Here is a 72,089-nt window from a genome sequence, read left to right as displayed (position 1 = left end):
ATAACATAAACAAAATTGATACAACATTTTAAACCTAAACGTCTAAGTGAGTATCTAGGCATCTTTGCTATCCGTTTTCATTTCATCATCATCAACCTGTAACATGTTTAAAAATACAATTCAATGCAAAAGCAAAGGCGAGTATACAAGTTTGGTACGTACATAGCATAAGATAAAAAGTGTGAACAATTCCTCATGGCAAGCATATGATTCAAGATAAACATTAAATATGGCATGTGTCTAACATATCAAACCAAGAAAACGCAATATGCTCAAGACATAACCTCAAGTTTACGGGCGGGTCGTTAATCCTATAGCGCTACATATGTCAAGGTTTGGCTCGTACGAAGTTAATGATAAGTTCAACACATAAGAATAACCCAAGTTTAAAGTATCAAGCCATCACGTATACAAGCATGTTATAGGAACGTTCATGTGTTTAACAAAGTGTTCATGTGTAAGTTTTTCAATAGGTAAACATGTTACACCCCAAAAGTGGTAAAAGTAAAAAGGGGGAAAATACGAGTATACTCACGGTTTACAAGTGGTGACTTGAAATTCCGAGAGCAAGTTTTGTAGACGAGTTAGTTCGGAGCACCTTGCCCTTCTACACAAGGAAACGTAGGTGTGTGAGTTTGGCGTATAACGGAAGATTATAGATTCGGAGTTTTTTTAAAATATATAGAAAGAAACATAGGTGAAAATAATCATCTTGTACACATAACTCTCTCGTTCTTGACACTATTGAAACTCAAAAGAGTTGGTATGATTTCATGGATCCTAAGATCCATTAGAGTCGTAACAAGGGCATGGTCATAGATGATGTAACGTCCACTTAACAAATAACTATTAAGTCATCATCAAGTCTTAGTTACTTGGATGTATGCATATAGAATAACTTAGATATTATATAGTTTTACAAGTCTTATGATTCAAGCATGAGGTAGGAGATTAATGTCTCCATTTAGGTACCTCTTTGTGTCATAGAATACATACATGAGGTAGGAAGAACAAGCTTCCATTTAGGCACCTCTATTGTTCACCACTACACTTGTTGTTATAAACAACAAGGAGGGTCATGAACATACAAGTATTAAGGTAGTAACAACATCTAATCTATAGAAAAACATCAAGTAATGAGTGGATTCTTATGAAGGATAGCCTAGGCTAAACCAACCATCACACATACATCAAGTTTCACACTTGAACACTACTTGTGGGTAAAACCCTTATTAAAAACAGAAAGTTTGTGAGGTTTTAACCTCTGATTTAAGTGTCTCAACCATGTTTTTAAGCTTAACCAACCATAAGAGAGGTTGTAAGCATTAGGACATTGGTGTGAGATGTGTTAGACACAAGTTGGATAAGAAATAACATGTTGTTGATTAATAGTAAACAAAACAGAAAGTTTTAGTCCATTTTAGGGCAAATCCAAGCATGATTCTTCCAAGGAAAAACCAAGGATTCAAACCCAAGGACATAACAAAGCAATAGGAAGAAGAACCAAGTGATTTGGCTAAGAAATAAGCAAGTTACACTCACTTTAGTGAAGTTACAAGAATCTGTCCAAAACTCAGATTTACTGCAGATTGAGAGTGAATTTGTGAAGATTAGAGAGTTGTGAAAGTGTCAAATGGGTTGGAGAAGGTGGGTATTTATAATGAATGAGTTAGAAGGTGATTGGAGGTGATTAGAGGTGGATTAAAGGTGATTGGGTGAGTTGGATTATTGGGATTTCGTGCAAAAATTGAAAGGAAACACACATTCTGCCGAAACAAGGGGCTCGCGTGACGTCTAGGACCCTCGCGTCACGCGGCGCCCTAGTGCCGGCAAGTTCCAAAATTTTGCATTTCACCCCCCTGAAGTTTATGCTTGAGTCTATTAGGTGCATTTTTGATAGATTAGGGACTTGTTTTGATATAAAAGCATAGTATAAAGTGTAGTCAAGCATGATGATTATAACCAAGGTATGTTTAAGCGTATAAATGTCATAACCAAGTATCGTTCTCGTTCAAAAGACGTTCAATGCATAAGTTTAGATCAATTACAAGTTTCGCACATAGTTTCCAAGAATAACGATTAGACATTGATTGATTCACGAAGTCGAACATACGAGCATACATAGAGTGTGTATAACATAAATGTAACAAAATACAAGCTCCATTAATGATCCAAGTCTCGATTTGATAAAGATTACAAAGAAAGAAACGATTACAAGAATACAAGGTTTCCAAAAATAGAAATCCAAGCAATGGTTTCTAAATAGGGAAATTATGAAAACGCAGGGCGTTACAAGCAACAAGTCCTATACGTTTCAGGATTGCTACAAGATGGGGCTCTGTTATGGTGGGACCTCAAGGTTCGAGAATTGGGCGAGGCTGTAGCATATGCGATGTCATGGAGTGAACTGAAGGAAATGATGCGTAGGGAGTATTGTACTCAGATAGATATCCAAAGGCTGGAATTAGAATTCTAGGAACCACAGAAGGAAGGTCCAAATGTGGTGGAGCACGTGCGAAGGCTTTACGATTTGTCGCGAGTCGTTCCGTCCTGGTGGAACCCGAGTTGAAGAGAACGGAGCAATCCATTTGGGAACTGACACCTCAAGCCCTGAGCCTGATGATGGTATCAACGCCACCATCACCCATGATTGCCCATGTGATAGGCCTTGAGCTCACTAAGGAAGCACTTAGATTGGTGAAACTTTCAATCCCGGATGAGAAGAAGGAAACTCCAGTGGAGACATCTGGGAAGAACAAAAGAAAGCTCGGTGAATTTCAGGGAGGTGATCAGGCAAATAACAAGATTAAGGCCAAAAAGGGAAAGATGTACATGGGTAAACTACCTAAGTGCGAAGAATGCCAACGTCATCATAACGGGCAATGCAGTAATAGGAAGTGTGTCAACTGTGGCAAAAGGGGACACAACAAGGAAAAGTGTTGGCAGGAGACGAAAAGTGGGAAGGAAGGAAAGGGATGTTATAACCACGGCTGTATGGGGCAGCTTGAGAAAGATTGCCCAAGGGAGACTAACCAAGACCATGAAGGAGAATCCAACATCGGAGCTCGTGAAGCATGCCAAGATCCAGATATGGTCACTGGTACGTTCTTTATCAACCCAAAAATTTTGCATCCATGTTATTTGATACCAGTGCCGACCCTAGCCTCGCATCTCATGAATTTAGGGATATGCTTAGTTTAGTAGAGAGTAAGTTAGACGACCCACTCTTAATGAGACTGGTTAATAAACGGCCTCGACGTAGTAACTAGGATGAACCCGCGGTCGAGCAACCAAGCGGAGATCGTTATCAGCATCCCGAAGTCGAACGACGAAGCAATCGTGACTCACAAGGCAAGATACGCCTCTACAAACTGCAAACTGCTTGAAGGCACGAATGATGTTGCGTAAAGAATATGTTGTTTCTTGGCCCATGTCGGGGACAGGAGGAGCCGAAGAACTAAAGCGCGAAGATATTCTTATGACAAGGAAATGTCCTAAGGTCTTCCCCGAGGATTTGCCAGAATTTTCTCCCCCACGGCTAATCCCGTCTCATATCAGATAAATTCCCGGCGTCGCACCTGCAGTCAATACCCCTCAACGACTTACACCTTCGGGAATACAAGAATTGACAGTGTAGTTTCAGAAGTTGATAGAGAAGGAAGATAACAGACCAAAATTCCCTGTTGGGTAACCCCATTTCTGCTCGTAAAAAAAAGGATGATGATTTTCAAGTAAACATCAACTACCAGGAGCCGAACGAGCTAACCCACCAGAGTCAGTGACTCTCGCTAAGGATTAACGAACCTCTTACATAACTGACTGTGATGACACAACCACTATTACCCGACTGGTCAACTATCGAGCGTCATTAGCAGTGAATGCAGGAATGGAGTATACCAGGGCGAAATTGTGGGACAATGACTTGTTTCTAGACATAGACAGAATGGTGCTTCCTACACAATGTACAAACCGGATCTACACGGGATGCGAAATTAGGAGAATCAAGAAAACTTATACCTAGGACCTTTGGGAACCCAGGAACCATATCTGTCAACTCAATCAAACAACATTAACTTGACAAACTTGTCATTACAGTTAACGAAACCGAAAGTACTTAAATTTTCTTCCGTTAAAGTCTTCACTTTCACTTCTAACGAGTAGATATTTGCATTTCTACTCCCCTCAAAGTAGTTGCACCACGTTGATTTTCTTCGCTGAGAGCGAACACACGTTTGCTTCGTATACTTGGTCACTTCTCCCTTTTGGTAGAAACGCATCACTTCATCACTTGAAAACTTATATATAACCCATGCACCATTTGCTACACATGCGGTTCCATTTCAAATAAACGCTTTATTAAAGTTCAGAAATTACGTTACTAAATCTAAATACTGGTTTGTGATTCGAATGACATACATTCTTGTCATTGTTGACTCTCTTGTTATCCAGTCAACACACTTTCTTGAAACCATTTTCTTTCAAGTTACATGCTCACTACCATGCCAGGATTCCCTTGTTGATATGTACGTTTATTGTTTGGTTACGTTGAAACTAAGTTCAACTGCTCGAACTTATCCAGTTCACATGTTTGATTTGAGACACCATATGATGTATTGAGAGCATCATATTCTAATACTTTGGCACAGATTCTTTTGTTTCGAGTCGTAGTAGACTTGTTTGGTCTATGACTCCACTAAATCGTTGATTAATTTCGATACCTTGCAGCGATACTTTCACAAAATTGAAGCTTGCGCTAATTGGGTTACTCATTTCATACACGGATTTAAATGCCTATTTATCTGATGACAATCCACTTTGATATCCCCGATCGAAGCAGCCATAACACAATTATGTGTTGAGGAAATGGTACATATATTCATTTTATAAGCACAAAGTACCTCCTAACGATTCTTTCGTGATCAATCAAATGCCTTGCAGTACTTAGTTTCATCTTCCAGCTTGTTTCGGTACACCTTCATCTGGTCTCAAACTCGGTGAATTTGTTCAGTCACCGCTATTTTGGAATCATGTCATTGCGATACCTTGTGGTGTCATTACAAACTTGTAGCTTGTGCTAATCATGGTCAACCGTTTCACGCAAAAATACATAAACTTTTGTTGACTTGTCATCTAAACATTCCTGATGCAACTACAAATCAAAGCAAGGATACTCCAGATTCGCTTGTGTTCACTCGGCGTATTCTCGCAATTCAAAATACTGAATCTTACCATTCGTCTACTTAGGAGTTGACAGATCATTTTATTATTTCAATTGAATTGTTGATTTTTTTTTTTGAATTTATATAGCGGGTGCTATGTTTCGTGAAAACTCGCGTGCAGTTTGCGATCGATCGTTTGAGGATCTTATTAGTCGAAACTCCACTCTTGTGGACCCCCCTGCTAGCTGGATTACATTAGGCTATACGTCAAGTACGTCTTATACTTCTGACATCAACTGCTATGAGCACACACCTTTTTAACCCTAGAATTCGGGTTGTTATATATTCTTGGACCCACCAAGTGTGAGTAAGGTTTGATTCGGTTTGATGATTATCTACTTCGATGTTATATATGCATGTGTGACGTAACCATAAGGAGTTAAGGTAGTACAAATTTCGGGGACGAAATTCCTTTAACGGGGGGAGAATGTGACAACCCTCACCAAACCGGGTATCCGTACGAATTAATTAATATTTAATTACTACTTAATTACTGTGCTTACTTACAGTTGTAGATAAACTTCTACATGATTTCTGAAATATATATAACCATGCCTCGTACTTTATTTGTCGTCACTCCATTTACTTACACAAGAACCTTAGTGACAAACTTGATGCACAAAAGCATAGTAGCACAATGAATGGATAACCCAGTAAACGTGCTGACATAGCCAGCACCAGGCAGACACTGCCTCTAAGGCCTGTATGAGCCAGGAATAGTTTACTACACTAGTAGAGAGTGTAGGGAGATGAGGATTGTAGAACTGCGTCACTAGGTGATAGTTATAGTGACCGGATGGGCCAAAAATATGATTTAAACACAAAATCCTGCACTTTAATATAAAATTCAGCATTTTAGCAAACTAGTAAAGTGCAAAAACATGGGAAAATAATACTAGACACTTTCCAAAGTGTCGGGAATTCTTTGTGTCACTAAAAATAATATTAACGACACTTTAAGTGCTTAATAAGCACTTTAACGGATCAATATCCAACCGAACCACCGGACTTTACCTGAAACATAAAAATATTGTCTATGACATTGTTTTTCTTTTTCTGAGTCAGTTAGGGTCCCCGAATACCCTAACACCCATTACAAAACACTACACACTAGTAAATGGTTTAACCTTCCAATTAATCCTAACTAACTAACTAGTGTTTAACCAATTAGTTGAAACCAAACCCATTTACCCCCCCCCCCCCAACGAAATCGTCCCATGTGGGGACATCCCCACTAACCTTTTGATTATTTTAGTCAAGTGTAGATGGCATTTTATCTCATGGTTAATAGTGGAGGATGGACTATATAATTACATGCTAGATCACAAATTCATTTACATCCACACTTTGCAAAAAAAAAAAAAAAAAAATTGATTCCTTTCTCTCTTGGCTTGGTCACGGCCGAAACCATAGCCCACCATCCACCCGTCATCCAATTTCAAACTTGCAAATTCCACTCACACATAAAGGTGAAAGGTCTCATATAAGGAAGCTCGGTGCTTACGGATTGCCAAGGACCTCACCACAACGCTATTAACCACCTATTTTTCGTCTAGTTTCTTCCCTAGCCTCGAGCTAGTAGTAAATGACTCTAAACACCCTATTGATCTTGTCTAAAGTGGTTAATAAGAGATTTATCGGATAAAACTCATGAACATATAAGATCAAAGTTTAAAGTCTACTAAAAGTGATGAACAAAGTGGTTAATGAATGAATACTAGTGTAAAACTCATAAAACTTGTTTTGTTATGATTCTTTCATGTTGTTTGATGTTAGTAGTAGTTCGGATCGTCATCTAACCCGACTAAGTCATGTTCATGGAACATGAACTAGTGTATGTTAAAGTATGAAAAGGACTAGATGATGAACACTACTACATATTAACATGAACTTGTGTAAAAGTGATTTTTCTTATAAAATGGAGTTCTAAACTAGTAGATCTACATATCTACAAGTGGTATTTTCGAAGAACCAAGTGTAAGATGAAATCATATTTTTAAAGCCGGATCTTTCATAAACTAAAGATGTTTTTGTGAACACACAAGTGTGTAGACACTTGTGTAACAAAAAGTTTTAACAAAGAATTATTTTTGTAATTTTTGACTAGAAGTTGTATAGATGCATCTTCTTTAAAAATAAGAATTTCAAGAAACCGATTTCACTTATAAAAATAAAAAGATCTATTAAAAATAAGGGAAAGTTACTACACACTTTTACATAACCCACAAGTTCATGTGTTTGCGATTTATGTATATTTTTGACTAGTTTGGTGTTGAAATATTGTTTGTTGATATTGAGAAAATTGTTGATTGAGTTTTGAAAAGAAAATGATACGCTTGAAAGCGTGGCCACCTCTAGTTACAGAGGAAACTCTGGCGAAATTTTTACAGAAATATAAACACTTGGAAATATTTTTGGTGACGAGAGTCTATAACCATATTTTTAACTTGTTTTCCCAAATAAATTTCGTCACGATTTTTATTACAAAACTTCCAAGTGCCGCAGGTGGGATTTTCACAAATAAAACTTGCTAAATATATATTCAGAATATATATTTTTCATAACAACACTTGTGTAAATTCTATGATTATTTTGTGAACTACATGAATATTATTTTTAGGGTAAAAATAATATTACTAGAATACACTGAATATTAACGACTCCAAAATAATACGAACGCCTTCATAGTATTTAAGTTACACCGGTATTATTATTATCACCCGAACTTCAAACGTAACTTACGTATTTTCAGAAAATACTCTTAAAAGCGTATTTTGATAAAAGTATTATTTTGGAAAATATATGGAATAAAATATAATATTTTTGGGAAAAATATTTATATTTTGGAAGTAATGTATTTTGGACGAATGAAATAAATATATTACATTAAGTGAGACTGAATAATATATTTCGAAGTTATACGAACGCACATGTATTAAAACCCCTATCCTTGGGAAGGAATATGTTTACAAAATAGTTACGAAGTGTAATTACGAAATAGTTGCCTAACTATTTCCCAAAGACATTAAACCTTAAGTTAAGGCACGGCCGTCCGTCTAATAGAAGTTAGTACGTGTAGGTCGTCGCACAGCAGGTTGTCAGGGAGATACTTGTTAGAGACGCACTTCGGTGAGTTCATGTCCCCCTTTTCTCTTAACTGTTTTCAGTTTTAAACTGCGGGGGTGAAATGCATGTTACTATGATTATGAATACTTTTTACATGGTATGGTTAGCATAAGGAAGGTTACTACTTAGATCATGTGAGTGGGTAGGCGAGAACTGAAGGCCATTAATCCTCAGTATAGGACCGAGGGACAGTAGCGGTAGATCTATCTAGGTGTAGCGAGCCCAGCCCCAGGCCCATCAGAACGGACCTCGGGGTGACTTTGTACCCAACGCAAAATCTGCTAGGTTTGAGTCTTCCTACTGCACATCACACATATCAATGGCCTTGCAAACCATTGGTGATCTCTTTTTTCTTATTTGCTACATACCAGGGATTTTTATACTTACAACGATTTTACATTCTCACTTTACATGAACTCGCTCAACATTTTTATTGATTTTTCCAACTTACATGTATTTCAGGGAATTAAAGGATCTGACAAGGTATGCTACGCTTTCACGCTACGTAAGAGAAACGAGGTCATCCAAGTTTAGGGGTTGTGGCTCTTGCCTGGACGAGTCACAGTTCTTAAACTGCGTCTGTTTTATGTTTGTGGTTATGTCTTCTAACAATGTTTTTATTTTGTTATTTCGTTGCATGTGTCGACGTTTTAAAACTATGTTGTGGTATTTTATTTTTAAGACTTTAATCAATGGATGATCTGCATGGTTTTACTTTCATATAGCTTGTTGTGATTAAGCTATGGTATTAAGAAGTCACACCAAATAAACCCACGCTTCCGCAAAGCCAGGGTGTGACACTGGACGTCTAGTGTATGCAATGTAAAAATGTTTTCGTGAGAGCCCTAGTGATCATAGTCTAGACTCGAGAAAGAATCCTAGTTCGCTATGATCGATGCTCTGATACCAAGCTGTCACACCCTGGCTTTTGCGGAAGCGTGGGTTTATTTGGTGTGACTTCTTAATACCATAGCACAATCATAACAATGCTATATGAATATAAAACACATGATAGTCATCCATTCATTGAGTTTTAAGAGTTACCACAACATCATTGTTTTAAAAGTTGACACATAAAACAAAATACAACCACGACATAATTAAAACATGTTCACAAGACACGACAAAAGACCTAAATAAAAACATGGTTTAAAGACGTGTAACCCGTCCAGGCAAGGGTCACACCTCCTAAACCTGGATGACATCATTGTTCCCTACGCAGCTCGACATGTTTGCACACTTCGCCAGATCCACTAATTTCCTGAAATACATGTAGTTTGAAAAATCAACAAAAGTTGAGCGAGTTCATGTAAAAGTGAGTATGTATAAACCTTTCATGTATGAATAAAAGTCCCTGGTATGTAGCAATAAGGAAAAAGAGATCACCAATGGGTTGCAAAGCCACTGGTATGTGTGAGAAAGTGCAGGAAAACCCAAACCTAGCAAATTTGTTACCGGGCTTCGGCGGTAAGACACAATCACCTCTATGGGCCGCCCCGGCCTCACGGGTGTGGGCTCGCTACACCCAAATAGATCTATCACTCTTGTGTCCCTCGGTCCTAACAACGAGGATTAATGGCCTTAAGTGTTGTACCCACCCCTCACATGATCTAGTAGTAAACCCTCCCTACGCTAACCATACCATGTAAATAAAAGTTTGTAATAATTGTCGCATGTATTTCACCCCCGAAGTATAAAACTGAAAACAGTAAAGAGAAAAAGGGGGACATGAACTCACAGAAGTGCGTATCCTGTAACGTTAATCTCAAACTCGATCTGCTGTGTGACGACCTACACGTACTAATGTCTATTAGACGAACGGGTCGTGCCTTGGCTTAGGGTTTAGTGTTTTGAGTTGCGTTACTTTGATATTATACTTGTTAAAATAATATTAATTATTTTAACTTAACTGTGTTTTTCAGGAAAAATAGTTAGGCAACTATTTCGTATTCACACTTCTTAAGTATTGTATATGTGTATTTCCTTCCCAAGGATGGGGGTTTTTATACATGTACACTTGTAATTTCCGAAAAATATATTTTAAGTTCCACTTAGAAAAATATATTTAAATTACTTGTCTTAAAACATCTTAATTTAAAATATATATATTTTCCCAAGAATATTATATCTTACTTCATAAATTTTTCAAAATAATATTTTACCAAAAATGTACGTGTAAAAGTATTTTTCCGAAATATACATAAGTGACATTTTTTGCGTTTCGTATTGCAATAAAAATTGCGTAACTTAATAAATTTTCAGTTTTCGTTCTCGGATAGTCCCTAGGCCTAACATCAGTTAGTTTTCACAGTTAAGTGGATGTGAAACGACAAAACTAACGTGCATTAAAAAGTAAAACATTAATAGATCATTTATAAATATAAGTGGGCCCCACCACTGCATTTTAATTGTAACTCTTACCAACTTTATCTTCCACACACAACCCACAACCTCATATGAACCACCACCACAACATTATACCCCCACCACCATCATCATCACCACCCACCTCACCCCACCTCACCCCACCACACTACCCCCACCACCACGATACCTCTATCTCTCTCTATTCCTCTCTCACCATTGCCTCCATTCAAAAACAAAGATCGAGATGGTTCTGATTCAGACAACAACAAGTAGTGATTAGGGTTCGGTAATGTGCAACTATGTTAGATGGTGATTACCGTGGTCCATGGCGACGCCGAGGATGTTGACTGTGGGTTAGGGTTCAGGCACTTGGCGGCGACGTAGGGTCTTAGATGACGGAGAAGAGAGTTCAACAGTGAATTGACAGCGACGATCAGAGTCATTGCTGCGATTCCTACCAGTTAGGGTTCCAGTCCACCGCTGGAGAAGACAAAGACGACAATTGTGTCATCGCCGTCGCCACTACTGCGGTGTTGATTTGTTTGAGACCTGTTGAACATGATTAGTGGTGGTGGTTGTGAAGACGATTTGCTGGTGATGATTACGGCGGTGCTGGTTTTTGCAGTGATGGTGTTGGTGGCACCTGAAAGGTGATGGCAGCTGTGGAGGTGGAGGTGATGTTGGTTGTGGTAATGGTTTTTCAGCGGTTACTCTGAAATCGAAGAGTACCTTTATCAGCGGCTCCAGCAGTTGCGCGGCTACTCCCGCCCTTCTTGCTGGTCGCTTCAGCATCAATGGTTATCACCTTCTTCGACTTCTTCTTGCCCGCTTTCTTCTTCTTCTCATCAGGGTTTATTCCTAGGTTGCGCAACACACCTGCAAAGATGTTAGACCAGGAACTTAGCTCCCTATTCGATGACCCTACAGACTCCTCGCTGGAAAGATAAAGAATCTTTTTCCCAGCAGAAGTAACAGCACGCAAGGGCCTGGGGTTGGGTAGATGCGCACCTTCAGTTGCAGCAGGAGCATTAGCAAAGACTCCAGCGGGAGGGTACATGAAGTTGTCCTTAATTTGTTCATACCAGTATACCTCGCCCGACTCCAAGGGGCGCACACCCATAGCTCATCCGAAGGTAGTAAAAGCGGCTTGATACAGCTGCTTGACTGCATCAACAAGGAATGATCAGGCATTACTATCACATAATCAAAAAACAAGAAAACATAGGACATACCCTCGCCATTGAGCAACAAAACCGGAACCTCTGTGCTGCGCGCATGCCATCTATCGCTCATGCCAGCAGCGAAAAGCACCTGTTCTCCAAAGATCATGTTGGGCGTAGAAGTCAAGCGCACATACCACATCTCCTTCTTCGGTAAGGGGAGATCCTCCTTCACAATCTCATCAGATTCTCGAAAAAATCATTGCAATGGGCATGACTTCCTCTCGGATAAAGAAAAACTTCATTTTCCAATCATGGAAACTCTTAGGAGGATTCAACAGGATTTTCTTCACATTCCGAAGAGTGAAAAAATAGAAACCCATATTTCTGATCAACTGATACATCGACCTAAACTTGTGAAGGTCAGGCTCGAGCCCATGGGATCTGCAAAGAAACTCAAAGTGCCGAACCCTGACCATTCCCATGGGACTCAGGGAGTGACGGTTACCACGCGCGCGTGGGCCTCACTCACCTGACGGAAAGCCGAACCGTCAGTAACAATATGCTGATCGCCGTGTTAGCAGTCAACTCAAACGTCGCCATCAACGACATTTGCACCAACCTGTCATAATTCAAAATTCGAGGTTTTTCCCGCTCAAAGTTACTACAAACTTCATGTAGAAGTTACCAAGGCCGCGCAGCATTCATGATGTCACACCCTGGCTTTTGCGGAAGCGTGGGTTTATTTGGTGTGACTTCTTAATACCATAGCACAATCATAACAATGCTATATGAATATAAAACATATGATAGTCATCCATTCATTGAGTTTTAAGAGTTATCACAACATCATTGTTTTAAAAGTCGACACATAAAACAAAATATAACCACGACATAATTAAAACATGTTTACATGACACGACAAAAGACCTAAATAAAAACATGGTTTAAAGACGTGTAACCCGTCCAGGCAAGGGTCACACCTCCTAAACCTGGATGACATCATTGTTCCCTACGTAGCTCGACATGTTTGCACACTTCGCCAGATCCACTAATTTCCTGAAATACATGTAGTTTGAAAAATCAACAAAAGTTGAGCGAGTTCATGTAAAAGTGAGTATGTATAAACCTTTCATGTATGAATAAAAGTCCCTGGTATGTAGCAATAAGGAAAAAGAGATCACCAATGGGTTGCAACGCCACTGGTATGTGTAGAAAGTGCAGGTGTGGCCACTTGAAACCATCACAATCCACCACTTGAAAGCCTCTAACTACCACCATCTCTTTATCTCTCTAGTTTCCGGCCCTCCGATTGCGATGGTGTGGCCAGAATTTTGATCTGGAAAAAACCCCTCACAACCATGAAAAACCTTCAGATCTGAAACCCTAGAACATAACAAAACCCCCTCACAACATGGTGGTTCTTCGCAGACCTTAAACGCAATGGCGGCGGTTAGGGTTTCGGGTTTAAAGGCAGCGGAGGTGGTGGAGTTTATATGGGTGACAAGCATGTGGCAAAGGATATGGTTTATGTTGTCAGGGTGGTTGCGGCGACCGGTCAACGGTGGGTAGGGGTAATGGCAGGGGTTTTGTAGACTGAGAGAGGATAAGAGTGGAGGGGTTTTGTTGTCGTTCTGTAACAACGCAATAAAGGTGGAGTTGTAGAGGGGTGGGTCAACCGACCGACAATGAGTGATGGAGCTGGCCATCGGCCGGCGATTGGTGAAAAGGTTTTGTGGCCTTTCTGTAACAAAGGTTTTGTGGTCATTCTGTAACAATGCAACGTTTAGGTGTTTTGGTTTGTGGTTGAAATATGTGGCTGATTTTTTGTTGATTGTTATGAGATTTGTGAATTGTTGTTATATTCATGGTGGAGATGGAAATGAGTTACAGGTGTATAATTGTTTAATGTTTCATATATAATTGTTTAATGTTTAATTTTTTAATTGTCATATTTTGAATAAATAAATAAAATTACTGATCTACCCTCGTATGCAAGTCACATGACTACATTTAACCGAAAATTTTAACCTGGTTAGTGCGAAAGGACGTAAAGTGTAATGAATTTACAAATAAAGGACTGTGACTGTAATTAATGAAGTTAAAGGTCATCCACTGCAATTTGATACAAACATAAAGGACGAAAAATGTAATTTATCCTTTCCGAAAAATATATTTTAAGTCCCACTTAGAAAAATATATTTAAAATACTTGTCTTAAAACATCTTAATTCAAAATATATATATTGTTCCCAAAAATATTATATCTTACTTCATAAAATTTTCAAAATAATATTTTACCAAAAATGTACGTGTAAAAGTATTTTTCCGAAATATACATAAGTGACGTTTTTGCGTTCCGTATTGCAATAAAAATTGCGTAACTTAAAGAGTGACAGTATAAAATGTGATGCATGTGTATGTATGTAACAGAAAACAGAAAGCAGTTTAATCACAGTTGTAATCAAGCACAGTCATTAAGCACAAATTAAATATTAATTAATTATACGGATACCTGGAATTGTGAGGGTTGTCACACATGATTACCCAATGAGCATGCGCGCTTACATTCAAAAGTAAAATACCATCAACAGGCAACTCTGGTAGTCGCGCCGTAATAATTGATAATCACTTACACGTGCGCGACATACCAACTCCTAACAAGCACCTTTCAAAGCTAGCACTTTATTTTTTTCTAAGTCCAGAGCTCCAACCATTTACTTCGCGTATGGAGAAGCACTGGACTGGGGGACTTGAAGGGGTATGGTCCCAAAAGGCCGCGTAGACCATTTGAGTCGCGCGCTGGACCATACTCCTTAGTCAGCAAGCTGATCAATCTACAGACCGCGCGCGGGCTGTTTAAGCAAAAGCTGATTTCGCGCGAGGTCCAAGTAAGAGATAGCATCACATTTCACACTTAGTGTTCTGAATAAGAGCCTTCTTGTCCTACAACCCTGCGCGGGTTGGTTACGTGCACAACAAGGGTCGCGCAGGAGTTACGGCGCAAGGCCACTTCAGAAAGTACACAAGGTACAAGTGGCAGAAGAATTGAGCCAATTAGCGTCCACCAGGCTGTGCTCTATCGTGCTCCACGATCGTCTGACGTGCAGGAGACAAAGTGTACACAAGGACGACTACGTGGCACCAATCAGGGGGCGGGGACAACTGCCCCATGATCACCACTTAACTGCTGATGGCAGAGGGACAACAAGGCCGACAACTGTGACACGTGGCTCCAATCAAGGTGCGCCAGCACCGGAGAGCTTCTAGAAACCATTAACGGTCAACACCAGTGAGACAAGGAGGATATTCCTTGTTGTCACCTTCCTGCCCAAGGCCCATCAGGCCATCTCCTCTTACACCTCGCCGACTATAAATAAAGACCTCCATACACAGGTTAAACATTCCATTCTCTATACTCTCACTCTTATCACACACTTATTTACTCAAAGCAGTTATTTATTCTCACGCCGGAGTCTGGTTAAGAGGGAAACCCCCATATTCCCCTCTTAACGAGCTAACGGTGTTGCTGTTTTGTAGGAAGAACGGATCATATCGGAGCTCAGGAAAGATTAAGAAGATTAACCCTTATGACCGAAACATAAACCAAACTAATTAACCATAAAATTAGTTACGTGTTTCTTCAAAAGGAGAGAGACAGAGCAGAGAGAGAAAGGGAGAGAGTGACATGTGGCTGATATTATATATAATACTTAATTAAGTAATTTTGTTTTAAGAGCATTATAGTTATTTTACACCAACTTAACTGATAAAACTAACCTCCATTCACACAAGAGACCATCCGAGAACGAAAATTGAAAAGTTATAGACTATAGAGATAATTTTAGAAAGTTATGGATTAAAGGTGAAAAAAAGTCACTAAAACCACTTCATAGAAAAACCACCCTTATGATATAAAAGTTTCCGTTACCTTTTAAAAAATGTTGTTAAAAGTTTAGGTCGTCTTTTTTAGGCTATAGGGTGTGAGGGTCATGGATTGAAACATTATTTCCATATAGGACCATTAATTAAATGGTTTACCACCCCCCTCCTTGATTAATGGTGGTTTCCATGGATTAAACCACGATTGCCACGACCCTCCCATTTGAAAATTTTAAGACAAAAATAAATTAGAAAAAATAAAGGAGATAGTGGTTTGGGTCATGACCACACCCCTGGGATAATGGTTTTAGGTGATGAATTAAAGATGAGTGACACGGTGCCTATATAGAGGATCATGGTGGTCATGACCACACCCTATAGCCTTATGTTCATGTTTGAGTGTTAAAATAAACTAAAAACACTTAATAGAAAAACCGCCTTACACACAAATTCCAATCAGCACCATCCATTCCATTATCTCTCACTAATTCATCCACGGTTCACACAAACGCCACGTCACCGATCCGCGTGAAATCCAACCAACCAATAACAACGCATTCACATCCCCTATTTAACAACTCCCCAAATCATTCTCCAATTCATCCAATTTCCCCCAAATCTCAAACCCTAGAAAAACTCAAAAACTCCCAAATTCCCCGTATTTTCAATGGCACCAAAGGCAGAGAAGAAGCCGGCCGAGAAGAAACCGGCAGAGGAGAAGAAAACTCCGGCAGCCGAGAAAGCACCGGCGGAGAAGAAGCCAAAAGCCGGGAAGAAACTCCCGAAAGAAGCCGGAGCAGGTGCAACGGACAAGAAGAAGAAGCGAACGAAGAAGAGCGTTGAGACGTATAAGATCTACATCTTCAAGGTGCTGAAACAGGTGCATCCGGATATCGGAATCTCGAGCAAAGCTATGGGGATCATGAACAGTTTTATTAATGATATTTTTGAGAAGCTTGCTCAGGAGAGCTCGAGGCTTGCTAGGTATAACAAGAAGCCGACGATTACCAGTAGGGAGATTCAGACTGCTGTGAGGCTTGTGCTTCCTGGTGAATTGGCTAAGCATGCTGTTTCTGAAGGGACGAAGGCGGTTACCAAGTTTACGAGCTCTTGAGTGGTTGTTCGTGGTTTCGAGTGTCAGTAGTTATGTTGATGATTTTAACTTTTAGTTCAAGTGTTTTAGGGTCTGTAATTTGTTTTTAATGCTCTTGATTTGATCGGTTTGAAGAATATGTATTAAGAAGAATTTAAGATATCTATAGTTTATTATTTTGTCTATGGTGGTTTGTTGTTGAGACATTTTATTTTGTTTTAAATATTCGGATTCGATGCTCGTTAAAGAGTAGTTTTTATCGCTTGGAATCTGATGCCAAAGTGTGGTCAATCGCTTTTATATCTATAAATTCACTGTAAATTGGATTTTGAAAAAACTGATTTGATGTTTGTTTTCGAATGGAGTTGATGTCAACCCATTTGTTAGGGGTAGGTCTGCTTCATTAATGATGGAATTCCATCATTCACAACTTACAGTCAAATTTTGCCAAGCATTGATGAATTTTAGTAAAAATGCCTACCATTTGTGATGAAATTCATCACTCACAATTTTTTTTGTTTTTAAATTGAGTAAATTTTTATCCAAAATAACTTTTTTGTATCATATAGTCTTTCACAATTGACAAATTTCACAATTGACAAATAAATTTGTAGACATTTTTTTACTCTGAAGAAGCCCGATAGTCACCTGAGAATATCGATCGTTGCCGGAGGCTCGACGAAGAGGAGAGGCTCGTGTTAGCGGTCGAGGTCACCGGACATCTGGCTTGACCTCTATCTCTAACCTGATCTGTCGATTCTTCCATTCGCCGTCCGGGATTGGTCTAGCAATAGGCACTGCGGGTGTTGGGGAACAAATTGCCGGCGGCTCGACGAAGACGAGGATTTGAGATAGTGTGTGAGGTGCGACTGGTTCCTCATATTGGTTGTGGTACCGACTTTACCTTCCATACTATCTTGACTTCCGGCGATTCCATTCGCTGTCCGACATTGTGTTTGCCCTGAGTATTCATCGATATTGAAATGGAGAGAAGAGGGATGGGAGGAGAAGAGACGCGACGGTGGAGAATCAAAGAGAAGATGCCGGAAAATAGCGACAAAGCGAAAGAGGATGAAGAATGGGAGAGACTGAGACGAAAGAGTGGTTAAAGGGAGACGAACGAAGAACCCAGTACCACAATCTTCATAGCAATCTTGCCGGAAGGGGTGTCCAGGAAGGAGATTTGGTTGGAATGTAGGCGTTGCGGAAACATTACAGATGTTTTTCTACCATTCAAAAGAGACCTAAAAGGGAAGCGATTCGCTTTTGTAAGATTCAATAAGTTCCGTGATCTTATCAAGCTGGTGCAAGCTTTAAACAATATCTGGATTGGGGATAGAAAGGTTAAAGCAAACGTGTCGAAGTTCGAAAGGGAGGAAGATATTGAAGGTAAAGGTGGCATAGCTCGGAAAGGTGAGGTACGGAGATGTTGGCCGGAGAACAAATCGATACCAAAGGCAGCCTATGATCGACCAAGAAATCAGGTAGGAGAAGGTGTACCAATTGCAGCCCAGAGCATAGTTGGTGGTGGCAAGTCATACTTGGAAGCACTAAGAGGAAACAGGGAGGAAGTAACGGGAGAAAGGTTGATACTGCCAGATAACTACGAGGAAAACATGGACGAATAGAGTAAAAGAACTATTAGCATGGAAGCCAAATCAATGGAAATATTGTGTAGAGCAAAAATTCTGTTACGAGAGGTAAGTTCACACACAATGGAGGTAAGATATGCTGGAGGTTTGAAGATTCTGGTTACAGTGGGATCACAGATGGTAGCCGACGAAATTCTGACTACTAATAGACAAATGTGTGAGGAGTATTTCACCGAGGTTAAAAGATGGAATAATGATAAGAACTGGTACGAAAGACGGCGTGGGTCAGGGTCTATGGAATTCCGATCAGTTTAAGGAATAAAGAAACATTCAATAGAATTGGTGAGAAGTTGGGTAGGGTGATAAAAGAAGCAGAGGTCAGCAAAGAAGATAGTAATTTGACGAGTGCTCATATTGGTGTAATAGTTAAAACAGGCTAAGTTATTAATTCAGAGATTACAGTAATGCATAAATCAGCTGTGGTTAGGTGCTGGTTATCAGAGGTGTCAGGCAATTGGGCACCAAAATTCGTCGAAGATGATTCAGTGTTCATTAATACTCCAGTGTTCATTAATACTCCTGATGACACAAACTCAACAAATGATGAGGAGGACGAACAGATTCCGGTAGATGCTAATAATGGAGGAGGCGATGAGATACTGATAGACGAGAATAGTGAAGAAGATGAGGAAACAATTCAGGTGGAATCACAAAACAATATCGGAGAAAATGCAACTCCGGTGACCGGCGTGGACAAAATGGGGGAGACGAACGGACAGGAAGGTTAATTCGACAGTTGGGGTCAATGGGAATCGGGAAGATGCAATTAATTTTGGCGGTAATTGGAAAGAAATATTTGCGGAATGCTTGGAGAAGGAAAGACGCAAGGAACACAAATATCGAGTCAGAATGTAGGCGGCAACTTTAATATCGGTACATGTGGGGACGGTGAAAGTTTTACTTTTCAAGCTAGACCTAGGGAAGCTAATATTGACAAAGGAAGTGGGCCTGAAACAAATAATGATGGAATTAATAAAGGAAATAGGCCCAGTATTAGTAACACGGATAAAGATAGTGGGCTGAGTGATTATCCTTTTAACTTAAATGAGCTAATCTGGGGAAATAAGCAGGCCGTAAAAAAAGGAAGAAGGGAGGTTCTACTTTCACATTTACAAGGCAAGGGAGCACAACTAATAAGAGGATCAGAACCGAGAGGGGATCAATAGACGTCGGTCAGGAAATTAATGATGATGATTTAGACACGATTGATTCTTTGGACTTAAATAAAGAACCTTCAATGGATGTGCAAGAAGAAACAGAGGCAACCATGGAAATTGGAAGGAAGATTGGAATTAGGGTATCAAAAAGTAGTCAGGATGTGCTAAAATTTGTGAGGGAGGAATTGGAGTCAAATAGTGCACCATGAATTATTTGGTAGTAAATATAAGAGGAATTGGGGTGTGGAAAAACCGAAGTGGATTAGCAAGCTAGTCAAAGACAATAAAATTTCGTTCTTATGTATTCAAGAAGGTCAAGTATCAAATGTCGATTCAATAACAGTGGGAAGATATTGGGGAAAAACGGATATGGAATGGGATTCCGTGGATGCTAGGGGAAGGTCAGGGGGTTTGATATCGGTCTGGGATCCAGGGATGTTCTCAAAGCAAATAGTAGTAAAACATGATTCATTTTTAGTAATTAGCGGAACCATGGCTGGTAGTAATGTACAACTTAACATCGTTAACGTATACGCTCCTTGTGATGTCATGAGGAGAAGATCGTTATGGGAGGATTTGAAGTCCATCAAGGAATCAACAAATGAAGGAATATGGCTCATGGGAGGAAATTTTAACGAAGTAAGAGAAGAACAGGAAAGGATGAATTCCATATTCGACAATCAAAGCGCAGTGATTTTTAACAATTTATTGCGGAAGCAGGGCTAGTCGAATACCAAATGGGGGGACATAAATTCACGTACATGTCGGACGATGGATCTAATCTTAGTAAAATCGACAGGATACTGGTGTGAGATTCGTTTATGAATAAATGGCCGATGACAAGGTTCGAAGCACTAACAAAGCATGTCTCGGATCATAGTCCGTTATTACTATCTTGTGCAAACAACGATTTTGGACCAATCCCATTCAGATTTTACAATAGTTGGCTGGAGGATGAAGGCATGGGCGAAGTGGTAAAGAAAATTATAGAGGAGTCAATAAATGAGGGCAATAGCATGAAAGAAATGGCAAATCTATTGAAAAAGCTTAAAGTAGGAATAAAAGAGTGGGGACGGGTGGAGAAATTAAAGGAAGACCAAGAAGTCCAGGAAGCTATGGAAGAAGTGGAAATGATAGAAAAGACGTCGAAGACAAGGCGACTCACGGGTTCGGAGAAAGAATGTAGAGTTAAGGGTAAATGGAAAATAAAGAAGTACGAGAGGAAGAGATTAATGGATCTAAAACAAAAAGCAAAATTTAGGTGGGCCAAACTTGGAGATGAGAACACAAAGTTTTTCCACAGGATCATTAACTGTAGAAAGGCTAGAAATCGCATTAGTGCTTTGAAGATAAATGGTAACATGATTACGGATCCGAAGTCTATTAAGGAGGAAATTAAAAATAAGTTCATGGCTAGATTTTCGGAACCTATTGAGCATAGACCATCCTTGGATGGAAGAGGTTTTAATAGGATCACAAAGGAACAAGCAACGGCGTTAACGGATCGATTTTCTAAAGAAATTAAGAAGGCGGTATGGGCGTGCGGAAGTGATAGAGCTCCGGGCCCCGACGGGTTCTCTTTTAAGTTCATTAAAATTTTTTGGGATCAATTAGAACAAAAATTCAGCGGTGTCTTAAATGACTTCTATATGAGAGCATTCATAGAACGTGGATGCAACGCATCATTCATAGCACTCATTCCTAAAATTAGAGACCCATCATCAGGGGATGAATTTAGACCAATTTCTCTGATTGGAGTATTATATAAAGTGATTGCAAAAATCTTAGCCAACAGGTTAAAAAACGTGATCCCTAACATTGTGGCCCCGGTGCAAACGACATTCGTAAAAGGTAGATCTATTTTCGATGGACCGCTCATCACAAGTGAAATAATCTCTTGGGTGAAGAAGACCAAAAAGAAGATGTTCATTTTCAAAGTAGATTTCGAGAAAGCATACGATTCAGTTAATTGGAAATTTATTCTCTCAAACTTGAAAGCAATGGGTTTTCCAAGTAGTTGGATTAAATGGGTTGGAGCGTGCTTGAAGTCAAGTTGGGCATCGATGCTTGTAAGTGGATCGCCTACATCAGAATTCAAGTTACAACGAGGATTACGGCAAGGTGATCCGTTATCACCTTTTCTTTTTATCCTTACAATGGAAGCTTTAGACGTTATCATGACGAGGGCGGTAAAGAGAGGTGCGTTTAACGGAATCAATACTCCACAAGAAGGCCCAAGTATTACACATTTATGTTACGCGGATGACGTGATATTTATGGGCGAATGGTCAGAAACCAACATTCTTAACCTCAAACGCATCTTAAGATGTTTTACACTGGTTTCGGGATTAAAAGTTAACTTAAATAAATCAAGCTTATACGATTTTGGAGTGGAAGTCGAGGAGATTGAAGGTATGGCAGGGAGGTTGAAATGTAAGTCAGGTACAATGCCGTTTAAATTTCTTGGTTTAACGATCGGAGCAAATATGAAAAGAGAGAAGCACTGGAAGACGATAGTGGATAAATTCAACAATAAGTTATCGGCCTGGAAAGCCAAGTGCCTGTCGTTCGCTGGAAGAATGGTTTTAGCAAAGGCTGTGATGGGGCCATTCCTAACTATTTTTTCTCTATGCATTTAGCTCCTAAAAAGGTAATAAAAGCGTTAGACAAGATACAAAGGGATTTTATTTGGGGAAGGAAAGCGGAGAGGTATAAAATACGGTGGATAGCTTGGCAGAAAATGATAAGACCGAAACAACAAGGTGGTTTTGGGCTAGGAGACTTAAGAAGTACTAACCTCGCTTTATTGATAAAGTGGTGGTGGAAATTTAAGACGAAACCGGAAGAGCTGTGGGTAAAAGTAATAAAATCGATTCACGGGAGTAACAAGAGCCACAAAATAATCCCTATTAAGAATAAATTCGCAGGTATCTGGAAAGATATTGTGAGTGCAGGTAATGAACTTGGACGCATTGGGATTTCGGTTTCAGAAGAGATAATAGCGGAAACGGGATCAGGGAATGAAGTCAAGTTTTGGATTGATAACTGGTGCGATGGGAAAAAATTTAAATAAAGGTTTCCAGGTCTATTTAAAATCGCTAGAAATAAACATGTTAAAGTGCTTGAATGTGTCACGAAACTGGATAGCGAGAATCAATGGAATTTAGGGTGGTTAAGACCTCCAAATTCCGAAGAAGAATGGGCTCAGTGGACGATCATGTTACACTTGCTGAACAATGTAAAATTCAAACCAGGAGCGGATAGATGGGTGTGGAAGTCAAATGATAAAGGAGAATTCTCAGTAGCGGCGGTCAGAAATCAAATAACAAATCAAGATGGAGCGGTAATGGAAGAAGAATGGAAGCATTGGAACAGGTGGATTCCTCCGAAAGTAAACTATTTTACGTGGAGAGCAATGTTAAAGAGGATCCCGGTTAAAAAGGAACTTATCAAGAAAAGGATACCAATTAACAATCATCTTTGTTCAAGATGTGAGGCTAATGAAGAAACTGTAGATCATGTCATTTGTGGATGCAGCAAGTCAAAAACAATTTGGAATGCAATCCTTGTCTGGCTGAAATTATCATCATCTACCGAGTTCCGAGGAGTAAAAGATGCTTTAGCATATGTCGACGGCTTATCAGGATCGAAGGAATGGAAGAAGGTAATCAATGCGGTATTTCAAACAACCATGTGGAACGTGTGGAAGGCTCGGAATGAAAAAGAGTTTGAAGGGAACATCAGGTCTGGGATCAACATAGCGGAGACAATAATGACAGATAGTTTCGTTTGGCTGAAAAGTAGATCGAAATTTCACGACTTAATTTGGGAGAGATGGGTGGACTTTAACATTCGAGATATAGAGAAATAATGTAGTATAAGGTAGGAGTTGTTGCTGCGTTTTTGTTTTGTGTGTTTTATTTTGTACTTTGGTTTTTACAGCATATGCTGGCCCTGTTCTATTAATCATAGAATCTGACCGTTCAAAATATATATATATATAGTCTTTCACTTTTGAAATTTTTTGTCATTTTCATCCAAACTTCATGATGTAATGAAATTTCTTTATATCCATGGTAAAATTATGTTTACAATCAATATACATAACTTCAGGATGTCAAAGAGAAGCACTCAATTACTCTCTTACTATCATCAAGTTTCTTGTAGAGCTAAATGCACAAGTTAAGAAAGCTAAATGCACAAGTTAAGAAAGCTGAAATTGTTGACATTATATTGCCTATGTTCATCGAAAGTTTAGAGGAGAGTGATTTTTTTTCTCTCTGCAGACACGAACCAAGATCGTATCCCGATCATCTTCTCTATGGCGAACCCATACCACGATCAGGTAAACAACTTTTCCATCACTACGATTCTCGGATCGTGATCATAGCCGTTTGCCAGCCGTTCGTTCTATCGCTGCCGATTCAACCAGTCTTCATTAGGCTCATATTATTTTAGGTATGTTAATGTATTTATTTTTCTACGATTGGGTTAAACCTAGATAGGTCATATTTTACTTATTGTTTTCACTTTCAAAAAAACATCTGTGCTTTTCAGTTGTGTTGGGACTTCAGCTCCTCCGTGGCTAGCATAAAGTTTGGTTTTTTTAAAATAGAATTATTGAACTGTAGCATAAGCACTTTTTATATGCACCCATTATGCACCTACTTTTATATGCACACATTATGCACCTACTTTTATAGTTTTATATGCACACTTATAAGGAAACCTCAATATTACATCATTGTATGAGGATGTTATTGATTTGAGCATTTTCATGTATTTGTTTTCGTAAGATATTTACCTTACGATTATATTTTTTTGTATCGCACATGGCATATTTTTTATTTTTTATAACACACTGGTATCCTTATTCCATAGTTATTAAAGGCGTGAGGCGCACTCAAGGCGATTTGTTGGGCCCTCGCTTTAATAACTATGACATGAACTAACCTGAAGCATATTTATTAAAGGCGCGAGGGCGCACTCCGGGCGATTTGTTGGGCCCGGGGCTTTATTTGCGCCTAGGCGCGCCTGGGAGCTCGCTTTAATAACTATGCCTTATTCATTTATCAAGTTTGTTACATTGGCAAGGCTCAGCTTATAACAACACTGGCTTGAGGGCGTCTTCTAAGTTGCCCAGATACATGATACTTTCATGATAACCAGCATTGATCCTAATCTATTTTAGCAAAGCTAACTATTGAGTTTGCCAAAAGCCTCACATAATGGTCTATTTCTCTACACGTTATTATATGTTGGTGCATACATCTGTCGACTTTGTCTTGTATCGAGTCTTAGAATAGGTTGTATAGATCAGGGCGCGTTGTACGAGAAAATGTCAAAGTTTAGGTTGATAAGATGGTGATTTCGCTCCAAAGGCTGATTCCGCCCGAAATGTCATGTTGACACTTTCGAGCGGAATCACAATGTTCTAATTCCGCTCCTATTGTTGTTGGGTCATTACGAGCGGAATTAGGTTACTATAAATAGTAGTTATGAGCGAAATCAGAGTATCGAGTTCTTATATTCCATACCGAAGTGCTGCCGGTGTGACGTTTGCGTGTAAACTGTTAAAATCAATACAAAAGTGTGTTAAAAGTGAATTGCTAGCTGTTTCTACATCAGTTACTTGTTTTCCGCACCTGTAACTGATTAAAACTCCTCTGTTAAAACTCCAATAAGAAGTGTTAGATTTGAAATGATCAAAAAGGTTTTCAAAATGACAGAAATTAATATTTCTGAAATAAAAGAGTTAAATCTTAAAGAAAAACCTAAAAAATACACTTCAAGAGTTCAACAAAGATTAAACAAGAAAAAAGGTTACAGTTCTGGTTCTGGATTTCAAAAGAAACCAAACCATAACGGTAATTTCAAAAAGAAAGGATTAGGTTTTATTCCACTAGAAAACTATAAAAAAGAGAAATTTTCTAAAAATCCAAAATTTGTTTCAGGTCCGTCTGCTGAAGAGGAGAAGAAGAGCTCATTTTGGAGACAATCAAATCAAGAATTTCTTGCTGAGAAAAAAAGAATGAAGTTCAGAGAAAAGAAACCAAACATGTTTTAGATGCAATGAAGTTGGTCACATTGCATGGAATTGTCCTAAATCAACCAAGACAAAACAGGGAGTTTCTGGAAAACTGAAAGAAGTTGTTGTTGATAAAATCAAACCACTAACTGAGAAGTTTAAAGTGTTTGAAAACTCTACATATGAAGTTGGTGAATGTTCGAAACGATTTTACAGGCGAAGTGTGAAACTTGACAACCAAAAATGGGTTGTTAAGAAATCTGAAGTAAAATCTGGCGATGAATCTGATTCCACAAAATCAGAGGAGCCACAATTTGATGAGAGTGATGAAAACTCAGTTCCTTCAATGGATGATGAGAACTTTCCACCATTGAGGACTGAAAATTTTAAACGAAAAGTTGGAAATGTTGAAATCTCAAATCAGTTTTATTCTGTTAAGGATAATTTTGATGTTGAGAAGACTTTTAATGGAAATGTAAAGAAATTTTTTGGAAAGATGGTCGATGGAAAGCTTAAAGGGGTTAAAGACTTTTATGCTAAAAAGAAAGCAACTTATGCCCCAACCAAATCCGAATTGAAATCACCCAAGGCTGGGTCAGGCTTGGGTGGACATTTTCTTTGTTTGAAACACCTGACTTGTCGGAGATCCCAAGTTTGTAATCGTGGATCAGGAACCGGCATATTTCTTAAAAATTGATTGTATAAATGAATCTTAAAGTTTGTTAAATTTTGCAGATTGTGGAATTGCCGGAGCTTCCAGGTAGGTAAGCATGAAGCAGGAATCGACATTCTGGTTGGTAAAATGATCTAGTGTAGATGATTTATTCCTATACTAAGATACAGATGATTGTATATTGTTATAAATGGTACAAAGGTTGCAAAAGATTCATCAAGGTCATTAGTTTGAACTTGATGTAATCTTCATACAAGCGGTTAAATTGAACAAGATGATGAACCAGTCCCTAACTTTCAAGTGGTAAAAACAAACTTATTTTCCGGAAAAATCATTTTGATTAAAACAAACTTAAGTGATTTGAAATCATAATGAGAAAATATTTTGTTGAAGGGGGGAGTTCTGATTGTTTATGCCAAGTGGATGGCGAATTGAGGCGATTTAATATCGGTTGTCATGTTTCTGTACAGTTTGTTTTCATTTTCTTTAATGTGTTTGCATTTTAGGGGGAGTAGAAAATTTCAGAAAATCCAAAAACATTAGAAATTTTGAAAAAGCCAAAAACATGATAAAACAAAAATGAGTTTTGTTGTGAAAAAGAGGAAATGATAGTACATCAGTGGACTGTCACAACATGCTAAAGAATTGGAAAGTTAAAATGTAATAAACAATCTCATTGCGGACATGTTAGTAGGTTTTTGCACATTTAGTAGATTGTGACGAGATATAAACTTAAAAATTCAAACTTGCTTATTTTGTGGGTAACAACTTCCTGGATATATAGGTAACCCCTGAAATCTTGTTTGAAAGGTCCTTTATTCTAAGATACTAGGTCTTTATACTCAGTGATATCTGGGGTATTATTCCGGGACTTCTGCTGAATGGAAATTCTGACCTAGTCCCCGTATAATACTTTCTGCTAATGCTTTGAAATATAAGCGCAACCCTCAGCAAATTGACGAAACAATAAAATTGATAGTCATTGCTTTTGAAACAAAGGATCCTCTAAAGGGGACACACCAAAAGTCGAAGCCGTCATCTCTCCGCGTATACGGAAGTATCGACCTGAGCTCTCACGGCCCTCGCAATTAACCCCTTTACAGATATCATCTGTGGTATACTCACCTGTAAGACTGAATATTGGGATCTGGATATGGGAGTATATTCAAGTAGTGGGACACGCAAATAAGTTTAAGTGCTTAAAACATTAATTTCGTATCTCGGACCGGTTGAAATTTGTGTGAAAGTTTTAGTGGACCAATATACTGACAATCTAGGTGAATTGTTTAGAACTTAAAATGAAATAAAGCTTAACGGTGTTGGTGACTTGTCTCATAACTGATATGATCCTTTTACACAAACTCACAAAAATAGTGTCTGTAAATATTTCTCTATTGCATTAAATTTCCTTTATTACAAAATCCAAAAAGATTTTCAGTGTGTTTTAGCATAAATTTTGAAAAAGTCAAAAAAGATTTTCGACAACTGGTGTTGGAGAGCTGATTTTCAAAATTCCTAGTGCTAGACATGATGATCATATGGTGAGGGGGAGTTTATGGTTTTAATCTAAAATGTTTAAAACTTAATTTTTCGAGTGGTTCATCATGTGTGGATGGAGAGGGAATATGAGCTAGTGTATGCCTCAATACTTGAAATGTGTAAATGTGTAAAATTTACTTTGAGGTAGAGATCGTGCAGGAAGATAGCTGAGCCAGGTTGATCAATCCTGAGAAGCTTATGTGTTAGAGAGTCAGGTTACGATACCTGAGGATTCTAATTGAAGAAAGCCAGGCAACAATCATGGACCAGTGAAAGTCAGACTACGATCCTGAAGCAGATGATGCTGAAGAGCAAAAGGAACGCCAGCACATTGTTAGGGGGAGTCTGTTGTTGCTGTTAGAGAAAGAGAAGCCCAAAGTCCGATCAAGATTGAAGATGCGAAGACTCGACACTGAAGACTCGTCAACATCTGAGGGGGAGTCTGTTGGTGCATACATCTGTCGACTTCATCTTGTATCGAGTCTTAGAATAGGTTGTATAGATCAGGGCGCGTTGTACGAGAAAAAGTCAAAGTTTAGGTTGATAAGATGGTGATTTCGCTCCAAAGGCTGATTCCGCCCGAAATGTCATGTTGACACTTTCTAGCGGAATCACAATGTTCTAATTCCGCTCCTATTGTTGTTGGGTCATTACGAGCGGAATCGGGTTACTAAAAATAGTAGTTATGAGCGAAATCATAGTATCGAGTTCTTGTATTCCATACCGAAGTGCTGCCGGTGTGACGTTTGCGTGTAAACTGTTAAAATCAATACAAAAGTGTGTTAAAAGTGAATTGCTAGCTGTTTCTACATCAGTTACTTGTTTTCCGCACCTGTAACTGATTAAAACTCCTCTGATAGACTCGTTCGGGTCAGCAAACGATCCTACATTATATCTACTATCTACTTAATAAATAAAGTCTTTTGCGGGACACGTGTCACTTGATGAGGCTTTCAGAATTGTTTTTTGTTTTCGTGTAATGCCCGAATAGATATATGACCAACCCGCTTTAGCAAAAAAACATACTGAGATAGGCAAATGAAGTTCATGTGTAAATAGTGACATGGCCAGAGCGGGTGGGTTGGGGAAAGCTTAAACTGGGCCGGATTGACCCACACCCTTTTTTTCGTTTAAAAAAAAGTCGGTTTTTGACACGCAGAGGCATGTGTATTTTTCTCATGTCTTAAACGTTAATGTAACAGACTTTTATTTCGGATACTAATGTTTGGTCTTATGCATTTTCGGTTTTCCTATAGCTTTCTACTTTGATTCATGATTTATTTTGTAAATGAAATCACTTGAAGTTTCAACCAATTGTTTAGTTTTTGGCATGAAATTTGGGGACTTGGGATTAAACTCACTGAATGTTTATTTGCTGATAGGTATTGCTGGGTTTGGTGGTAAGTGCAAGTTATTGGACTTGGGTTTGACTTGGATGATGGCTAAAAGCTTGAAGTTTGTTGCTGATGCATATGAAAGCCGATATAGTTTTGAAGATTGATGTTTTTTGTTTGAGCTGTATTTTGTCTTGATTTGGTTGTTTTCGTTTGTTTTTTGTTTGGATTTTGAATAGGTTTTATGTTTGTAATACTTGGGCTGTGTGTGGTCGCGGGTAGAGTTAGAAGTAGTAATTGGTACTGGTTAGAGTGGTTGGGGTAGGGGTTTGTTAAAACCCGTTCTGTAAGGCCTTTGGCGTTTTTGAGATTGGTGTTCTTCTTGAGGTATGTCTAGGAAGACCCAATGCTCTTTAGGTGTAACTATTATTTTTTAATTTATTTAATAAAGTTTTGATGGGGTGTCGTTCCCGTTAAGAAAAAAAAAGTTTGAATTAATTACTTTAGTTGGATGCCTAAGTTGAGGTTTTCTTTGTAAATAGGCTTCCTTCATTTTTTTATGGTATAGGATGAGTCGGGTTGGGTTGACACGCAAATACAACTCCTATCATCGGATGTTGCAACTAGATACAATGTTGGGGCCTTTTTGTTTCTACTCTTAGAAGAATGATGTGGAAAAAGTAGTTCAACTAATTAAACTAAAATTACCCTAAATTAAGACTCAAGTAATAAAAATCTAGAATCTTTAACCTGACTAAACTACTCACCGGCAAGTGTACCGGTCGACACTAGCACAGAAAAGTAAGTCCGGATGTCGAACCCACAAGGACTCTAATGAATTACGTTAACGACTCTATTTAGACTAGACACTGACACGATTAAACAATTGTTGTATTTTAAGGGGGGTTTTTACTAAAATCCTAAAATTGCACTTAAAATGAAATTAAACTAAAGTACGAACGAAGACTAGGGTTTTAATTCAGATGAGATTAAGGATTACCTAGACTTGAATCCAGTTTAACTGTGAATGGACTTCTAACGGTTTTATTGTTGTATGGAGCCGGGATCGTAAAGTACTAAACCTTAAGGTATTTCAATGCTAAGACTTCCCGACTCTTCTCAGGAAGAAACCTAGGAAACCCTACAAGGCTGTTGTGTATACCGACTGTTAGATTTCCTCTCAGTCCTCTAACGATTCTAAAAGTGCCCTAATACGACTATCTACCTCTCAGCGCGACAATCTAAGGCAATTCTAGGTTCTGACTTGGTTTACTAGACACAAATGCAATTAGGGAACTAACGTCGACTTCTCTCAAAATCTAATTTAGCTATATACTGCACTGCAACCTAATAACTAACTCGAGCCTCTCAGCGACAAGTTAAGCAGAATATTTATTTCTAACTGTATTTTAATTACTGTTTCTAAGGCTATCGGCCGATTTACCCAAAGATCACCCGAACCCGCAAGGATGCAAATAATCAACACAGATCTATTATGCGAAAGACATCCACCAAAATCTATGTGAAACAGTAAACAATCCACAATCAAAAGTAAATACGCACACGCACCAAATCAGAAAATCTAGAACACTTTACTTTTAAAAGTCAATCCATAATCAATTCAATAAAAACCGTTAAAAGATCCAAACATAAATTAAACCATCATCAAATCTCGGTAGTATCTAAGGTTTAGCCAAGAAACATGATGTTCAAAACAAATAAAACAAGTTCAAAACAAGAATTCATCGTAAAGTATTGAAAACGCGAAAATAAGGAACACCAGGAGATAAAACCCGAACAATCTTCACTCTCACGATCCAAGCTTCAACCGGATGATTCCCGTTAGCCAAAACACTCCGAAAAGCTCAAAATCTGCTCCGAAATTCGTCCTAGGGTTTCTTTGTTCGTAACTCCTTTTGATAATGATTAATTTATGATTATATATCAAACCCTAGTAACAAACCATCCAGATTCACGCATACTACCCGTCGCGTAGCGTGACGGGTCAACACCTACTTCGTCGCGCTGCGCGACGACTTGCATGACCAGATTTTTTGTTTCTTGATGGTGGCGTAGCGCGACCACATGCACCTCTTTCGTAGCGCTACGCGACGAACCATTTTTCACAGAATGTTGCCTTAGAATTCCAGCTCCAACTTCCAACTTTTCTGAAATAATTCTAACACTTGTTCCAACAGGTTCCGGGACTTGATGTTCAGTAATGTAGCTCGTTTTTGCTCCTTTTTTCAGCCACTTCATGTATCAAGACCTGGAAAATCGAATATTGATCAATAGCACGTAATTCTAAATAAAACTAAACTATAAATACTGATAAATTATACAAACTATACACGAATAAAGGATGTATTTTGCAATACATCAAAGAATCATTGCTTATGTAATGTAGAAAGCCTTCATCACTAATTCGAGTTTGGATCATTATTTATTTTACATCATCAATGTAACAATTTCTATTCGCTTGTGAAACCTTTATAATCCTTTTGTAGTCAACACTATCCACACATCATTTTAAGTTAAAATCTCATCAAAGCTGATATATGTCTTTTACTTTTAATGCCAGATGGCCATACCTATGAATTTGTAAACCTAGATGAATTGTAACAATTTTTCAATCATATTATATTGATATTTTTTAAGTTTCAGTTTCACCGTTTATACTTTAAATAACATATGCTTTAGCCCATTTAATTTGATTTTCCTTCCATAGCTTGCATTATTATCTTTTATTTTTAATTTTAAGTTGAATACATGACTGTATTTGATATGATTTTTCTCGACGTGCCTACATAAACTATGTTGAAAAAATAGTTTTATTCAAATTAGTAAATGCGATGAACCGATTCAAACTAATACTGACAACACAACCTGTATTGTTATAATCAGAACCTTGTACCGGTATCCGTTTTTATGACTTATGACTGGTATTGGTATTTTTATTTCATTTACACATTTAAGATTCATTTACATTAGATTTTACAGCTCGTGAAGTTCACGGGTTATAACCTATTGACCATATACTCCTACAATAGAGCGGGTTTGTGTTACCATACACTTATTTGCTTAATATGGAGAATGTTGTAGATGCCAAGTTCGTATTGATCTTTAACAATTAATCTAAACACGAGTCACAAACAATCAATAAGTTTATAAGTTTTATTACACGTTTACAACCCGTGATTAAGTCTATGAAAATTTTATAACTCTTTTATAGCTAAGACAATTAATATATCATACTTTTTGTATGATTTTAATTATGTATTAGTTATAAATAGTTTTTAATATAAGTAACTTTCTCGAGCCCGGGAAGCAATCCCGGATGATAACCTAGTGGTCATATATTGTGACAACTGGCGCAAAACCGGCAATTTCCGTACAGTCTAATTATTAGTTATTATCTACAATTATGTGCTTAAATGTCAACATTGTCTGATTTCATGCTATACATGTGAATTCATGCACGTTTTATACTTCAAATATTGCTTAATGCATTACTTTAGCGTTGCGTCAGAAAGACTAGTAAACTCACCGGTAAGACACACTGTGTCAGCAGTTCTGCAGAAAACAGTCAGACAATAGAATTAGGGCCTAGGAGTAGGTCCAACATCTAAAATACATTAAAACCCAAGTGTGGATACAAGGGTTAACATATAAACTTTCCGGAACCTAAACTATGCACTAAAAAGCACCCGAAACTTATCTAAAATGCTGAAATCAGCATAATTCAGCAACAATTCAGCTATAATCAGCTTTTAAGCACGTTAATATCATGTAGAATTTATGTTTTATTGTCCAAAATAACTTACAAAGTGTTGGGAATAAAAACTGCCACAAAAGGTGCTTCATACCTAGTGAAACTGCACAATTTAGCACTTTAACGAACCGTAACGAACCGAAAAACCAGACAATAACCGGGACATCAAAATTTGACTAGAAGTAATGTTTTTATGATATTAAACTAGTATTGATGCTAGAACACCTTAAAAATCATAAAAACCCCTAAACACACTTAAACATACTTAAGCCTTATCATTTGCACTTTAAACCTTCAACTTCCAAAATTTTACATTTTACCCCCCTTCACCAAATCCGGCCCCTATGGGTCCCACATAGGGATTTTATTTGATTTTATTTGATTATATTAGATTTTATGTTGGGGAATATTCTAGTGAATATGCCATGAAAGATTTAGAAAATCTTATAAATCCTAAACTAATGACACACTTTCATTCACTTCATCTTCTCCCCCTTTCTTCTTCCTTAGCTCACGGCTCAAGCACACACCCACACATCCATCTTTTTCAATCCAATTCCTAGAAATCCAAGGTGATCTAGAGGTGTATGGAGGCCATTTAGGAAGGTGTATGGTGCTAGAACTTGAAGGACCACCTTGTGGAGCTTTTAACCTCTTGATTTCTTCCTTGTTCATCATCTCCATTATTGTGCCACTACCCTATCCATTAGAGCTAGTAGTAAGCTTCTTGATCACTAATTTAAGTCATGTTTATGTTATGTACAAGTTTCACCATCTAAACAACTTAAACTTCTAATGTTAAAAATGAAAAGATCTAACATATTCATGAAGAAAATAAGTGATTACATGAAATTTTAGTGTATGTATTGATGTTGTTGATGCTATATCTTGTGCTTATGATTAGATCAAGTATGTTAAAGCTTGGATCTAACAAGTTTAAGCATGGATCTTGAAGGATCCATGGTTAAACTTGAAGATGAACATATGAAGCATGATGTGAACTTGAAATAAGAATTTCTATGCATAATCTTGTAACTTTGAAGTGATAAAGTGTGTGTAGAACTAGTTTTTGAAACTAAAACTCATGAAAAGTTTGTTAAAGATTTAACATAAATCTTGTTTTTGAAAGATCTAAAGTTATTAAGTATGGATCTTGAAAGATCCATGGTTAAACATGATGTTAAAAATAATGATCTTTCTAATAAACATAAAAATGGTTTTAGAACATAATTTACAAACTTTAAAGCTCATTAAACTCATGGATGAGTTGGTTAATAAAATAAGAGTTTGTTTAAAATACTCAAGAACACTTATTTTTGGAAAGATCATCTTATATAAAGTGTAGATCTAAAAGACTACACATTTTTTTTTACAAGAAACAAGTTCACCATGATGTTTCATATGAAGAAATTAGTATATGTTGTTGGTGATTATTGTTGGAAAATTGTTTTGGCATTGAAAAGAAAATAAACACATGTTTTGAAAACATGGGAAACCTTCATTTTTAGGGGAAACTATGTCAAAATTTTAATTAAAATTTTGACACTTAGAAAAATATAAGTTTTGGTGAAACTTATTCCCTAAAAATTCACCTAAAAATATTTACCAAGGTTTCCCTAATTTTTGTGTAAATTTCAAGTTAAGAAATGATGATTTCTTCAAGATAAAAATTAATATTATGTATATTTTTGGGAAATATATATATATATATATATATATATATAATGATCACCAAATTTTGTGCTAAGTGTATATTATGTGAATTATATGTAGTAGTGTATTAGGGACTTGAAAATACACTAAATACTCCCATGGAGTATGAATACAAAAATACACATACAAATACATGAGAATACATAAGTATACCAAGTATTGGAATTTATACAAAAATCGGGTGGATAACAAGAATAACCATATATATTTTATAGCATGACAAAATATATATTTCATACAAGCCTTAAAAATATATTATTTTTAAGAAATATAATTCCGGAAAGTAATAAAAATCAAAGTATTGATTTTTGGTGAAAAACACAAAATACACAAGTGTTTGCATAAAATACTAGTATACTTTCCTAAGAATACTTGTACAAAAATAATATTGAGAATATTATTTCACAAAATACTTATATTTATTTTTGGGGAAAATAATATAAGTAACATATATGAAAAGTTAAAAATATAAATTATTTTTAACAACTTATTACCTCGAAAAGTCTACATAAACATATATATATATATATATATATATATATATAGGGAGGGGTTAACGTACATTAAGTGTTATCGTACATCACATACGTGAAGCAGGGAACCGTCGGATCCGGCCCTAATCACGCATGGGACACAAAAATAACGCATGGGATCATTTTTGTAAGATAATCACGCATTGGACCCTAACTACGCTAGTTCATTTTATGAAACCTTGTTGATAATCACGCATGGACTCTAATTACGCTAGTTGTCGTACGTTAATGTAGGTTAAGGGTTTTTGTACATTATACTTTCTCTCTCTCTCTCTCTCTCTCTATATATATATATATATATATATATATATATTTGAGGAGTAAAATATATATTTACAAGACACATTACAAACTCAAAGTGCAAGACACAACAAACGGGCAAGACCCGACAAACAAGGGCACGACCCTCACAAAGATTGAGCATACAAAGAACATATACATAAACAAAAGATGGTGACTTGTACTTGTGTGATACAAGTCTAGTGACTAACATTAATAGAACGCGTATAGGTCACGACGCTACGAAACCAACCGGTGAAGTTTACGGCGCAAGATACGCAAAGTTGTGAGTTCATGTCCCCACTTTTAAACTTTTACTTGTTTTCTAAACTTGGGGAAAATACATGTGCTATGGTATGTTGAATACAAAAACTAAGGAATGATACTTCAGATCATGTCACGAATAGGGTAACATAAGCACCATTAATCAACTATATACCAAGACCGCAGAACAAAAGGTTAGATCTAATGGGTTTCGGGCAACCACACTCTTGGCCACTCTTTTACCAAGTAGTGGTTTTGTGTCTCTAGTCGTAAATCGACAGTCGTGGATCGACAACTAAAAATGCCTATGGTTTGGATGCTTCCTATGTCGTGTCACATGTTAATGGCCTTGCAAACCATTAGCGATCTCGATTTCCTTACATTTACAGAACTCAGTTTCAGATACGTTTTTACAAATTACATACCATGTTTTCATTCAAGTATATAAACATTCAATACAAAAACTGCATGAATTCACACCAACATTATGTTGACGATTTTCCAAAACTCACATGTATTTCAGGAAACAAGATGGATCTTGGGCGCGGGTGTTATTTTCAAGACGTAAATTTCAAGTTTAGATGTCATCCACTTTTGTTTTGTATTATAACTTGAGAGTTTTGGTTGAAACATAAATGACTTTTGTTAGTAACATCTCAATCTTATGAGTGGATGAACATCTTGTTTTAATCAAATAGTTATTTATTATGGTTGAATGCAATGATATTAAGCAAGTCACACATCATACGCTTCCGCAAAAGTCAGGGTGTGACATATATAAGAGTTTACAAAGACATATGTTTAAGATTAAGTACTCTTAGAAGGGTACTAAGTTGTATTAGGAGCTTAGATTCTCATACACTATTGGTGTAGTTTGCACGTCACTATATTCTTGTAGCATTAACTATAAATTGTTTTAAGATGTTACATATATATTTTTCTATCTTACTTTTTTCGTCATTGCTTGGTTATTGATGACCATGTCGTCTCGATCAATCTAAAACTTAATTAACCTAGTAGCTAGGGCAAGCCCGGAATCGTATCCACTAAGAGCATGTGATTAGCATCACACTAGTTATTTGATTATCTAAACTATTTACAAAGCAAGTGTGCAAAATAATTATAAAGGTTATTAGTTATCTTGAAGGTTAATTAATTGGTTTGGAAAAGCTTTAATATAATTTGAAAACAATGATTATTTGGTTTAATACCAATAATGGGAAACTAATCACACCCGAGTTCGAATTCATAAATAACTAGGATTCAGTCACACCCTTAGGTTTGGAATTGAGATAAAAATTGGTATTAACGGGGTTGAGTTTCAAGGCTTAGGCGTTAATAAAATAATAACCATCAACATCAAACGATGGACAACAATACGCTTCGTTAATTAAGAACATGTAAGACCCTATAAGCGTTTTGACCCAAAACGAAGTAGCGGAAAATGAACCTCAAAATTTCTTTCTTTTTAAATATTTTAACATACGTGAAAACCATTTAAAACGATTCATTAAAAGAATTACATCATTCATCTTTAATTAATGTACCAAATATAACATGCGAGTACAAACTAAGTGACCACCCTTCCGTACAATCAATGTTCTATAACTCAATCTTTGCCCTCTTGTCCTTCGTGATAAATGGTAATGATCCGTGTAACCTACAGTCACCATAAACAACCGACACATTAGTAAACGGTGACATTATACTTATATAATAATCACATAGCTAAATGACCATATTGCATTCTAACGACGCAAGATATCTTGTTCGGTCATCCTTCCAAACTCATCCACTAGTTCCTGACATCGATTCACTTGGACCCAACGTTATCATACCTGCACTTTTCATTTCATTCTCAACGATAACATGATTAGCAACGTGTACCTTTAAACATATTGAAAACCCACAACTTCACATAAACACCTTCTATTAACCTACATTCATTAGATTACATCACATACGTACACGTACATATATCCGAGCACATACTTACGTTTCCCATACACACGTATACACCTATAAGTTCGTACTACATACACTTACTATGAATTCTTATTTATATACACACATACACACGTGTGAATGGACAGAACTAGTACACATGTCGTATGATCCCCCAAATCTTACATTTGTGTCAAAATTCATAACCATGCTATGTATACATTGTTGACTTTTAGAAAGTCAACCTTCTTAGCATACGACTTCCAACTTATGAACACACACTCATATCGATATAGTAGACCATAATAACAACGTCATGCATATTTCATAATCTTGTTGTGTAGTACATACGACTACACGATCACCTAGTTATATGCACATATAAACACATAGTCGATTCTACACATACTAATAATTCCTTCATGATCCTACAATCAACGTCTACATTGAAAGTTATCCAATTTAACACAATTCTACCATCTTTACTTGCTAGTAAGTCCACACATTTCATAATTAGTACTTGGTCATTTACTAATCATAATCAAGCAAATAATCCCATGTATGGTGTGCATCACATCTTCAAAGCATTTAGTACAACTACTAATGCACATTTCTACACAATCATGAAATAAACAAAATTACCCACATGAATTCAATCAGTTACACCTTCCTCATATAAGTTTAATAACAATTATATCATTATCACATTTTATACCTATTCACCAAGTTCTTTCATACAAATTCACCTTCTAACTTCACTTAGACATTTCCTCGAACACTTGATGGGCATACTATTCTCTAAGCACATTGTACGAGTATCTTTTGCCTACCTTCCTAGTTCATAACATCAGGAATTATAAACATTTCTCTAGTCACGGATTGCACATGCAATACCATTAGACCATCCATACATCACCCTCAATGTGACAGCTGGCAAAAATAATGGTAATTCCGTACAACTTAAGCACTTGATTTAACGTTTAATTACGTTCATTACGATTTAATTATTGCATGATTAGGTCGTACAAAGTCTAAAAATCATACGACATGGTTAAATATGCTAAACCATATTGAAACATTCACTGCGTCGCGAGAAAACTGCAAACTATGTCCTAATATGTTGGCAAAATGCTGAAAACACTATTCACCTGAACACATTATTCATGCCAGCAAGTTCCGAAAACTGTCTGAACGAGCGACGAAGGGCATGAACGCACTTTATAGACGAAATACAAATAAAAATCCCTAATTAGGGACACTAAACACCAAAACATATTAAACTTTCCGGAAAAAAAAAACACACCTAAACATAAAGTGTCCGATCCGCGCCAAAACTGTAACAAAAATAAATTGTCCGCAACACTAAAATACGGCATTTTGATGTCCGTGGAACTTGTAAATAATATTTTACAACTTAAATAAGCTTGGAGATATCATTGGGATATCCGAAACACAAGTTACCGGTGTTTCATCGCAACGTACGGAACTTGTCCCCTTTTTTTTATCCGAGGGACTAGTAAACAATATTCGTATCACCTTAACGCCTAAACAAATCTTCTAGCGAACTAGTTAGCGATATTTTGGTGTCGTAAATGCCTTGAATAAACGCTATAAACCATCGCTCCCGGTATGATATAACACTTTTTATACAATACCCGATATCGAACCGACGAGCGAACTAGTGGCATTTTTACTATCCAAAACCTATACCCACTAAACTAGTAAACAAATTTGACCTTGTTTATAATCCTAAACTACCCTTAACATCTAATTACCTAATTACATCTAATGACCAAAATATCTAGGAACATTAATCAATTTCTCACATGTCTAAATTAAAAAAAAAATAAAAATAAATAATAGTCACATCTAAAATCATAATCTCGGCCATACCTCCTCCATGTCTCAAAGATTTGTCATGATTCTTGAAGTGTGGATGATAAGATTTACATTTACCAAAATTTCATGTGTTGGAAATTATAATATTTTACTACCATCTTACCACAACATCCCTTTCTCTTCTTTGAATTTTCGGCCAAACACCCCTAGAAAACCCTTCAACTTTCAACAAAAATTCAAGAGATTCCTAGTGATCCCCATGGATTCGTAAGTCACATGAGGTGTGTAAAGTCTTGGAGGCACTTTGGAGCTTAATCTTCTTCTTAATCTTCATCTAGACCTTGTGCAAAGTTGTAAGACTTCATACTACTTATTTTAAGCTTGTTATAACATGTAGATTACTAAAGTACATGTTAATCATCTTGAACAAAACATAAATCAAAGATTAAAACACTAATCTTTACATAAAAAGTCTACTAATGTGATATATTACGTGTAGATTATGTTGCGTTGTGTTAGATGATACTTATGTTTATGTTGATTATGTTAAAGTAGGTTGTTTACAAAGATGATCTTGTGTAGATTAGGCTTGTAATGATGATCTAAACATTTTTATGTCTAGATCTTAACAAGATCATCATCCATCTAATACATGAACTTTATATTAAACTTGAAAATGATTTATGGCCAAAATAACTTTTATAAAAGAAAAAAAAATTAATTAAACATCATGATTTACACTATAAAAGTGTTAAAAGTATGTTAGACAAAGTATGTTAAATTTATTTTTCTAGTAAACTTGTTAAAAGATTTAATAAGTGCTATCATTTTCTTATTAAAAATGTGATTATGAATATATAAAGTTCAAAGGTTATATGTATAATTATGTGGAAAATATTACTTGAAAAAGTAGTGTTATGGAACTTGATTTGAAGTTGATTGTGATTATGGACTTAAACGTGAAACTAATACGTTTTTAAGACGTGGAAAACGCCATAGTTTAGGGGAAATTATGGCGAAATTTTCTAAAAATCTAATCACGTTTAAAGTATAATTAACGAGGTGATTAACGGGGTTAAACGTGATTAGTGATCTTAATTGTCATTAAGAAAGTTTTAACAAAAAGGTTTAAGTCCTAAACTATGAAGGTTTTTGATAAAACAACTTATATATCTTTATAAGTTAAAAAAAAAAAGAGGTTATTTATTATATCTATGTATATATTTTTTTAGGGAGAAAAAAAATATATATGTATATATTTTACAACCTTTATATGTGTATGTGTATAAATACATGTGTATTGTGTGTATGTACTAGAGTTAGGATTCTACAAACTAAACACAAAATACACTACACATAACAAACTCCAAAAACATGTCGACGAAAGAATGTAAAATACATGAGAAAACGAATGCAAGTTATATTACACTTTGACATGAAGCGCGGATAACGGACAATCGGACCTCGGGCGAACCGTACAAATAATATATATATTTCGACCAAATAATATATATGCATATAACACCAAAAAAAACCGACGCGAAATATCAAATAAATGTCATAGCGTATAAATGCGTCGCCATCGGCAACGGTCACCATATCGACACGACACGAGATGGATACTTATCACGGACGACACGCGGGCGTTCTCGACGATAAAATACATGGTATCGACCCCTACGACGAACTCTAAAAACAATAATTTTTTGACATGGAATATATATATTTATTTTGACGCCAAAAGTTTCGGAAAGTGTAAAATGAAAATCACCAAGTGTACACATATACAAGAATATACGTATGCGAATACATATAAAATGCACTCAAAATACACTTGTAAAAATACAAGAATACTTGGTTTGATAATGGGCTAGTAAAAGCCCATTTATTTAATAAGTTGGGCTAAGCCCATTAATATGTAAATTGGGCTAGGCCCGAATGCACTAATAATAAGGATTAAGCCCAACAACTTAAAAGACATGGGCTAAGGCCCAATGAAAAATATATGTATATTTTTAATAAAATATATTCTAAAAATACATTACAAATACGGTTTACCTACACCTAGAAATACGGTATACCACACGTATAAATACGGTATACCTGCACGTATAAATTCGGTATACATACACGTATGAATACGGTATACGTATACATATGAAATACGCGAATACATAACGATGTACTCATATACACTTGTTAAAGTGTACACTCACAATGAATACCGTACATGTACATTATCATATATACAATGTTAAAAATAAATATTTTTAACAACTATATCTTAAAAAGATATACATATACATATATATTTGTGAAACAAATATATACCTAAAACAAACCGATCATACGTATACATGTGAACGACGTTCACCGAACTTAAAGATATATATTTTTGAGGAATATATATTTCATACAACAAACATGCGTCGTGCACAGCACAAAGACGCTATTGGACCCGGTCCACTTATACTTGTACGACACAAGGACTTATACATGCTATACCCATAAATACTCGTGCGAAGCACGGATACATACAAAGGGCGATGCCTGTTCTAACACATTATGAACTCAAGAAGTGTATATATATATATAATAAAACGAACATACGAAACAAATGTCAACATATTTAAAATACACAAGGGTTCCATATACAATAATGTTCAAGATGAGCAACGTGTACATAAATTAACATAAACCCAAGTGTCTAATGAGTTAGAGCACTTGTAGGTTATTACGCGCTAATTGGATACCCGAACTGCTAGCATACATACGGACGCAAACTTGTGAGTTCATGTCCCCCTTTTCTTTTAAACGTTTTTGGTTTTACAACTCTCGGGGGGAAATACATGTTACTATGGTATGGTTAAGCAACAAAATGAATTAGTAGATCACGTGCGAATAGGCTGATACTTAAAGCACCATTAATCTTGTTTAAGACCACGGAACAAAGGGGGTAGATCTATCGGGTACAGGGCGAGCCCCACTCATGGGTCCTTGTGTGGCCACATGGAGTTTCCTTTGTTACCCTCGCCGGGTGGACCGGTACTAAATCGCTTACGGGTTGGTGGCTTCCTATGTCGGCACACATATTAATGTCCTAGCTACACATTAATGATCAACATGTTCATTTACGCTTTACATACCGGATTTCGATACTTAAACTTTCAAATGTTTTACAGATTCTTTTGATGCTTACGAACTTAAAACACATGAACTCGCTCAACTTTTGTTGATGTTTTCAAACTTACATGTATTTCAGGTAACTAAGTGGATCTTGGTGCAACAAATTATGAAGTTTCAAGTTTACTATGAAGACGATGTCATCCGTATTTTGGAGGGTTTGATCCATATATCCCGTCTTCGAACGGGACATAGGATGCAAAACCTCGTTATTTCAAAAACTTTATTTTGAACAAGTCTTGTCTGTAGAACTTATAAACTTATGTTGTCTTTTGCTACAAAACAACTTTTGACTTGTATCTTTACATTATGGAATGGATGAACATCGTGTATGTTTTATATCATATAGTTTGTTTACTTACATCGTATGCTGTGGAAACCGATCAAGTCACACTACGCGCTTCCGCCTTTGACACGGGTGTGACAGGTTGGTATCAGAGCTTCGATTGTAGTGAACCAGGATTCCTTCTCGAGTCTAGTCTACAATCACTAGGATCCTCTCATGAAAACGGATTTACAAAATGCATGGTTTTCATTGCATACACAAAGCACAAGATCCACTACCCAAAACGTATTTCAAAAATAAATAAATAGATAATGTCCTCGCATTGTTTAGGCGACATTAATTGGGGCTTAGTCTATGTGGGATAGACTTGATAAACTAGATCGACTCACACAACTTACGTGGTTATATTTGACAAACATATAATTCTACATACATATATATATATATATAATAAATAATGAGATTATTTATTGATATATACATACATGTTGTACGGATTATTTTTGCCTGGGTACTATAGCTTCATCTGCTAGTATTGGTGGTTACGACGACCCTGACTTTATGGATACCTCTTTGGACTAGTTCATGCACTTTGCGGAAGACGTCCCTGTGGAGGACGATGTTTTAGCCGCACCACTCCTGTTCCACGAAAGCATCATTATTGGCCATTCCGATGGCGATCATCGCGTAGCGATATTGCCAAATGTTGCGATCCACCTAACTGTTGCTCCCTTTATTATGGAGTTATTTAATGACGAGGACGAGATCCCCACCTTGCAGCTATAGGTTGAGACTCTCTGTAGGGGAATCTGGAGATGGAGCGTCATGCTGACGCAATGCCATCATCACCCCTAGCCTACTCTCCGCCATCTATTCCACTACCACCATCATCACCACCACACCATACCTCACCTATTGACCTTGACATCTTCATTAGAGCACACGTCTTAGCGCTCTAACAGCAGACGAGTGCCCTTTCTTGCAGTATTTGTTTTTAAGCTTGGGGAGGAGCGTACCTATCTTCGTAGTCTAATCTTCTCTACCCCTCTCCCATCCCCCTACCCTTAAGGTATTTATTTGCAAGCACTTATGCTTGGGACTAGAAGACTCACTCTTGTGGGATATATGAAGACTATGTACTAGCTACGACACTTGTAGACCTTGAAGAACAATGTGGAGAAAAATATTTTGCCACTTTTATATATATATAAACTTGCACGACCGGGGTAATGTAGCCTCGTGCCCTTTTGTTTTCTTCACAAAACAATGTATCAAGTTGTCGATATATATATATAAAAGTTCAGTATTATATTTTCTTTATTTGCACATTGTGCTTTATTCTATGCGTGATTGATTGGTTGTGGATTATTGTTGGGTTGGATGGTGTGATGATTAGTATTTATTTATTCATTTAATTTTTTTTAGCCGACAATATTTATCATTATTAAATATTTGTCTAACCCGTTCGTTACTTGTGTGTGGAAGACTATGGCACCGAAACGGAGGAACCTTAGGAGCGACACCTCAGACCCTATGCCTACTACACAGGCAGAACTGAATCAGCTCCTTGAAGAGCGAATCTCGCAAGCAATCGCCCAATATGAGGCCAACCGCAATGAACACAGTGGCGGATCTGGTGGAACTGGTGGCCAAGGTCAGGGAGGCACATCTGGTGGCAACACCACAAATGGTAACAGAAAGTTGTTTTTATAACAACTTAAATGTTACATCTCCTATTCTAATCGTGCATTCTCATGTTTGTCGTTTATATAATATGTCTGTTCAACGTTTCAGGGTGCACGCACAAACAATTTCTCGACTGCAAGCCTCTCAATTATGATGGTACTGGAGGTGCAGTGGCATTTGTACGATGGACAGAGAAAACTGAGTCCACTATTCGCATGAGCCGATGCACTCCTGAACAGACAGTGGTTTACGCTACAGGGCTATTTGTGGACGAAGCTCTAACTTGGTGGAACCTTCAGGTTCAAACTCTAGGAGACGTTGCAGCCTACGGGCTAACTTGGGAAGAATTAAAGGAACGAATGAGAGAAAAATATTGTTCTAGAGCTGAGCTGCAAAAGCTGGAGACAGAATTTTGGCACCTTGAAATGGTAGGTGCCGACGTTTCAGGATACACCCAAAGATTTCATGACTTATCACGAGTGATTCCGTATATGGTCACTCCGGAATTCAAAAGAGTCGAACGATACATATGGGGTCTTCACCCTGAGATCAGGAGTCTAGTCAGCTCGGCACAACCTACCACCATAACTCAAGCTGTTACCTTAGCAGTGAGCCTCACTGAGGAGGCAGTGAGAATGAAGAAGATTCCTGCAAAGGGTTCGAAAAAGAAGGAGACTCACGTAGAGTCTACTAGTGGTGGAAAGCGAAAATTTTCACACTCTAACAAGGGTATGCGTGTGAACAACAACGACGGCACCAATACTAACAAACGAAGGGAGGTAAACCCACCAAGAGGTGGCAAGGCTTTCACAGCAACCAACGAAAGTAGGGGTAAAGGCTATTTAGGCACCCTGCCTAAATGCGACAAGTGTAAGTATCATTATGAGGGCCGTTGTGCAAAGTGTGATAAATGCGGTAGAATAGGCCACTATAAGGAAACATGCTGGGTAGGAAGGGGAAAAGGAAACACAAACCGTGGAGGAAATGGTAACAACAATCAAGGTAGAAATGACAACGGGAATGGAACTGGAAACAGAAATGGAAACAACAATGGCAACGGAAATGGAGCTGGAAAGGGGCAAGGATGCTACAATTGTGGTGACAACGGGCATTATAGGAAGGATTGCCCTAAGGAAAACCAGGCTCGTGGGAGAGCTTTTGTGATCGGAGCCCGAGATGCACGACAGGACCCGAACGTTGTTACGGGTACGTTCCCTATAAACCAACACTTCGCATCCGTTCTATTTGATACTGGCGCAGATTTTAGTTTCATATCTATAGAATTTAAGAATATACTTGGCCTAGATTCGAGTAAGCTAGATGTCACGTATTCTATAGAATTGGCGAACGGAAAATTAGTCGAAGCGGATGAGGTTATTAAGGGTTGTACACTCGAGCTTGGGGAGCGAAAATTTTCTATCGACCTTTTACCCGTTGGGTTGGGTAGTTTTGACGTAGTTGTCGGAATGGATTGGTTGTCCGACAACCGGGCGGAAGTAGTTTGTCATGAGAAAACTATCCGCATCCCACTGCCAAATGAAGAAACGCTTGTAATTCATGGGGAGAAGCTTGAGACACCCCTACGAATCATTACGTGTATGAAGGCGCAAAAGTGTCTCCGAAAAGGCTGTATAGCTTTCCTCGCCCACGTAGTCGACAAGGAAACCAAAGAGCCGAAGCTAGAAGACATCCCTGTCGTGAAAGAATTTCCAGAAGTCTTTCCAGAAGACTTACCTGGACTGCCTCCATAGCGCCAAGTGGAGTTTCGAATTGATTTGGTGCCAGGAGCGGCACCAGTGGCGAAATCACCATATCGGTTAGCTCCGTCAGAAATGCAGGAGTTATCTACTCAACTGCAAGAGTTACTAGATAAAGGATTCATTAGACCGAGTTTCTCACCTTGGGGAGCTCCGGTACTATTTGTTAAAAAGAAAGATGGTAGCTTTCGCATGTGTATAGATTATCGGGAATTGAACAAACTTACTATTAAAAACCGTTACCCGCTACCGAGAATCGACGACTTGTTCGATCAACTACAAGGCTCAAGTTATTACTCCAAGATCGACTTGAGATTGGGATACCATCAGTTGAGAATACAAGAAGAAAGCATCCCCAAGATGGCTTTTAGAACTCGTTACGGACATTACGAGTTTCTCGTTATGCCATTCGGCTTAACAAATGCGCCAGCGATGTTCATGGACCTCATGAACCGCGTGTGTAAGCCGTATTTGGACAAGTTTGTGATCGTGTTTATTGACGACATCCTAATATATTCACGGTCAAAGGAGGAACACGAACAACATCTAAGAGCTATATTGGAGCTTTTAAAGAAGGAACAATTGTACGCGAAGTTTTCTAAATGCGAATTTTGGATTCGCGAGGTGCAATTTCTCGGACACGTGGTGAACGAGAAAGGAATTCATGTCGATCCGGCTAAGATCGAGGCGATAAAGAACTGGGAAGCGCCTAAGACCCCCACCGAAGTACGACAATTCTTGGGATTAGCAGGCTACTACCGAAGATTTATAGAAAATTTCTCAAAAATTGCTCAACCGCTAACGTCCCTAACGCAAAAGGATAAGAAATTTGACTGGGGCGAGAAACAAGAGGCGGCTTTTCAGCTACTGAAAGATAAACTTTGTGACGCACCTATTTTATCCTTACCTGACGGTACCGATGACTTCATGGTCTATTGTGATGCATCGCATCAAGGTCTCTGTTGTGTTTTGATGCAACGGGACAAAGTTATCGCGTACGCGTCTCGCCAATTGAAGGTGCATGAGAAAAATTATACCACGCACGATCTTGAGCTAGGTGCGGTGGTATTCGCGTTAAAGATCTGGCGTCACTACTTATATGGTACTCATTGTACAATCTTTACAGATCACAAGAGCTTACAACATATATTTGATCAGAAGGACTTGAATATGCGGCAACGACGATGGGTCGAATTATTGAACGACTATGACTGTGAGATAAAGTATCACCCGGGCAAGGCGAACGTCGTGGCGGACGCCTTGAGCCGCAAGGAACATGCAAAACCTCTGAGGGTGCGGGCCTTAGAGATGACCATACAAACCGATCTCACCTCTCGGATTCACAATGCTCAACAAGAAGCGCTTAAACCAGAAAATATACGAGCCGAATTTTTACGAGGAATGGAGGCACAATTGGTGCCAAAGGAGGATGGAACACTGTACTTTATGGGACGAATTTGGGTTCCATTATTCGGTGACCTACGAACGATTATACTAGACGAGGCTCATAAGTCAAGGTACTCTATACATCCGGGATCGGATAAAATGTACCAAGACTTAAAAGGATTTTATTGGTGGCCTAAGCTTAAAAGTGACATTGCTACCTATGTCGGAAAATGCCTTACATGCGCCAAGGTTAAGGCGGAATATCAAAAGCCTTCAGGATTACTGAAACAACCTGAAATTCCCGAATGGAAATGGGAACAAATCTCGATGGACTTCATTACTAAGTTACCCCGAACCTCAAGAGGTCACGACATGATTTGGGTAATTGTTGATCGACTTACAAAGTCCGGACATTTTCTTCCGATCAGTGAGAAGGATAGCACTAAGAAACTGGCTGAAATATACCTCAAAGAGATCGTGGCACGACATGGAGTGCCTGTTTCTATTATATCGGACCGAGATGGTCGGTTCGTGTCAAGGATATGGCAATCATTTCAAAAGGCCTTTGGATCACAACTGAATCTTAGTACGGCCTTTCACCCTCAAACGGACGGCCAAAGTGAACGAACGATACAGACTTTGGAGGACATGTTACGCGCTTGTGTGATGGATTTGGGTGGAAATTGGGATACCCACTTGCCCTTAGTGGAGTTCTCATACAATAATAGTTATCACACTAGCATTCAGGCCGCCCCGTTTGAAGCTTTGTATGGACGAAAGTGTCGATCCCCGCTATGTTGGGCGGAGACCGGGGATAAACAACTCCTTGGTCCGGACTTAGTTCAGGAGACCACAGACAAGATCATTCAAATACGAGACCGTATCAAGGCGGCTCGCGATAGACAAAAGAGCTACGCAGACAAGGGGCGCAAACCATTAGCTTTCGAGGTCGGAGACATGGTATTGTTGAAAGTCTCGCCTTTGAAGGGCGTAGTAAGGTTTGGTAAACGTGGAAAGTTGAACCCACGCTTCATTGGACCTTTCGAAATACTGGAAAAGATCGGAACAATTGCTTACAAATTGAAACTACCAGAAGAGCTTAGTAGTGTACACGACACGTTTCACGTGTCTAATCTCAAGAAAAGTCCTACTCAAGAAACGGTCGTCATCCCAGCGGACGAGATACACGTTAACGACAAACTCCAATTTACAGAGGAACCTGTTGAGGTTACAGACTGGAAAGTGCACAAGACACGGAGGAGTCGTAGGAAGTTGGTTAAAGTTCGCTGGAACTCGCGTCACGGACCCGAGTATACGTGGGAACGTGAGGATCAAATAAAATCCAAGTACCCTCACCTGTTTCAAGACTCCCCTGCAACCAGTAACACGACTTGAATTTCGGGACGAAATTCTTCTAACGGGGGGAGAATGTGACAACTGGCAAAAATAATGGTAATTCCGTACAACTTAAGCACTTGATTTAACGTTTAATTACGTTCATTACGATTTAATTATTGCATGATTAGGTCGTACAAAGTCTAAAAATCATACGACATGGTTAAATATGCTAAACCATATTGAAACATTCACTGCGTCGCGAGAAAACTGCAAACTATGTCCTAATATGTTGGCAAAATGCTGAAAACACTATTCACCTGAACACATTATTCATGCCAGCAAGTTCCGAAAACTGTCTGAACGAGCGACGAAGGGCATGAACGCACTTTATAGACGAAATACAAATAAAAATCCCTAATTAGGGACACTAAACACCAAAACATATTAAACTTTCCGGAAAAAAAAAAAACACACCTAAACATAAAGTGTCCGATCCGCGCCAAAACTGTAACAAAAATAAATTGTCCGCAACACTAAAATACGGCATTTTGATGTCCGTGGAACTTGTAAATAATATTTTACAACTTAAATAAGCTTGGAGATATCATTGGGATATCCGAAACACAAGTTACCGGTGTTTCATCGCAACGTACGGAACTTGTCCCCTTTTTTTATCCGAGGGACTAGTAAACAATATTCGTATCACCTTAACGCCTAAACAAATCTTCTAGCGAACTAGTTAGCGATATTTTGGTGTCGTAAATGCCTTGAATAAACGCTATAAACCATCGCTCCCGGTATGATATAACACTTTTTATACAATACCCGATATCAAACCGACGAGCGAACTAGTGGCATTTTTACTATCCAAAACCTATACCCACTAAACTAGTAAACAAATTTGACCTTGTTTATAATCCTAAACTACCCTTAACATCTAATTACCTAATTACATCTAATGACCAAAATATCTAGGAACATTAATCAATTTCTCACATGTCTAAATTAAAAAATAAATAAATAAATAATAGTCACATCTAAAATCATAATCTCGGCCATACCTCCTCCATGTCTCAAAGATTTGTCATGATTCTTGAAGTGTGGATGATAAGATTTACATTTACCAAAATTTCATGTGTTGGAAATTATAATATTTTACTACCATCTTACCACAACATCCCTTTCTCTTCTTTGAATTTTCGGCCAAACACCCCTAGAAAACCCTTCAACTTTCAACAAAAATTCAAGAGATTCCTAGTGATCCCCATGGATTCGTAAGTCACATGAGGTGTGTAAAGTCTTGGAGGCACTTTGGAGCTTAATCTTCTTCTTAATCTTCATCTAGACCTTGTGCAAAGTTGTAAGACTTCATACTACTTATTTTAAGCTTGTTATAACATGTAGATTACTAAAGTACATGTTAATCATCTTGAACAAAACATAAATCAAAGATTAAAACACTAATCTTTACATAAAAAGTCTACTAATGTGATATATTACGTGTAGATTATGTTGCGTTGTGTTAGATGATACTTATGTTTATGTTGATTATGTTAAAGTAGGTTGTTTACAAAGATGATCTTGTGTAGATTAGGCTTGTAATGATGATCTAAACATTTTTATGTCTAGATCTTAACAAGATCATCATCCATCTAATACATGAACTTTATATTAAACTTGAAAATGATTTATGGCCAAAATAACTTTTATAAAAGAAAAAAAAATTAATTAAACATCATGATTTACACTATAAAAGTGTTAAAAGTATGTTAGACAAAGTATGTTAAATTTATTTTTCTAGTAAACTTGTTAAAAGATTTAATAAGTGCTATCATTTTCTTATTAAAAATGTGATTATGAATATATAAAGTTCAAAGGTTATATGTATAATTATGTGGAAAATATTACTTGAAAAAGTAGTGTTATGGAACTTGATTTGAAGTTGATTGTGATTATGGACTTAAACGTGAAACTAATACGTTTTTAAGACGTGGAAAACGCCATAGTTTAGGGGAAATTATGGCGAAATTTTCTAAAAATCTAATCACGTTTAAAGTATAATTAACGAGGTGATTAACGGGGTTAAACGTGATTAGTGATCTTAATTGTCATTAAGAAAGTTTTAACAAAAAGGTTTAAGTCCTAAACTATGAAGGTTTTTGATAAAACAACTTATATATCTTTATAAGTTAAAAAAAAGAGGTTATTTATTATATCTATGTATATATTTTTTTAGGGAGAAAAAAAAATATATATGTATATATTTTACAACCTTTATATGTGTATGTGTATAAATACATGTGTATTGTGTGTATGTACTAGAGTTAGGATTCTACAAACTAAACACAAAATACACTACACATAACAAACTCCAAAAACATGTCGACGAAAGAATGTAAAATACATGAGAAAACGAATGCAAGTTATATTACACTTTGACATGAAGCGCGGATAACAAATGTCAACATATTTAAAATACACAAGGGTTCCATATACAATAATGTTCAAGATGAGCAACGTGTACATAAATTAACATAAACCCAAGTGTCTAATGAGTTAGAGCACTTGTAGGTTATTACGCGCTAATTGGATACCCGAACTGCTAGCATACATACGGACGCAAACTTGTGAGTTTATGTCCCCCTTTTCTTTTAAACGTTTTTGGTTTTACAACTCTCGGGGGGAAATACATGTTACTATGGTATGGTTAAGCAACAAAATGAATTAGTAGATCACGTGCGAATAGGCTGATACTTAAAGCACCATTAATCTTGTTTAAGACCACGGAACAAAGGGGGTAGATCTATCGGGTACAGGGCGAGCCCCACTCATGGGTCCTTGTGTGGCCACATGGAGTTTCCTTTGTTACCCTCGCCGGGTGGACCGGTACTAAATCGCTTACGGGTTGGTGGCTTCCTATGTCGGCACACATATTAATGTCCTAGCTACACATTAATGATCAACATTGTAACATTCGTCAAAATGGACTCCAAAAAAAAAAATCCGACACGTTTTGAAATTCGGATCCTAATCCTTGAAACTCGAAAGCTCCGCGAAATAAATAGTTCAAATATTTCTATCCTAATTTAATTCGGTTATAAATATGGTTATTTATTTATTTATTTTTTTTAACTAATTTAATTAAATATCATCATTACAAAAAAAAAATAAAATAAAAACTTTGTCTTTTATAACACAATCTAGTTAGTCATCTTACGATTCAAGTTAGTTAACCAAGTTAATATAGTTGGTCAAGTAATTTTTAGTTAAGGGTTTAAATTGTAACATTACAATAAAGATTATTGTTTTAGAAAACAAGATAGCAAACCAACAGCTTCTTTCCTTTTCCTTTTCTTTTTACGCGTACAGCTCTTTTAAATTTGCCGCCAAGACAAAAAGTTGACAACCATTGTTTCCATTTTTTTTTCGCCGATTACTCGGTGATTGGCAATTGATTCCGCGTTTCTATTCTCGGCTACAATCATTCCGTGTTTCCTTGTATACAAAGGTTGAACCTAGTCTACAAACAAACATCATTCATCCTCTTCAATTTTCGGAAACTTCGACTCTTGCCAAAATCACGTTAACAAGGAACTTATATAAACGACATTCTCACGGCCGTTCTCAACGCACCTCTCTCACAACTTAACTTTCCTCTTTCTCGCAACCCACCGGAGTTCGAAGTCGCCGGAGATCGAGTAGGCGACTTACGGATATCACGTCGTCGGAGCTGATGAGAATTCGCACATCATCTTTTGGTTCGCGCTGGTTCACGTCGGAAGCCAACCGAGGAACTACGGACATCGCGACAAGGATTGTTTTCATCTCGGTATACATTTTTTTTCCTAATCAAATCGTTTTATTTTCTGTTTCATGAATTACTGAAATATGTATAATGAAATGAATTAATAGTGTTTAACGAAGAAAAAAAAAATAATAATAATACATGTATGTTTGTCGCTGTTGTTATTAAAGAGGATGTCCATGTCTTTTTTTTGAGAAAGCAAGAACAGAACAAAGAAAAAGGAAACAGTTTAGTCCTTTGCATATGTTTAAAAACAATGAATATGAAACTGCTAAGAAGTGTTTTTTCTTATAAAATAAAAATCGAAACATTTCCGATCCAACTGTTATAGCTCAGTGGTTTTGGACGCTTTTTTTTTTAATTTTAGATTTTATTTTTTATATACAATGATTTTCTTTATTTTCTTATAATAAATAATATGTTTTACTTTTAATTCCTTTTTCTCTTAAAACCTAACCCTTAAATCCACTAACAACGTAAATAAGTAACGTTTTCATTATATTTTATTAACATTAATGACGAGTTAAATTATAAACACCTAATATGCAATTCATAAAAATTAGGATATTTATTTATTTAAACTTATAGTGACCGCCTCTCGCTTTTAGGTTAATTCCTTCTCTTGTTCGTTCTCTTGGATTATTTCCCAATCTTTACTCGCGCGTTATTACAAGAAATCGCAACGCAACTCAACCATGTGAGTATACTCGCTCCCATTTTCGTTTTAAACACATTTGGGTGCAACATGTATTCCATATTCAAATTACACAACACTTGAGTCTTGTTTTAATCACACTCTATCCACATTTAAACATGAAATAATTTGATGCTTGTTAATCTCTTATGTGAACGATGTTGAACGATGTTGAACGATGTTGAACGATGTTGAACGATGTTGAACGAGATTGAACGATGTTGAACGAGATTGAACGATGTTGAACGATATTAAATGACAAAGTAGTAACATGTATCATCTTATTCATGTTGGATATGAGCACATTTAAACATTTTATTCTACTATGCTATGTATCAAACTTGTATACTCGCCAACATATTTTTGTTGATGTTATTTTAATACATGTTGCAGGTTGATAGTCAAGATGAAGAAATCAAGTTAGGATGGACTAGATACCCATTTTAATAATAAACCATGTTTGTTGCTATTTGTCTTTATATGAAACAATGTATTTGAATTTAGTCATTTATGAAATTTGATTTAATCTATATTGTCACAATTAGTGTTATGTTGTTTTGAGCAATTTGTTCGTCTCATCCCGATGTTTCCGCCATCGGTTGGGGTGTGACAGATTGGTATCAGAGCCATAACTATAGGGAATTAGGTAGGATTGTCTTACTTTTGCCTAGCCTATAGTAGGAGTACTCTGATACCAGATTGGTATCAGAGCCATAACTATAGGGAATTAGGAATGCATTGCCTAGTCTATAGTTTAGGAGCTTTTTCATTATGTGTTGCTTAAAACAACTTCCCTTCTATCTTCTTTGCTTCCCCCTATTCTTTTGGACTCTTAATATACATGCCTTTCCTAAGGCTAACACAATACACACTTGGAGGCCTTGAAGACACTCTTACAATACAATCGAAATGATTCATCAAGATAGGGGTGATTCCCACACTTGGTGATGATTTTCATTCAGCTATGCTTTGATTTTTGCAGAAATCTACCCTCAAGTTAGGAGTGATATCCAAACCTTGAAGGGAGTTTTCCATTTCATATTCCAGTGGACCCTTATCTTATGATAAGTACCAACCACATTAGGGTACGATGTTATCAAGTTAGAGGTGAAACTTGTATCTTGTTTAACTAGTCCCATTCCTCGATTTTCATTCTCGCCAAAGTTTCGATTTTCCCAATCGATTAAGGACGTGTAGTAACTGGAAGGACAAATATCGTTAATCGCTTCTCGATGAGAGTATTTGTCTATTAGGCCAAAGCACGCTTCCTTAATTCGAAAAGGACTTCGATTTACTTTGGAATAGTCTTATGTTACGTTCCGTGACAATCCATGTTTTACGTTGAATCTCTTTTATGCTATCTCAATTTTCATGTGTTTTACATTTGTACGATATATATCATTCCCATCTAATACATGCATGCTAGTATACTTGATTCGTGATTACTGGGTTATTCTTATGTGATAAACTTGTCCTTTAACCCACACCTTAACATGTATAGCACTATGCGTAGTGCTATAGGAGTAGCGCCCGCCCGTATTCTAGTGGTCATGTTAAATTAACAACATTACACCCTCTTCGTTGCGATGATGTTGGGTAGTCAACTTTGCGGTACACGATGGGTTGACATGTTTATTCACATGCCAGTGATACGTTAATCTTGTTAACTAAGTGTGTCATGTGGATTGTTCTAAATTTTATGCTAATACTCATATTCCCAAGTTTGTCATCAAGATAGGAGTGATTTCCTTACCTTGACGATCAGCTTCGCTCAATTTTCAACTTCACCAATGAGCTAGGGGTGATTTCCTTACCTCAGAGGTAGTTGCCAACTCTTCTTCGTTTTCAATGAAACTTTATAGTTGAACGTTATTTCATTTCAAGCTTGAAGACACGAATCGCCACTATCTTCGCAATCTAAAACAAATAATAATAAGCTCTCATGAACAAACTAAATTTACGATGCTTTCATTATCTATATTACACTATGTTAAATTAATGATTATGCTATGTGAAACTAATTCAATCCTTTATATGCTATATGAAACTATGTGCTATATAACGCCTTCGTGAAAACAAATTCCTTAAACAAAACATCATGATCAAAGTCTCATCTATTTTTTTTCTTTTAAATCTTTAGATGTCATCTTTTCAAAAGTTTTTTTTCTCTTAGATTTCGAGGACGAAATCTCCTAAAGTAGGGGAGACTGTAACATTCGTCAAAATGGACTCCAAAAAAAAAAAAATCCGACACGTTTTGAAATTCGGATCCTAATCCTTGAAACTCGAAAGCTCCGCGAAATAAATAGTTCAAATATTTCTATCCTAATTTAATTCGGTTATAAATATGGTTATTTATTTATTTATTTATTTTAACTAATTTAATTAAATATCATCATTACAAAAAAAAATAAAATAAAAACTTTGTCTTTTATAACACAATCTAGTTAGTCATCTTACGATTCAAGTTAGTTAACCAAGTTAATATAGTTGGTCAAGTAATTTTTAGTTAAGGGTTTAAATTGTAACATTACAATAAAGATTATTGTTTTAGAAAACAAGATAGCAAACCAACAGCTTCTTTCCTTTTCCTTTTCTTTTTACGCGTACAGCTCTTTTAAATTTGCCGCCAAGACAAAAAGTTGACAACCATTGTTTCCATTTTTTTTTCGCCGATTACTCGGTGATTGGCAATTGATTCCGCGTTTCTATTCTCGGCTACAATCATTCCGTGTTTCCTTGTATACAAAGGTTGAACCTAGTCTACAAACAAACATCATTCATCCTCTTCAATTTTCGGAAACTTCGACTCTTGCCAAAATCACGTTAACAAGGAACTTATATAAACGACATTCTCACGGCCGTTCTCAACGCACCTCTCTCACAACTTAACTTTCCTCTTTCTCGCAACCCACCGGAGTTCGAAGTCGCCGGAGATCGAGTAGGCGACTTACGGATATCACGTCGTCGGAGCTGATGAGAATTCGCACATCATCTTTTGGTTCGCGCTGGTTCACGTCGGAAGCCAACCGAGGAACTACGGACATCGCGACAAGGATTGTTTTCATCTCGGTATACATTTTTTTTCCTAATCAAATCGTTTTATTTTCTGTTTCATGAATTACTGAAATATGTATAATGAAATGAATTAATAGTGTTTAACGAAGAAAAAAAAAATAATAATAATACATGTATGTTTGTCGCTGTTGTTATTAAAGAGGATGTCCATGTCTTTTTTTTGAGAAAGCAAGAACAGAACAAAGAAAAAGGAAACAGTTTAGTCCTTTGCATATGTTTAAAAACAATGAATATGAAACTGCTAAGAAGTGTTTTTTCTTATAAAATAAAAATCGAAACATTTCCGATCCAACTGTTATAGCTCAGTGGTTTTGGACGCTTTTTTTTTTAATTTTAGATTTTATTTTTTATATACAATGATTTTCTTTATTTTCTTATAATAAATAATATGTTTTACTTTTAATTCCTTTTTCTCTTAAAACCTAACCCTTAAATCCACTAACAACGTAAATAAGTAACGTTTTCATTATATTTTATTAACATTAATGACGAGTTAAATTATAAACACCTAATATGCAATTCATAAAAATTAGGATATTTATTTATTTAAACTTATAGTGACCGCCTCTCGCTTTTAGGTTAATTCCTTCTCTTGTTCGTTCTCTTGGATTATTTCCCAATCTTTACTCGCGCGTTATTACAAGAAATCGCAACGCAACTCAACCATGTGAGTATACTCGCTCCCATTTTCGTTTTAAACACATTTGGGTGCAACATGTATTCCATATTCAAATTACACAACACTTGAGTCTTGTTTTAATCACACTCTATCCACATTTAAACATGAAATAATTTGATGCTTGTTAATCTCTTATGTGAACGATGTTGAACGATGTTGAACGATGTTGAACGAGATTGAACGATGTTGAACGAGATTGAACGATGTTGAACGATATTAAATGACAAAGTAGTAACATGTATCATCTTATTCATGTTGGATATGAGCACATTTAAACATTTTATTCTACTATGCTATGTATCAAACTTGTATACTCGCCAACATATTTTTGTTGATGTTATTTTAATACATGTTGCAGGTTGATAGTCAAGATGAAGAAGTCAAGTTAGAATGGACTAGATACCCATTTTAATAATAAACCATGTTTGTTGCTATTTGTCTTTATATGAAACAATGTATTTGAATTTAGTCATTTATGAAATTTGATTTAATCTATATTGTCACAATTAGTGTTATGTTGTTTTGAGCAATTTGTTCGTCTCATCCCGATGTTTCCGCCATCGGTTGGGGTGTGACAAACATGTTCATTTACGCTTTACATACCGGATTTCGATACTTAAACTTTCAAATGTTTTACAGATTCATTTGATGCTTACGAACTTAAAACACATGAACTCGCTCAACTTTTGTTGATGTTTTCAAACTTACATGTATCGAAGGTAACTAAGTGGATCTTGGTGCAACAAATTATGAAGTTTCAAGTTTACTATGAAGACGATGTCATCCGTATTTTGGAGGGTTTGATCCATATATCCCGTCTTCGAACGGGACATAGGATGCAAAACCTCGTTATTTCAAAAACTTTATTTTGAACAAGTCTTGTTTGTAGAACTTATAAACTTATGTTGTCTTTTGCTACAAAACAACTTTTGACTTGTATCTTTACATTATGGAATGGATGAACATCGTGTATGTTTTATATCATATAGTTTGTTTACTTACATCGTATGCTGTGGAAACCGATCAAGTCACACTACGCGCTTCCGCCTTTGACACGGGTGTGACACTCAACTTCCTTATTTTCGTACAAGAATTTTGTTATAAACAGTTCAGTTTTAAAACTTTAGTTCCCGACCTCTGATCGGAATTTACTTTGGAGGTATTAAAGGCCCATATTCCAGAAAGCTACAGTCAAAATTTCAGCTCAATCCAACTGTCGGATCTCCGGGAAAATCGATTCTAAGGGGCTGTGTTTTTATAAAAACACAAATAAGAGCCGCTATGAAAACGAGTTTAAATCTCGAGTTTAACAACTCTATTTTACATTTCCACCATTCAAAGTGATGATATATATGTTACAAGGCTATAGGGTGTGGTCATGACCCTCATGACCACCATTGCCCTCCATGTTAGTGCCATGTAACCCACATCTAATCCACCATCCACCACTACCCTAAAGGTGTGGTCATGACCCAAACCACTAGCCACTTATTTATTTTAATTTATCTTTGTCTAAAGAAAAAGGAAATGATTTGTTTAAAAATGGAAAGGAGGACCATGGTTGCCATGGTTTAATCCATGCAAACCATGGTTGATCAATCAAGGGGGTGGTGTAACATTCCATTCATGTTCCTAAGTGGAAAATCATGTCCCAACCATGATCCCCACACCCTATAGCCTAAGATTTGTATACAAAAATCAAGATGATCCAACGGTTACATTTCGCAGATCGTCCGATTCTTTGTAACTGGGTTATAGAATCACATTCTGGACAGATTTGATTTATACAATTTTAACAACTTTAAACAGTGATTTAGGGAAATCGGAGCTTACCATTGCGTTCTAGCATCGATAATTGGTTCCAGGTTGAATCTCACAAATCCAACCACCTCCGGCCACCGCGAATCGCCGCCAAATGTCGCCACCGGCCACCCCTCTTTCTCTAGTTCTCTCTCTCTTATTTCTCTCTTTAACTTGAGAGAGAATTCTGCCCAAAATGAGCCAAAAATGGGCTTTTATACATTGGACTTTGGTTATTTACATAATACTCCCCTCATGTTTGATTTTTATAACAATGGCCCTTCAAGTTCGGGCGAGTCACAATATGAGGTAGCCGTATTTCCCGGAACCGAACCCATCATATTTATCGACATATATTACCAGAATACATTCCATTACAATATGTTGCTACACAACAAATTATTTTCCCTCATTTCCCAACGAATTATAAAATAATATTTTATAACTTCATCTAAAATGGGATGTTAGCCTAGTATTTTATTTCATGAGATACTCATATGGAAACGAGTTACTCGAATTTAAAATTCGAGTTTTGGGGTGTTACAGAACATGAACAAACCCTAATTTATATCAAATCATAATTAGCCAAATTCATTTCCCAAAGTCAATGGTGCGAGTATTTATCGACAATTCATGAATTCAAAACAAGACTAACACAGTTAACATAATCTTCAAATACACGATTGTTAAATCAACAATCTACAAATCAAATAATGTGATAAGAACCCTAAAACCTTACCAACTCTACACCCGAGGTTGATCGTGATGGATTAGCCTCCAATCTTCATGAAGTGCATCTTGTAATCTTCCAATTTCGGGTTGCAATCTTCAATCAAATGGATGGATTATGAAAAATGGTGTTAGAGATGATGATAGATGATGGATAATGGTTCCAAGAGATGTTATATAACTCCCAAAATCGAAATCCCCAAATCAAGCATTAAAAATCGGAATTAATGACGTTTTTTTTTTTACCAAAACGGCGATTTTGACCAGACAAGGCTGTCGCCGACGCCATAGAAGGGTGTCACCGACGCGCTAAGCTTCCCGATGCACTCATTTTCTACTTACGGACCCCTTACATGAACCATATGGCGTCAGAGACGGCCCCTAAGGGTGTCGCCGACGCGATTTTAACCAATTTTTCCGTTTCTTTCATTTCTTCACTCTGGGTTCTCCTAGCTCCGATCCAAAGCCTTGTTTAACTCCTGAAATGCACCTTAAACTTATCTAGACCTGCAAAACGCAAACTGTATCAAATTAGGGCATTTGAGAACTAAATTCACATAAAAACACAAATTTAAACACGAGAAACTAAGAACTTTTAACCACGTATCAGTTATTGGTAGCTTTATAATTTTATATGTTTAGTTAGTTAGTTAGTTTGTCTGAAATTTGCTTTAGAGAAAAAGAATCTCTCTCAAATTCTATTCCTTGAGAATAGAGGCATGGTTTACTTACATCCTACATTTACATTTACATTTTGTTGTGGGTACGGTTGTTGAATAATGTGGGTGTTTAGGATTCCTTATTTTGGAGCTACTTTTACTTATTAACTTATTAGAAGTTGAAATGAATCCCAAACACCATATGAGAGAAAGACTTTTATGGCTAAAAGGAATCCCAACTTTTATGGCTTGAAATTAGGGCTGGCATAACGGGTCAACCCGATCTGTTAAGACACGAACCCAAAACACGTAAACACGAACACGACACGAAATCTTATCGTGTCAGATTTTTGAAACACGAACACGAACTGTTAATAAATAGGTTACACAAAACGACCTGTTAAGACACGAAAAAATTACCAACGTATCATACGATCTGTTTAAGACACGAACACGGCCTGTTAAGACACGAACACGACCTGTTTAAGACACGAACACGACCAAATTGGGGAAGCCGTAAACCGAATTGTGAATGGTGGTGTTTGTGAGAGAGATTTGAAAATTAGGGTTTGGATTGTGGAAAAAGAACCGCGTGTGTTTGTGTATAATTCATCCAAGGTCCCATGACTAATGACCCCATGTCTACACCCACATATAGTATTTTATTAATTTTTAATTATTAACATGTACTTAACGGGTCTTAACATGTTAATGAGTTTTAACCTGTTTAGACACGAAACCTGTTAAGGTCTTATCGTGTCGACCTGTTTTAGACACGAAACCTGTTAAGGTCAAACACGAAACATGATAACTTCGTGTAGGTTCGTGACGTGTTATTATGTTTGTGTCAGAATTGTCAGCCCTACTTGAAATGGCTTAAAGAAGGAAAAATTGAGAAGTAAGAAATTCTAACTTCTCATAAGTTAAGGAATCCCAAACACAAACACCCCCAATATATTTCCTATTAGGCTGTTTATGTCAATTGAGAGAGTTAGAGGACTAATCTGTAACTACTCCCACATTCTTTTCTCCCCCAGCTGCACGGCGACCATTTTACAAATCTCAGAGCTGCCGCAACACCACCGTTGATTCAACACCACCGGATATCGGAGATCGGAGATGGCCTGGATCGGACAGTTATCGAAGAATCTGAAAGAGCTACGAGTCCTCTTTTGTCAGACTTCACCCGCCAGTTCTTCCACAAGGTATCATCACCTCTGCAGTCTCGAATTCATTCAATTCGGTTTGAATTAGTTAGATCTGAAACGTAGCTATTAATTTACTAATTCTGTTTTGGTGACAGAGCGTTTGTTGAGAAGAATTACAAGGAGTTGAAGAAAGCAAACCCTAAGTTGCCGATATTGATTCGCGAATGCAGCGGCACCGAGCCTCAACTGTGGGCAAGATACGGTGCGAATATCTCTGTTTTAATGTTATACTGACTGTATATTGTGGTTTAGTTTGAGATTGTACTGATGTTCTTGTTGATTTTTGTGATAATCTAAGGCTGAGATAACTACTCTGTGAATTAAACTGTATATTTGATATTAATTATTTGACTTTGAGAAATGGAGCTAGCTAGAACATATGTAGTTTTACAACGTGCAAATTTTCATTTGTGAAATGTTAGGTTTAATATTAAAAGTTAATGTGGCATCTGTATGCTGTGTATCTAGTTTTTTGAAGTCTCTTGGTTTGTTTACACCTGTTAACAACAACGTATGACGCGAGCCATAACTAAAATTAGAAGTCGGACTTTTGGATGGATCGAGGATGTCTTTTAATGTCGCTTGATGATAAGAAATTGGTGAAGTTGCGCGTGAAATTGTTGGCACAGTATGTTATTTAGACATTTGTTGTGTGTAGTTCTGCTTTATGATATGACTTAGGTGTATGCTGGTTGTTGGTTAAAGACTAAGTATGCGTATTGATTACTAACCACTTGTACGTAATAAGTTAGCAACCAAGTAAGGTTCAAATAACAGGTTTATCTGCATATTTTGGCTACAGATTCTAATGATCATAGGAAATGTTTTAATCTAAATTTGAAATGATATGTGTAGTCTATACTGGGGATTTGGAAATATAGAGTTACAAATAACTCTTTCAAGAGTTTAGACCAATAACTACATGATAAGCATGTCATATCACACCATTTGCGCAAAAAAATGGAAAGATCTCATTTTGCTTTTCCTATCTTATAGTTTAGTTGAAAAACACAAGCATATTGATGTGATTTGAATGTAAGAGAATTGAAGTGGTGCCAGTAGTTGATATTGCCTCTGATTCTCACATGCAAGCTTCTAAACACAATATCTGATAATTTCAGAATTCCGATAAACACAAGCTTGTGACATTCCTTTTTCTTGGACTAGAGACTGCTTAGCGTCTTAAACACTCTTGTCTTATTCTTCTATGGAAAGCACTGCTTTGTTTATTATTTGAATCAAGAATCATATATCTGAACATTACTACCTTATAGATTGTTTTATCCTTTAATTTGAGTTTCTTAGTTCTTAAACGGATTTAACCGAAGGCTTCAATCTTCCTTGCGGGTTTGAACTTCGAATACATGAAACACTATATTGAGATTCAAGACACAATTGTGTGTTAGATCACTGTATTTGAACAATTCATGCATTATTGATTGTTAGATCACTGTATTAGAACAATTCATGCATTATTGATTGTTAGATCACTGTATTAGAATAATTCATGCATTATTGATAACACATCATCTGTCCCCTGGTGTCGTACTTATGTGCCTTTTGGTTTATGTACAGACATGGGTGTCGAGAAGGGTATTCGTCTGGAAGGGATGACAGAAACACAGATCTCTAAAGCATTAGAGGACCTTGTGAAAGCTGGGGCATCCCTCAAATCCTAAAGCATCTGCACTTAAGCTGTGTTCATTTTTTTGAAAACAATAAGTCTAAGATCAATGGGAGTCGCTCCTCAGGTGACATGAACATTTCAACAGTTGAACATGAATTTGTGTTGTATTGCACCATTTACACTGGTGCCTGATCCAGTGAAGTGGGTAGTTTGACTTGACCCGTTTTGTATCGTACTAAAAAATATTGTTTTGATTTGTGTTTACTATCCAATCTTCCCAATGCTTAGACACAAGCTTATAACTATTGGCTCGGCTAGACGTGAAGACTGAAGAGGTCTCTTAAGTTTGAATTCAGTTAATTTAAGTATCAAGGTTTCTGCTTTTCATCACACACTTGGTTAGAAAAAAATGAAAGGAGCCGTCTAAATGCGTTGAGCTTGCTTTTTTTTTTTTACATTTTTCCCCACTTTGTCATATTATCATATATATCTTAAAGTACAAAGTCGGTGGCCTTTGCCACCGACCAAAACACCTCGCCTTTTTCCTTCTCAGCTTTCACTTATCTTGCAACGTGTGTCCCCTTCTGCTATCATCTCCAAGTGCTACTTTCACCTTTCTCTCAGATGAGAACAATCGGAAGTCCTCAGTGCAAGATTCAGAGGATTAGAACGCATAAGAAATCAAGAAATCATCAAATTCCGGTAACGCTATAACGAATTGCAGTAATGGGTTTCACGATTTTAGCTCTAGGATTTCAAATCTTTTAGAGGGCTTTGAAGTTGCAGGCTACCAGGACCTTTATTTTGTTGTTCAGGTGAGTTTCCCTTAGCACATTCCTTTTAATTCACAATCTAGGGTTTCTCAACTGAGTTTAGGTTTCATGTGTGCTGCTCTTATGTCAAACTGAATGAACTTGATTCATGTATGTATGGTTGGTTTTGTTATTTGCCGAAGACAACGGCTTTATGAAATTTTGCTGGGATGTCTCGACGTTTATAAATGTAAGTAAACTAAACTATCATATGGATAAATTTGCTTTTTTACAAATTTTGGTGAATGAAAGGGACATTATCTAACTATCTAAGTGTGTATCCCTGCTAGACTTCCAGACGAATATATCCATTAGTTAACCACTTGCTTCTTTACTCAATTAACTGCTGTTGTTTGAAGTGTTGTGTTGTGTTGCGTTTTTACCCACGAATCGAATAAGAAATGAAGAATAATGTGTTTTGGTTAGTTTTCAAAATAGGACCAGAGTAAATGAAAGTAAACTTTACCATGTGTATGATAAATAAAATAAAAGACATTTTACCGGAAATTTGTACAGTTGAATAGTGATATCCCATGTAAATTAAATGAGTTTGTGCCGTAAAACTATTACTTTGGATAGCGAAAATCAAATTCAGCTATCATGAAACTAAATATGCATTTAATTTGAAAATAATCCCTACCCAGTTTCAATACTTTTCGAATATGCCTTTGAACACTTCTATACACGTCAAACATGGTGTCAATGTGAAAGGGCGGTAGATCTTGTAGGGCGTCATATCCGAGAGATCGGAGAAGGCGTTGCTGGTTGAACTCGGTGTTGACAAAGGTCATAAAGAGGCCTTTGGAATTGAGGTTTTTAGGAAGTTTTAACGTTCGGTTAACGTGACCTTGCGTTAGTGCTGGTATTACATAAAAAAAACGATATCAATATAGTAACACCAAAAACTTAAAAAAATCTCAAATGCCTCGGCCTTTTTTCCTTAACCCAAAATCACATCTTCATTTGAAACCATGTACCAGGCTAAAGAGACTAATGTGTCTCGGTGTGTGTTAGTGAGTGTGACACAGTGAGAGCAACTCCTCCCCAGTCCCTCTCATCCTTCTCATTTCCGTAACCGACGCCGGCGAAGGCCTGGTCTTTTGGCTAGCCCGTCCTCCCCTCTAGCTTCATGTTGTGAGACTGTGTTTCCAGCGGCATCGTGTTGACGACAGGGGCTGCATCCGACTGAGTTACGGAATTTCTTTGAATGTATACAGAATAGGAAGCGTGTACGTGCGTGTTCTGCAAGGAAATGATAATATGCGCATTCGTTGGGCCACATTAGGCAATATCAGATTGGATAAAATTGCTTTGAAGCAACTGGGCCAAGGTACTAGCTGCGCCGCTATCAGATAAAACAAAACGTATAAACATTCTAGAGGTGCACAGAATAGCCATTTACCTAACTGTTAGGGCGCCGGAGCCGAGAAATCGGAGAAGGCGTTGGTGGTTGAACTCGGTGTTCACAAAGGTGATAAGGAGGCCTTTGGAATTGAAGATTTTAGCAAGTTTTAACATTCGATTAATGTGACCTTGGTGTTGGTATTACATAAAAAACCAATATCAATATAATAACACCAAAAACTTAAAAAAAAAAAAATCTCAAATGCCTCGGCCTTTTTTGTTTTACCCCAAATCACATCTTCATTTGAACATGTACCAAGGTAAAGATACTAATGTGTGTCAGTGTGTGTGAGACAGTGAGAGCAACTCCTCCCCAATCCCTCTCATCCTTCTTATTTCCGTAACCGATTCCGGCGAAGGAAGGGTCCGTTCGTCCGTCCTTCGTCTAGCTTCTCCTCCCCTCTAGCCTCATGTTGTGAGATTGCATTTCCAGCAGCATCTGACTGTGATACTGAATTTCTTTTACCGTATACAGAATAAGAAGCGTTTACATGTGTGTTATGCAAGGAAATGATAATATGCGCATTCGTTGTGCCACATTAAGCAATATCACGTTGGATAAATCTGCTCTTAAGCAATTGGGCCAAGGTACTAGCTATGCCGCTAAATGTATAACACATTCTGCAAGTGCACAAAATAGCCGTTTACCTAACCGTTAGGGCGTCAGAGCCGAGAGATCGGGGAAAGCGTTGGTGGTTGGCCAGGTTACTAGCTGTGCCGCTATCAGATAAAAGAAGATGTATAACACATTCTAGAGGTGCACAAAATAGTCGGTTACCTAACTGTAACTGTTATTAACAAAAATTGTAACCGGTTCGATTTGTGTGCGTTGCGGCTGTATACGAGTGGGCGATGATGGAATTATTTGACCTGGACCCAACGTAGGTCCAACATGCTAACAAAACAGAATAAAAACTACTTTTAGACAGTTTTTGTAGCAGTTTTGAAACATCAATAAAGACTTTTAAACAAGGCTAATGATGAAAAAAATTGCCACCAGCTTTTTCTTATTCACAATACACTAATACACAATTTAGAGCAATGAAGAAAGGGCAACAGGATGAAATGTGACTATTTAATATCACACTCACACACTTTACATAGATAATAAATACACCTTTTCTTTAAAAAATATAGTCTTATATTTTTTCTAATAATAATAATAATAATATTCTACATGTTTTCTCTTTGGCTTATACGAACACGCGACACCATTTTATTTCGTACCTTCTGCTTTTTATTTAATGTTTAGGGATTCGTTTTATCATTCTTGATCAGTACTGTTACAAACCGAATCAATACTCACCGGACAATATCAATGTTATCAGAACCGGTATTGATATTCATTTTTTTCACTTTCGATCGCTGTACAACATAAACAAATAAAATTTGTGATTGTACGATATAAATTCGATTTACGTTACGTTTTGATCGAATCGCAATGCAATTATAGGATACATTGAGTTCAATCAGATACGTTCGAACGCGCGTTTTCATATGGTTAACACATCACATAACGCTTAGACTAATCCGTTCGATATTTGCGCAGTACCCGCGCCGCAACCAGTGGCGGATCTAGGATTCCGACCAATGGGTAACGTGTTATAAATAAGCCGTAACGAAATCGGAAAAACGTCAAATTTTTCCAAAATTTACACAAATTTTTCCAATTTTTTTCCGACCAAGGGGTAGCGGGGGTTACCCCTACCAAAGAGGTAGGTCCGCCCCTGGCCGCAACGCGCGCGGGTCTTATTCCTAGTTAAACTTAAAATCTACCCGCCATAATTTGAGCTCACATATGCAATTGAACTTGATAGCATACAACTCAAAGTTATTCTAAGATTAAAATTTGATTAATGTTGTTAGAAACCTGATTAAAAGGCGATAACAAGTAATTTTGAGAATTTTATACATACACAATTTGTTGAGAAAATTGTTCATGAAGGGGTATTTTTTAGAACATATAAATGGTACACTCTCTGAAATCTACGTTAGTGTTTATGAGACCAGAAATCTCAATCTCTTGGGGATGAACACCTGCCACACACCTTGATACTGTTAGTCTACAGACCCTTTGGTCCACGATAGTCAACGAAACTTTAATTAAGCAGGGTAAAACAATACTATTTCATTAAAAAGAATCCAAACTTTTGTTTTTAATAATTTTAGAAACTTTAGGCTTTAAAAGACAACTAGATAAAAGTGAAAGTGTAATATTTAAGAGATTTGAAGCTCAACTATAATTCATCTTTGTCAAAATCCCGTAACGTTACAACACATTAGAAATCATAATGAACTTTTTTGAGGGCGTTTTTAGCTCATGATACGAACTTGGGTGTTTTTATGGCATTTTGGAATCCCAACCGTCTACAAATTCTGTGACTGAACGAAGAGACATTTTTTTTTTGTTGTGAGAGGAGCTACTTGGGTAGCTGACGACGTTTTATAAAGATACAATCGTGAATAATACCTAATAAATTATACATTTGTACACATATTTTTCTAACGTTTTTTTCTAATACACTGATAGATTTTCTTAAAAGGTAGAGTAAATTTCAAGGATTGTCCTTTATCTTTATACCCATTTTCAGGCGTTGTCCTTTATGTTTAAAACAGACGAGTTTTGTCCTTTATGTTTTCATATCATATACGTTTTGTCCTTTAGGCCTAACCTAGTTAGTTTTTTAAGTTAAATTTGGTCATGTGCTTTGCATATGAGGGCATTTTTGTCAATTCAAAGGTTGCAGAAGCTTTGAGCTGTAAATCTACCGTTGAACTTACCTTTGAATTGACAAAAATGCCCTCATGTGCAAAATATACGACCAAATTTAACTGAAAAAACTAACTGGGTTACGTCTAAAGGACAAAACGCGTATGATATGAAACATAAAGGACAAAACTCGTCAATTTTGAACATAAAGGGCAACGCCTGAAAATGAGTATAAAGATAAAGGAGAATCCTTGAAGTTCACTTTTAATTCTTTTTTAAATTTGTGACAAAGCTCGTATAGTTTAGGGGATTTTATGTAACTTGACAAAATTACCCCACTTTTGACGCACCCTATATAAAAACCTAAACCCTAAGTCGCACCTCGCTTGCTGCAACTCTTCACTCGTATCGCACTCAGAACCGCCGCTGCCATTTTTGCTGTGAGGTAAACCCTAGTTTTCTTGATCTACGACCGCGTCATGTACCGACACTCGTATCTTCATCTATCTATTGTATTTGTTGACATTATTTGTTTCAATTCGGTTTTTTTATTGTGCGATCTATCAACTTTTTTATGTGATTAATGTTGATCTGGTTTTCATTGATTAGTGTGCATTTAAATTGGAAATTTGTTTGTCAAGTGTCAGTTACATTTAACTGTTTTAAGGCAAATTGATGTTTGTGGTTTGGTTAAGTGGTGCAATTGCTAGCTTTGTTGAACTATTACAGCAGTTGAAGTAGTCTCTGAGATAATTGTTGTTTGAATATGTGAGTGCTTTTTTTCTTTTTAGCTATGCAGTTAATGCGGTGAAATATCGGATATCGGTCAAGGACCGATATTTGAAATATAGGTTATCTTGGTGGGATGTCGGTAATTTTAATATAATGCAGATTTTATATATATAGCAATTTAACACCAATAATTCAGTGATATATCAATTATATCGGTCAAATATCGGTGATATATTGGTTATATCGGTCAATATCGCCGATAATATCTGTACCGATATTTGACACCGATATTTTACTAAGGGATTGATATGACCGATATATCACCGATATTAACTGCATAGTCTTTCAGATGTTTGTAATGCTAAATAGGGACATGCTGTTTTTATGTTACTTTGGGTTTGTGGTTTGTTTATATGCAAATTATTGAAGTGAATTTGAAAATCGCTTCATTTTGAAGTTGAGTTGAGTAACCTGGAATTTAACTGTGGATGGTTTGTTTATAAGAATCAGAAACAATCCAAATTTGACTAAGAAATAATTTTAATTCAAGTTGTATACCGTTGCGCCTGATATTGTTTAATGTCATAACACAAATTAACAAAAAGCTTAACATCAAATAGTTTTCTATTTCTAAGTATATATATTTGGTTCTTCTGTCTGATTTGGTTTAATGTCCAACTAAAACTAAAAGCAAGCATGAAGTTCAGTTTGAGTTTCAACTCAAGTTGAAAACCTATAAACCAAATTTGATTTTTTGTTTTATCTATTCATATTATAGATAAAAAGCTAAGAATTTTCAACTTGATCAACAAAGCCAACTTTAACGTTTGAAAGAGAATAAGCTGAAATTGAGCAATAACGCTAAATTGTCAAGTTCACCGAAGGGCCTGGTTATGAGTCATGACTTATGAAGTCTTATGGTGCCACGGGCGGAATATGGCATTTTAAAGTGCAAGGATAAACAAGTAAAGTTTAATGTTTTTTCTAGCTGATGTTTACTTTTCTATTGTTCTCTTGCAGTGTCTTGAATTTGTAAGGATGGTGAGAGTTAGTGTCCTAAACGACGCCCTTAAGAGCATGTACAATGCTGAAAAGAGGGGGAAAAGACAGGTCATGATTAGGCCATCTTCAAAAGTTATCATCAAGTTCCTTATGGTTATGCAAAAGCATGGTATGTTCTATTCTGTTCTTTTTTTATTCACACTTTTTTTAAACAAGATCTGAATAAATGACGTCTTTCTGGTACTTAACTGCAGGTTATATCGGTGAGTTTGAGTACGTCGATGACCACAGATCTGGTAAGATCGTGGTTGAGTTAAATGGACGCTTGAACAAATGTGGGGTTATCAGTCCTCGTTTTGATGTTGGTGTCAAGGAAATCGAGCCCTGGACTGCAAGACTTCTTCCATCTAGACAGGTAACCTTTCTTATAACCTTAAACTACGTTGTACACATAGCTAGTTTGATGGGTCAAGTAAAAGGTTACGGTTTGGAACATACTGTTTTGATGTTTTGTAATAAAAAGTTAATGTCTTGAATACAATTGCAGTTTGGTTACATTGTGTTAACCACATCGGCTGGAATCATGGATCATGAAGAAGCTAGGAGAAAGAATGTTGGTGGTAAGGTGCTCGGTTTCTTCTACTAAGGCTTTTGAGATTTGAGGGATTTTCCTTGAAAATTTCATATTAGGGTAGAGAGTGAACGGAGTCATGTTTATGTTTTGAGATTGGATTTTGTTTAACGGGATCATGATTTGTGTTGATTCGTCATTTTGGGTTTTGGTTTTTGGATTCTGCTATAATGTGTTTTCATACTACTTGTGTATGCTTGCAACCCTCGTTCTACATTTGTGTCGTAATCTAATACTTAACAATAAAAGTTTGAACATCTGACGCAAACGTCATACTTTTAAAAGCCGATACATTAGGTAATATCGAATACACTAACATTGTATAAAAGGGTACATCAAAATGATTCATATGAACTTATTTTTACACACAGTTCATCTAAACCATTACCGAAAGACAACGAAAAATAGCATCTTCTTGTGTCTTGCCAAAGATTGTGTAGCTGCCCAACTATTCGACATAGTTTCGCTACTTCACTACCCTAGTACTGGTTGCACGGCTACTGCCACTGTCATCGCCATGACCTTCCTTGATCCGCTGCCCTAAGCTGCTGCCAAGCGTGGCGGCGGCATTGTTGGACTCCACCAAAGCTTCAAGTATGTGACAATGTGAGTCTAAGGTGTCAAGAAAGTGATTTAAGATTTAGTTGAATATAAAGAGTTAGTGGTAGAGCATATTTGAAGCATATTCTTCACGCATTAACCATTATTTTCAATATATGCTTCTTATAATACCTTTTATATATAAAGGTTTGATAATATATGTTTGAAAAGTAGTATAACTATAAAAATGATATAGTTATGTCACAATTTCATGATGCTTGGATCCTGCAGCTTCAGCTAAAGTGAAACCATCTCTGCAGTTCTCAACTACTTTTTAACTTATTATCAAGGCTTTCATAAAAAACTAACAAAACCACCGTGTCATTAAAACAAGATGAAGCGGGTTGAGTAACGTGTCAAAACACATGACTTTGTATGGCTCGGGTCCGCTTTTTGTCCAAAGTGCTTTTTATCCAAAGTTCTGTTTGTTTACCTCTTAATGAGACTTCTAATGGTTCAGACCTCTTACTAGTTCAACACTTAATGGTTCAAACTTTTTGTTTCACGACCAGATGTCTGAATGGTTCAAACATTTGCCTCTGAATGGTTAAGATTTATACAAGAGTCTGAATGGTTAAGACCTCTAATCTGAATTGGTCAGACATTTGTCTCTGAACGGTTAAGCATTATACAGGCTCTTAATGGTTCAGACCTCTTACTGGTTCAGCACTTAACCATTCAGATGTTGCCAAACAGACCCTAACAGTCCT

The 72,089-nt window shown here is 37.0% G+C and overlaps 5 protein-coding genes and 4 long non-coding RNA genes across 9 annotated transcripts; all 9 read left to right on the top strand.

Annotated features, from left to right (window-relative positions):
* The first annotated feature begins 16,342 nt into the window (after nt 1–16,342).
* LOC110939984 (histone H2B) lies at nt 16,343–17,031 on the top strand. Its single transcript, XM_022181546.2, has one exon. It carries the CDS (start codon nt 16,421–16,423, stop codon nt 16,865–16,867), a length of 447 nt encoding a protein of 148 aa, XP_022037238.1. The 5' UTR covers nt 16,343–16,420; the 3' UTR covers nt 16,868–17,031.
* Nucleotides 17,032–22,395: 5,364 nt separating this feature from the next.
* Nucleotides 22,396–23,526, top strand: LOC110942681. The gene is made up of 2 exons (XM_022184452.1): nt 22,396–22,703; nt 22,803–23,526. Exons 1-2 carry the CDS (start codon nt 22,396–22,398, stop codon nt 23,524–23,526), a joined length of 1,032 nt encoding a protein of 343 aa, XP_022040144.1.
* Nucleotides 23,527–42,239: 18,713 nt separating this feature from the next.
* On the top strand, nt 42,240–43,117 carry LOC110938560. Its single transcript, XR_002591486.2, has 2 exons — nt 42,240–42,359; nt 42,836–43,117. It is a non-coding gene; the product is annotated as an uncharacterized LOC110938560 (long non-coding RNA).
* Nucleotides 43,118–48,828: 5,711 nt separating this feature from the next.
* On the top strand, nt 48,829–49,266 carry LOC110942680. Its single transcript, XM_022184451.1, has one exon. The coding sequence runs from the start codon at nt 48,829–48,831 to the stop codon at nt 49,264–49,266; it is 438 nt and encodes a 145-aa protein (XP_022040143.1).
* A 1,228-nt stretch (nt 49,267–50,494) lies between these two features.
* On the top strand, nt 50,495–58,466 carry LOC110939982. The gene is made up of 3 exons (XR_002592669.2): nt 50,495–50,569; nt 51,781–51,836; nt 58,185–58,466. It is a non-coding gene; the product is annotated as an uncharacterized LOC110939982 (long non-coding RNA).
* Nucleotides 52,627–54,240, top strand: LOC110939983. Its single transcript, XR_004894154.1, has 3 exons — nt 52,627–53,038; nt 53,623–53,711; nt 54,102–54,240. It is a non-coding gene; the product is annotated as an uncharacterized LOC110939983 (long non-coding RNA).
* LOC118492517 lies at nt 56,369–57,962 on the top strand. Its single transcript, XR_004894153.1, has 3 exons — nt 56,369–56,780; nt 57,365–57,453; nt 57,824–57,962. It is a non-coding gene; the product is annotated as an uncharacterized LOC118492517 (long non-coding RNA).
* A 3,166-nt stretch (nt 58,467–61,632) lies between the features above and the next one.
* Nucleotides 61,633–63,793, top strand: LOC110939981 (NADH dehydrogenase [ubiquinone] 1 alpha subcomplex subunit 2). The gene is made up of 3 exons (XM_022181545.2): nt 61,633–61,858; nt 61,957–62,063; nt 63,437–63,793. The coding sequence occupies exons 1-3, from the start codon at nt 61,773–61,775 to the stop codon at nt 63,538–63,540; spliced, it is 297 nt and encodes a 98-aa protein (XP_022037237.1). The 5' UTR covers nt 61,633–61,772; the 3' UTR covers nt 63,541–63,793.
* Nucleotides 63,794–68,725: 4,932 nt separating this feature from the next.
* On the top strand, nt 68,726–70,982 carry LOC110939980 (40S ribosomal protein S15a). Its single transcript, XM_022181544.2, has 4 exons — nt 68,726–68,859; nt 70,167–70,317; nt 70,403–70,563; nt 70,696–70,982. The coding sequence occupies exons 2-4, from the start codon at nt 70,185–70,187 to the stop codon at nt 70,792–70,794; spliced, it is 393 nt and encodes a 130-aa protein (XP_022037236.1). The 5' UTR covers nt 68,726–68,859; nt 70,167–70,184; the 3' UTR covers nt 70,795–70,982.
* The last annotated feature ends 1,107 nt before the right edge of the window (nt 70,983–72,089 follow it).

This window comes from Helianthus annuus, chromosome 5 (assembly GCF_002127325.2).
Source record: "Helianthus annuus cultivar XRQ/B chromosome 5, HanXRQr2.0-SUNRISE, whole genome shotgun sequence".
Classification (NCBI taxonomy): domain Eukaryota; kingdom Viridiplantae; phylum Streptophyta; class Magnoliopsida; order Asterales; family Asteraceae; genus Helianthus; species Helianthus annuus.
Note: the sequence above shows the minus strand (reverse complement) of the source record. Positions and strands in the feature narration are given on the sequence as shown.

Excerpts from the sequence above, each read along its gene's own strand:
- LOC110939984 (XM_022181546.2), top strand. The coding sequence starts at position 16,421 with ATGGCACCAAAGGCAGAGAAGAAGCCGGCCGAGAAGAAACCGGCAGAG.
- LOC110942681 (XM_022184452.1), top strand. The coding sequence starts at position 22,396 with ATGATAAGACCGAAACAACAAGGTGGTTTTGGGCTAGGAGACTTAAGA. Across the intron at positions 22,704-22,802 it reads AAGTTTTGGATTGATAACTG|CGAGAATCAATGGAATTTAG; the intron begins GTGCGATGGGAA and ends GAAACTGGATAG.
- LOC110942680 (XM_022184451.1), top strand. The coding sequence starts at position 48,829 with ATGGTATTGTTGAAAGTCTCGCCTTTGAAGGGCGTAGTAAGGTTTGGT.
- LOC110939981 (XM_022181545.2), top strand. The coding sequence starts at position 61,773 with ATGGCCTGGATCGGACAGTTATCGAAGAATCTGAAAGAGCTACGAGTC. Across the intron at positions 61,859-61,956 it reads CCCGCCAGTTCTTCCACAAG|AGCGTTTGTTGAGAAGAATT; the intron begins GTATCATCACCT and ends TTTTGGTGACAG. Across the intron at positions 62,064-63,436 it reads TCAACTGTGGGCAAGATACG|ACATGGGTGTCGAGAAGGGT; the intron begins GTGCGAATATCT and ends GTTTATGTACAG.
- LOC110939980 (XM_022181544.2), top strand. The coding sequence starts at position 70,185 with ATGGTGAGAGTTAGTGTCCTAAACGACGCCCTTAAGAGCATGTACAAT. Across the intron at positions 70,318-70,402 it reads TATGGTTATGCAAAAGCATG|GTTATATCGGTGAGTTTGAG; the intron begins GTATGTTCTATT and ends ACTTAACTGCAG. Across the intron at positions 70,564-70,695 it reads GACTTCTTCCATCTAGACAG|TTTGGTTACATTGTGTTAAC; the intron begins GTAACCTTTCTT and ends ATACAATTGCAG.